This window comes from Hesperophylax consimilis, chromosome 17 (genome assembly GCF_061612785.1).
Source record: "Hesperophylax consimilis isolate HC1 chromosome 17, BYU_Hcon_1.0, whole genome shotgun sequence".
NCBI lineage: Eukaryota > Metazoa > Arthropoda > Insecta > Trichoptera > Limnephilidae > Hesperophylax > Hesperophylax consimilis.
Genome location: NC_142852.1, coordinates 23,906,577 through 23,978,665, shown reverse-complemented (window position 1 = coordinate 23,978,665; position 72,089 = coordinate 23,906,577). Strand labels below are relative to the sequence as shown.

The 72,089-nt window shown below is 34.6% G+C and overlaps 1 protein-coding gene across 1 annotated transcript; it reads left to right on the top strand.

Annotated features, from left to right (window-relative positions):
• Positions 1 to 14,269: 14,269 nt before the first annotated feature.
• LOC149416300 (uncharacterized) lies at positions 14,270 to 37,498 on the top strand. The gene is made up of 5 exons (XM_089641943.1): positions 14,270 to 14,621; positions 16,903 to 16,988; positions 20,133 to 20,361; positions 21,516 to 21,674; positions 36,423 to 37,498. The coding sequence occupies exons 1-5, from the start codon at positions 14,468 to 14,470 to the stop codon at positions 36,983 to 36,985; spliced, it is 1,191 nt and encodes a 396-aa protein (XP_089498069.1). The 5' UTR covers positions 14,270 to 14,467; the 3' UTR covers positions 36,986 to 37,498.
• Positions 37,499 to 72,089: the final 34,591 nt, after the last annotated feature.

Genomic DNA, 72,089 nt, shown 5'->3' with positions numbered 1-72,089 from the left:
TAGAACGGTAGATAATGCCTCGGTGTTGGTTTGCGAGGTATTTGTAAAGAAATCAAGTATAATAGTTCAGGGCTGTCAATTATTGAATTAATGATTTTATATAAAGATTTTAGGTCATTAACTATTCTACGTTCAGATAATTTTAATAAATTGAGTTGACATAGTAGATAATCATAGTTGACGCATTTCCTTGTAATACCCATTCTGTATTTTTTTAAAATTCTTTATTATATACATACCTATACAAAATATTATGCCAATATTTAAAAGGATAAAGATGAAAGTATATGTTGGAAATCCTCAGATGGCAGAAATAATTTAACATTTTTTTAAATCTACACAAGGAATGTGATTTGGATGGCTATTAAATAAAAGTGGAGCCTGGTACAAATAATGTCTTTGCCCAAATGAGGATTTAGGATGAATTGCCATAAAGTTCAGACCAGAGCCGATTTTCGTAGTACGAATTTGCTGCGTTCTTTTCGCAGAACTAATATTGTTAAAAATCTGCACAGGGTTTGTATGATAAATAATTGTTTTAAATAGGTATGGAAAAATATATTAATACATCAAAAGTAAAAAGGATAACTAAATCACTTACTACTTTAGTATCCCTGTATTCTGCAACAGAGTTCCAGCACATCAAACATTATCAGTTTCTCTTTGATTATAAATAGGTTTAACGAAAGCAGAACAATTATTATAATTCCCATCAGATAGCTCAATGTAATTGCCATCAGATAACAAACAAGTGGCAAACTTTAATATTTTCCTCAAAAAAAAATTAAGTAAAAACTTACATCAACACTTATCTTTTCCATCTCGAGTTCAAAACACAAGAACTCGAACTTTCACAATTTTCTTTAGTGAATAGTGATAATGTTCCATTTTTCAAACAGTTTCCTTCTACTATTATTTATTGCATCTCACTATGCATAAATCATGTTTTTCCTCATAAAAATCAATCTCGACTAAGCGTGTATCGAGGTTAACAATTTACATTTGAGTGAAGAAAACATAGAGTAATCACAAATATAACGTAATACTACATACAAACACAAAATATTTCTAAAAGAAAGAAAAAATATGTACCTAATACATGAGTTACCAGATGGATAATTTGACTGTATATTATTGTAAAAATATTTGAACCATAACTAATCATTAATCATTATTCCCAAAAAGAAACAAAGTAGATAATAAAGACAAATAGGGTGACATTCAGTTTTTAGCAAACGGGACTTATACCTATATACAAAATCTTATTATTTAAGAAAGGGCAAAATGAACATGAAAAAATATTAAGACAATTGTGTATAAAATCTAAAATCTTAACTTACTTTTTAAATTTCATTAAGGAAATTGTAGACTTACTATGATTTAGAAGAATAATAAAAATAAGTGGTATAAATAGTTTCTTTGACCAAATTAAGTTCAATGTAGATGTAGAACCATTGCAAATACTAGATAATTACTATTTTGGCCAAACTCAAAAAATAAAATATTTTTTATGTTAGGTACTTAAAAAGCATAATTTATTTATATTTAGGTTTTATTATGATTATTGTTATATTTGACCTAACCTATAAAAACCTAACCCAACCTAACCTAACCTAACGTATATCCTAACCTAACCTATAATAATCCAACCTAACCTATAATAACCCAACCTAACCTAACCTATATCCTATAATATTAAAAATAATTCGTATAATCCGTGTCCAGCGATTCCGAAAAATTACATTTTTTTCTCATACACAAAATAAATTGCACAATCCAATATAATTTTTCTAACTTTGTAGCAGATGCCAAATAAATTTTTAATTCTATTTGCTGACATCAAATTTACAGCAGTTTGTATATTTTTTTATGAATAGTTTTAGTGCACACCTAACCATAAAAGATCCTACGTTTTTTAAATTTCAGTTTTTAATTTCCCCGTTAAAGACCCCGCTCCGCGGCGAATGGTTTATTTATGATTCCGCGTCTAGATTGCATATTTTCTATGGTTAAGTGTTTAGCGCGTGTGAGTGGTTTATTTATGCAGTTTAGTTTGCCTAGTTTATTGATAGTGTAGGATAAATTATAGGGAGTTTACATCTCCCGAAAATAATGACAACATTACTTTTACCTAAATTGATGTTGGTAAATTTAACTACTTATAATTTAAACCTAAATTCAGACTGGTATCACTGTAAGCCTGCGCGCGATACCTCGCGCGGCAAATAATTTATTCTGTTTCCAGCGGTCTAGCCCGTCGGGTTAGCCCTAATCTCCTCTAGCGTACGCGATCTGTTTTGTTAAAATGAAAACTAAATTATAAATATCCGGATTTTCATTATTACACACCGACAGTAATTACGCAACATTGGATTCTGCGGATTGGAGAACCACAGAATCCTCCAGCCAACAACCCAATTAAATTGGCGATAATCTCAATCCTCCAAAATAGCATCGCGTAAAGTAGTTATAAATAATGATGCCATGAATCTCAAAATAGATGTTTCCACCATCAAGACATGAAGAAGAACCGGTGGAAGTGTTCCGTACTGAGATCTTTGTAGAATACACGGGAGGAATGTTTGACATTATTCACATAAAAGTGGTTCCTTGACAAATTAGAACATCGAAGAAAATTTAATTAGAGAACAAACAAAACTAACCTATAATTTTAGCATATTCTGTTACCAGTCATGGTCGAGCGTGTATGATCCTCGACTACAAATCCTGAGTTGCAGATTTAAATCCCGGCGTACGCAATATTATTTATTTTTAATCACTATTATATTGTGATATTTCACGTGAATTACTATGAAATAATATAAATATTGTGTTTGCGGTACATTCCAGAGAAGTGTAGGTACTGTTATGTTCTCTCAGCATCGCCTTGTTTAAAGATCGCCATTTCCAATTGTGATTTGGCTTTAGCCATGTTACCCGGATCAGTTCCAACTAGCCAGGGACTTTAATTTAATTTTTAATTTATTTTTTATTTTTTTTATTAATTTACGGACAATATGTCCATTAACCATAATATTGACACGTATAAGAAAACATAGATGACAGTGAATGGAGAGTACCTACATGTATGTGGAGGGCAAAGACAATATAAAATAGAAAAAGTACATATAGAAAATAACTACAAGTCAGAGCATCAATAACGATTAAGTTGTGAAAAATTACACATTACGTATCGCTTTTCGAAAGTCATTTAGACTTACACCAAAAAATTCAATGCTCTGACTTGAGTTTACAAGTCTCGACATTCTGGACAAAGAAGAATGGTACCCATAGTTAGTTGAGTGGTGATTGAGGAACACCAATTCATTATTTCGGAGTCTACGTGATGGGATGTTGAATTGAATGAGTTGTAACAGTTCAGGTGAGTCGGTTATACTGTTGATTATTTTAAATATGCAAATTAGATCGGAGTCTTTTCTAGGTTTTTATAAAGAAGATAGGTTTAAAGTTTGTTCAATTTCCTCATATGAGTAATCGCCTCTTTCGAGTCCTAACCTCCAAGCAATTCGCCGCAGGAAGCGATGTTGGACAGATTCGATGTGACTAATATGGACAGCATAGAAAGGAGACCAAATGACACTGGCATATTCAAGGTGAGGGCGAACCAACGAACAAATATAGAGTTTTAAGTGTTCTTATATGTTTAAAGTCTGAGGTAATTCTATGGATGAACCCGAGTGATTTATTTACGATGTTATTTATATGATTTCGAAAAGAGAGTTTGCAATCAAGAGTGACCCCAAGGTCCTTGATGAATGTGACAGTTGATAGACAAGCACCATTTAGTTTATACTCAAACTGAAAAGGTTTATTGACTCTGTAAAAGGACAAAACTTTGCATTTATCAACATTAAGTTCCAAGCAGTTTAGTTTGCACCAATCATTAAATGAATCAATATCAAGTTGAAATAGTAAACAGTCAAGAAAGGATTTAATTATCTTAGGAATCTTACTGTCATCAGCAAAAAGCCAGAAGCGTGTGTGCGAAAAAACTTTAGTTAAGTCGTTAATAAAAAGGTTAAAAAGAAGCGGTGCCAAATGGGCTCCTTGGGGAACACCGGACGTTACATCAATGTTAAACTCAAACAGACAAACCTCACTCCATGAACCCGGGCACTCCTGCAAGTCGCTAAACGTAACCAACCACTTGGGATAACATCTGGCAAAAGTTTTGGTTATCCAATAAATGGTTCACGGGGCGGCGGTAGGTACTCATATTTTCCAAATTGTTTTTCTGGGGCCCGGTTTAAATCATATTCTCTTTTTAGTGATCAATGCTATCACAAGAAACGAGTAGATGTAAACATTTTCCGTACAATCGTAAGTATTACATTTCAAAGTAGATTACAGTGTTTTAACGATATAATAATAATAATAATTAAGTGTTTATTCCGGTATGTGGGGAGGTTAGTGCAGTCCCACACATTCCATATAGAGATACAATAAAATATATAATCAAAAACAAAAAGATAGAACAGAAAAACAAAGAAAAGAAATTCCAATATAACCTACTTAACTTCTATAATCGAGTACGAAATAATCATAATCTGTGAATTGTACACAAAATTAGAGCAAGAAGCAACTACATGAAATGGAGCAAGGATTCGCGTATTGTGTTTATTGGATACACGATAATTAATCATCCTCCAAGTCATTCATGTATACTTACCTCTTTCGTGCGCTAAAATAAAAATTAATCTTGTAATACAATCCTACTGAAGTAATACATCGTTCTAACTTCTAGACCACAGAAAGTACAATGTGGGGAGTCAAGCACCTGAATGTTGAAAAGGTCAGAGGGAACGGAGCAACGACCGTAAGTTTATTTTTTGAAAAAATGGGGGAGAAATGAAACCACGGTATTGATGAGATTTTTGAAAAGATTTTGTATTAAGCATAGTATAAACATCAGAGACAGTTTTTTACATGTAAAAAAATTATATCAATACAGAAAATGTGTAAAACAAAGAATCTCTACTATATTCTTATGCTATTTATTATTTTATATTATTTAGAAATAGTCGATATTCGCGTTTGTTTGTTCGTTTAGCTCTACTAAACTACAGAACGGATTTTGATACGGTTTTCACTATAATTTAGAAAATTTCTTCTGGAAGGTTTATATGTATAATACATGCACATTATACTTATACAAAGTAGAGAAAAGTCTCCGAGCAAAGCCGGGTAACTTTCAGCTAGTATAAAATAAAGTCGCTATCCGCGTCTATCTGTTTGTGCCCTTAGTTCTTCCAAACTACGCAACGGATTTTGACAGGATTTCTTCCAGAAGGTTTATATATATAATGCATGCATATTATATTTATAGAAAGTTGAAAAAAATCGAGTAACGCCGGGTACCTACATCTCACGACACCATCAGTATAACATTACTTAATGAACTAGGCGTTTTTTAAATACAATTTTGAGAATATTTATAATTCCATTCGGAACATGGGAGTGGTTTCTCTCCCGACCGACTTCGTGCATTGTAACCGGTAATTAAGGCTTTTGAGATGTTAAAGCTACATTTATCTCATGGCAATAGTTTCGTTCCAGAGTGCCTAAAAACGTAGGCTTTGTAGATGCATTTATGACAACATTAATAATGCATTCAGAACATTGAAATGGTTTTCCATGGCTAGCAAGAACGTGATTCTTTCAAGATAATTCCATTCTAAACATGGGAATGGTTTCTTCTCAAGGACCTTAAGTAATTTCAACATTACAATGGATTTTTCGATAGTTAAACACTTTATTCCGAACACTGGAATTTTTTTTTGGGTGCCGAGGACGTAATTTTTTGAGATCGTGTGACAAAATCATAAATAGTGACATTCAGGACGTATGAATTTTTTGAGTGAAAAAACTCCCGTTTTCGAGGTTTTAGGTTTGGGAACAATGCTTAATAGTTCCAAAGTTTAAAAATTTTTGATAAATATTTTTTAATACTGATTTCATTTCAACTGTGGTTTAGTACCTAAAACGTTTCTACAAACAAAATATAAACTACAAGAGACGATAAAAATAATGACAAATTCGTAAACTTAAGGATGGCCTGTTTCACAGAATTTGAACAGTCCTTTAAATGTCAGTTAATTTTCAAGTTTTGTTATTACATCATTATTGTCAGTTGTTTCTTAAAAATTAAATAATAACAACTTGAAAATAAACTTTGACGAATTGTTCAAATTCTATATATAAATTTTGATGATCATATCGACTGTAAATCGCTTCAAGCCACATCTTTTGGGAATGTTACTTTTCAGCGGTTTCATATAGTCTTCAAATTAAAACATAGTAGGGTAGTTTTGCCTGTTTAAGGAAATTTTAATGCTAAAAAGTAATTTTCTCAAATAATGAGGGTTTTCTCAAATCGACCTTAAATAAATTTACGCCTAAATTTAGTTATTAGTAATAAAAATGCCTTAATCAGCTAAAATTGCTTTAGCATATTATAAGTTGAAGACTATGTGAAACAATTGAAAAGTAACCTTTCCAAAAATATATGGCTTGAAGAGTTTTACCAAAACAATCCATATTATTTGTGGCTTCACAGATTATGATAATTTATTTTTATATGTCTGAAAAATAAAACTTTGCTGTTTGAACCAATTATTTATTAGTAAGAGAAAACACACTCACAAACTACGCCTTTCCTTATATTTAAGTTCTGGAGTACAGCATTTATGTTATAAACTACGTGTTTTTGCAAATCTATATTGATTTATATTTGTTTTTTATCAGACCATTTATATTCGTAGATGTGATTGTTCACAGTTCTATTGTAGATAGACCATAGAAGTTATGGAGGCCGGGCCGTCCTACACATTCGTTCCTGACTATTTAATTTAGATTTATTTATTTAGTTCCTGAATAAAAGACACAGTGTTTTGTAGTGACGAATGCGTCATCATTTAAAGAATCAATAGACAACAAACTGGCGCAGCCGGTCAGAGTAACCAGAAAGACCTCCATATTTGGGTTCAATAAAATTAACAAAACTGGCGCTAACAGTATCAAATTCAGCGATTTTTATAATAATAATCTTACGAGTACTACATAGTATTAATTCATTTCAGAGGATCGATCCAAGGCATAGATAACTCTTCAGGAAGATAGAGTGATCTATTATTGCATTACATTGGAACATAACGAATTCCATTAAATTGATCGATTATAGTATTTGTACAAGATAATTTAACGTCGAGTCAATACAGTGATTACTTACAAGTCAATTTTACCTATACAAGAAACATAAGTATAAGAAATGATAAAAGCATAATAAGTTGCGTATATTCACGTTTATACCAAAGCGTAAAATGGAAAAAAATAACAAAATTTACTGTTCTCATTTACGACCTAACCTAGTTAATATTATTAACATATAATCATCACCGACAAGAAAATCAACAGAATGTGACCAATTTCAATGAAAACTAATGTCGCCAAAACAGGCAAATAACATAGATTATAAATATGTTCAAGTCTATAAGAAATAATGTTGAAGTTTTAACTTGTTTGATCTGTTACAACAGAAGTAAGAAAAAATTGAGCTTCTCTCGGTATATTTTTTCAGTACTTACATATATATTATAAATATAATACTCCTCATTATAAGAAGTTCTCAGTAAACTTAAAAAAACGAATTGTAACTATTTAATGTCGATTTAATTAGGGGGTGCGGGTGCCATCACCTCTGCTATAGGTCACTCTGAGTACCAAGCTACAGAAGGAGTACCCGGATTCATGGGGTGATGTTTGTTCAGATGCGTCTGCCAACCAACTGCATGGCGAATCGGATCGGGAGAGACTCCCTGCCGGACTCTCTCGACTCAACACTTTGCAGCGCAGCGGAAGGAATGGTTTCAAACATCCGTTACACTGACCCCCAGATTCCTACCCAACACTCATTCCTTCTTCCTTCCCGGAATTTTCTCTCCTTCCTTTCCTTAAAAAGATCCTTCACAGAGAATCGTCAAATATGACACATGCCCTGACGGAAATTATTTATATCAGGGCCTCCTGTGTGCATTTAATGTTAAAAAAATGTGTTGCTTACTATTCTAAATTGAAGATACGGTTCCCAAATAAACTATATACCTTAAAAAGTCATGAAATCTTATTTTACTAAACGGATATATCACACTCCCACAACCGCACTGTCAAAAAGCGTAGCCCCTTGATGTTAGGGATTTATTTGGGACCCAAAACATTGGCATAAGTCATACCCACGAAAGGAGTTGTCGCAAAAAATTACAAGTTACCACGTTTTCGTGTAACAAAGTTCATTGCAATAATAACCTTCAGAAAAGAGACTTCGCCATTCGTACAAAACTCTAATAGTCTAACACTTGAAGATGCAAAACTTGTTAATACAGATGTTGACTTACTAATTGCAGTGTGGTACATTATACATCCTCGTCTTATTAGGAACTACGAATACTACAACCTAATATATTTATCTAAATATTCCAAATGGACGGATTGAGAGCCTTATTGAAAATGCGTCTGGAGAGAAAACGGCGTTTGTTCTATAGGTATTTCAATAACACCAATATGAGTCAACTCATGTCTTTTTAACAATTCATTCTCCGTAGTTGAAAAGCTGCAGCTGCAACACGAAAACGTTTTTTCCTTATCATGCGTTAACATGTGTCTCTTTAATGTGTGTCTTCGCGAACTTGAATAGCGGCAAGACGAACACGAGAAGGTCTTTTTCTTTTTGTGAGTTAACGAGTGTTTTTTTAGTAATGTCTTTTTTGAACTTGAAAAGCTGCAGTTTGAACATGAGTATAACTTTTCCTTGTAATGCGTCCGAATGTGTTTTTTTAATGTTTGCTTTCGTGAACTGACATAGCTGCAGTGGGAACATGCGAATGGTTTTTCTCCCGTATGAATCAGAACGTGTTCTTTCAAAGTTGACTTCAAAACGCATGAATAACTACAGTTGGGACACGCGAAAGGTTTTTCCTTTTTATGAGTCAGCATGTGTTGTTTTAAAGCCCCCTTTCTGGAGCTTGTATATGGACACTCGGAACATAAGAAAGGCCTTTCGCCAGTATGAATTAGTAAGTGTTGCTTTAATCCTGCAAGTTGTGCACCTGAATAACTGCATTCGGGACACGAAAACGGCTTGTCATCAGTCTGATTCAGGAGGTATTTCTTTAGTATTGTAGTTGTTGGCTCCGCAGGGAGATATTGCAGATGAGATTGATGTTCGAAGACTTTTGGTTGCGTGTGGTAGTTCATATGTTCAATCTCTTTGATGGAATTTATATTTTCACGCTTTTCCCCTGAAATCAGAAAAAAAAGTCGGATGTAAAATGTTGCCATAAGGTAGGAAATATAGAAAATGTGCTTAAAAATAATTTTAACAGGTAAAATAATACTTTTAACAATCTGTAGTGGTACGACACTACTCGAGTCAGACGGTATCAGGTACTACTTAGTACACAGTAGTACCTAGGTCGTGGTAGAACCTCCTGGACACTTCGGCCGTTGCCTAGAGGTCAAGCCGGACGGTACCTGAAACTACTGCGCTATTCCTTCAGGCGTTGGGCGACCGTTAGAATCTTTAGCGTTACGGGCGGCAACATATTGTAGCGATAGTAACTAGAATGTTCATAGGTGCAACTTGAATCGCATTGGAATCAATTAGCGAACACCGTAGGTACTGCCCACTACTTACCCGCTGTATGATTCTCGATGCATTCGCACCTTATAAAAGCGAGAGCGGAAAGGTACTCAGGCGGTCTAATATTTACATATCTTTAACGCGCTAATCAAAACAAATTAATCCTTTCGCGCCGCGATTGCGTCTGTTGTGATTAATTATACTCATCGCTGTTTTATCCCGGCAACAGAATCAATCTATTATAAAATATTACATAGTTTAATTTCAACGCCGAGCACATCTTCAACCTTCGCAACAAATCCAACAAAAGAGTATGAGAAGTTGACAGATTAGCAAATGTATATAGTATTAATAACAAATAAATGTTGCTGATTTGAGCGAAACAAAGCGGTGAGCGCAACTATACTATGTCTGCCATATAAAAAAGTAAAATATAAGGTTAATACTACACGAAAGATAAAATAAAGTAAAAGGAGAAAATTAAATAATACGACATAAAACAGTAAAACAAAAACATTTATAAATGTTAATTTAACGCTCGCAAATCGGTGATTTGGGAAAGCTCTCTGTTAACCACCGTGCTTGCTAATAAACTAGGCGACAGCACGTACGTTTCTCGAATTTCCTGATTTAATATATAGTAGTCACATTGATAAGCAAAGGAATAGAGATGGTTCAATGATGAATGTGAATTATTGACATACAATTTGCGAAAATTTAATAACATAGATACACATTAGAACATCAATTTATGAGCATAATTACAAAAAATCGTTTCAACTTTATTACTGTAAGAAACAACTATTTAAGTTGGCGGAAATAATGTATTTGAATTTCAATTTCGTAAAAATTAATATATGTTTGTTCGGGCACCGCAGAGTATTCTTACTTTGATGTACACTTAAATCTCCCACCATAAGAACTTAATAATTAGTATAATTACAATCGTTAAATAAGTTACATACCTTAAGGTTAGGCAATAACAAAACTATTTACTCCAGATATCTTATAGTGTTAGTTATCAAATGTATTATTTCTTATCCAAAAGTATCATTAAATCGCTGACAGCCCTGAATTATTAAAGCCAAATTGCGATACCTGCCCAGCTATTCCAAGTACAATTAATTTTGAAGGTAACAACAAACTCACTACTAATTAGTATATTATAATTTTGCTAGATTATACATGTTATTAAGTCTCTTTTTTATACATATTAATATTCTGTTCAAATAAAATATTCTCTTTAATAATAACATTCTAGGACTTAATGGAATTTATTTTATATTAATTACTATTCATTATCATAAACACCTCATACCTCGATTTATGTCAGGTATTATACAAACCTAGTATTCATTCAACTATTACTACACTAGTAGATATTTCTTTTAATTATGTATTGTTTAACTACACTTCTATTAACAACTCTATCACTAGCAATAATATCTTTGTATACACATTACTTGTTCTGTAATTTATTACTAATATTCTCCTGTGTACCACTGTATGCTTATAATCCGATGTATCACTCTATTGTAAAAGCCATTTTATGGCGTTTAAATAAATAAATAAGTTACAAGTTCAACGCAGCGGTACTATCTTTATGAAGCAATTCTAATACGCTGAACAGGAATAAGAGTTTAGCGAACAAGGGGACATCCGCCATCAAGGTAGGCTATTACAATATTCTGGTGACATCCTCCCAGCTGTACAAATTTCCGTTCCTAATTCCATCATTTTGTTACAAAATCAAAATCAGAACTTCGCGGCTTATAAATGCTAGCTTCGAAAATGTTTTCAAAATCAAATTACGATGAAGACGCCTTCATTATTATTATTACCAACAAAGGCGGAATCTATATAAATAAGATTTTGCTCTATTGAGAGTACTTCACAATAATTTCAACATGATACCATTTGTCTTTCAGACCCAGACACAATACCATCTTCAGAAGATCATAAAATGGGTAGTTACCATATCATCAGAGACTAATTGAAGAAATTACTTATCTATTTTATTTAAACCTACAACAGAAGCAGCACTTTCATTGTACTTGAATCACACTGCAATAGAATAAAAAATTAACAAATATAATACCTGGTAAATTATCTCTTCCCCACTTTGCTCTAAGCTTTTCCAGTTGTTTGTTTTTTAATCTTAAAATAGTACATACTGTAATATGTACGGTGGTTATATGTGTACTCATACAAAAATAACAATATTATATAGCAATGAATAATACCTGCTATATTTACAAACTAAATATAGCAGGTATTAGGAACTATGATGTTTAATATGAATGTTTAATGTTAGATCTTTTGTGCATACTTAGAAAGCAACGTAATTTATCAACTTCCTGAACAAATTCAATGTTTGATCGCAAACTGACAGCTCACCACCAGCACGGCAAGTTCGAAGAGACTGGTTGCGTACCTGTAGAAAACTGGCCTTTGATAAGTTGCGTAGTGTACAAACCACCATTGAAATACACAGGAGAGTGACTTGAGTTGCCAACTGCTTTCTTTGTAGTTTCCCCGTGAGCGGATGGCCTAAATATTATATTGATGGTTGTACATTATTCCAATAAACAAAATAAATGTTTCCTTACCTGAAGTTTGGCTGTTTTCGCTAAACTGTGCCAAACATTCCACCTTTATATCCGGATAGTCTATATCAACCTTTGTGTTAAGTAATTCATCTCCGTCTTCTTCATGTGGCCCTGGTTCTGTCTTGATGGTGGGAACGTCTATGTTGAGATCCATGGCACCGCCGTGAGATTCGGCACACGATCCAAAATCACACTTTAAGACTCAAATTTTGCTGTCTGCAGAAGTGAGAGATGTTTCAATTTGCGTTAAAGACTATCTAATACCAATTTGGAAGAGTTATTCACGAAAAATGCGGACAAATTACAGCGCGCGTGATAAACTAGGTAAACGAAGTTGCAAACGTCATATTGTGGAATAATGGTAGATTTCCATGGAATTATCGTTTAATGACGCTAGTGATGCGCAGTTAAATCCGAAGTGTTCGAAATCAAAACCATATAATATACGAAATCTTTATAATAGGCATACAAAACTACTTTGCAGCTCAAGGATCCATTGGATATGAGATATTAAAAAAGCTATCGTAATTCCCTCAAAATTGAATAACATATTTTCTCGCCTTTGGATATTTACATGCTCCAACAGATGCTATTAAAATATCTGCTACACCTAACACCGGTTACGCTGAGTATGCTTAGCATTACTCATTAAATATAGCGGTACAGATAGCGATACGTTTCGGGATGAAAAAAATATTTATTAAAGATTTTTTTAAATTTTATAAATTAAAAGATTACAATTTTGGTGATTTTCTCAACTATCATACAAGGCTTATATCTGTATTATGGTGTTTGTATATGATTTATTTAAGAGTAAAAAAATATATGTTGTAGAGCAAATAATAAAACATAAGGGAAAAGGAAATTGTAATGATACAACAAAAAAATAAAAATGCGTAGTATAGACACCATATTTTCAAAATTAATATGAATATAAGACTGATTGATAAAAATATTGAAAAAAAATGCAAAATAATACAAAATCATTTTTTTCTTTAAAACAGGTTAATCTTGGTACGTACTTATCTAGAAATGTACCTTTTAACGGTGACATTGTCGCATTTGAATTTAGCGAGATAAAAAGATATCGAAAGTGAAATTAATTTTTCGTAAATCATAAAATAAAATATATTGTGAAGTCATACGCTTTTCGGCCGGCCACAAATATCAAAGTTTATAACATTATCTTCGCCATTTTCCACAAAATCTGAGCAGTCTTTAAGCATACACTAATTATTTATATACATACATTAACTCTTCCAGCGTTTGAGGGTTATATTTGACCGGGCGTCCTTGTTTTATAAAATTATTTTTAACTTTTTTTTCTATCATACGGATAATTTTTTTTTACGTAAGAAAGAAAAATAATAATTTTTTCCAGTATGTCTCAAATATTTATTCTGGAATCCACAACTAAAATCCTAAAAATAGCCAAAATGAATAATTTATATTTCGCGCCGTTATCGTAACAATCAATAAATTTAACTTTGAATATATTAAAAGTGAAGAAACATTTTTTTTACAAATTCCCCAAACAAAACGATTGTGTTTTCGAAATATCGATTTTTTTCAATTTTTCTGTGATTGGAGTAAAAAAATGAGTAAAAATGTGATTTGCGTTTTTGACATCAATATTTTTTGTTTGATATTAAAATTTTAAATTTTGAAATAGTAATGTTAATTTTAAATGCATACACCAGATAAATAATTTAATCTAGTTCCTAAAAAAATATGTTTTTACGGAAATTTAAGAAATGAGGTGTATTTAGCGCATTAATGCACAGAAAACATTGCAAGCTGAACAAATGTGATGAAAATACTGAAGGGTAAATGTTTTAAAATTTTGTAAACAATATGAAAATTCATTGTAGAAAACAACCACATTTCTTATCAGAAAGTACCGATTACGTTTAAGTGACAGCACTATTAATAACCATCACTGGTAGTGTCATGGCGATGCTCTATTCCATAGAAAATTGTCTTTCTCTCACAATAAATATAATATCTGTCACTTCGCAAACCTAGTTCGCGGTTATTTGTCCGCATAATTCGTTAATAACTCCTTTAATTTGGTCTAACAGTGTTTTTGTCACGAAATGAAATACAGCACACTTCTGGAGCCATCATTTGAATCTGTAAATTTTGTCTTTGGTGTCAGATATATTATTGTTTAAAGTAGTTTGCTAAAGTTTAGTACGGTGCCATGGATATCAATACAGATATTCCCACTATCAAGACAGAACCAGTGACATATAAAGAACATGGAAGGGAAGTACTCCACACGGAGGTGGATATAGAATATTCAGATAATACAGATGATTATTTGGCAGATTACTACGAATACAGCCAGCCGACAGGTAGAAAAAGTTATAATTTACAACATTATTTGTTCTTTTACACATCATTTGACGTGTGAGAACGAGTCAGTTTTACGACTCGTTCTCGTGTTTATCAACTCGGCTATGGAATGATTTACCGGAATGTTTTTTCCCTCGATTATATAATTGTCTCCCTAATTTCTTTTTTCGTTTTTGTAAACATACAAAAAAAGGGTCACGTTTTATTTGCTATTTCGTTTAAAAACGGATAATTTGACATGTATTCTAGTTATTACATAATAATATTGAAATAGATTTGAATTTTTTTTTCTTACATAAGAGAAGAAAAAACTATGTTTAGAACTTTGACATCAATAACAATGACCGCCAAGTGAATAATCGATTTGAATTTTAATGAAATAACTGTTTAAATGGAAAATACTAAGCATGTCTCTATTTTCTGAATGTATATTTGCCTTCTTAAATACATATAATAATAATATTTGGATGATTTGTATAGCGCCTTTTTTGTGCAAAATCCTTTTGTTTCTGTGACTGAACGAATGAAAAACTTGGAAAAAGAAATTAGCCCATTTCCAGACATCAGATCGAGCTGAAAATCGGCAGATACACTCGTTGTTGATGACAATGCATTCTTTCAACTTTTGGTGGCAATCACGCAATGGACGTCATATACGCGTTTCTCTTAAATTGGATGACATTACAGCAGTTAATGTACGAAATAAATGTTGGCCCAATCTGAAGTTTAAATCCTTAGTCAACCCAAACAAAAGCATGTTTTTCTTGAAAGAATTGAGTTTGTGTTCAGATCACCAAACTATTTATTTAAACAAATAAATTTTGTATTAATATTTTAACTCGCAAAAATTTGCAGCGGTAGCTACTAGAATAATTCATAGTACATCGAAAGCTTGAGATATTCGAGAGCAGCGTAGTACCTGTCTAGAATTATAACCAGCCTAACTACTTACGGCCTGAAAGGTTCTAGATTTTACCAGGCGCGTGTGACCACTATATAAATATCATATCGCGGTATCTAAGCCGTCAGTCCTGCGCGCGCAGTCAGTCGCTTGCCGAACCACCACTCTAACTACGGAAGGACGAACGCTCCCTGTTCCGCGCTAACTGCACAGGGTCACGGGTACGTTCCGTCGTTGCCCGTGCCATGAGCTGACATTTCCAGCCGACTAGGTCCATCGTACCTTCGACTTTCTCACTTCACACTGAAGTACCTGAACCCATGGTCTTCACCAGTGCTGAGCACTACCCACAAGTCCAGTCTCCACCACTGTTCATCTCCGCTTCATCTGGTGTTGACTATAGGCATGGAGGATTCACCGTTGACTACATCCACCGATTCGGTGTTGGTTTTCAGCTTGGGGAATTCGCAACCGATCAAGTCCACCACTTCACCGTCAAGCATCGGTTCAGTGTCATCGTAACATCAACTTCACTGACTTAATAAACAATGTGATACAGCACCATCTTTCATTCGTCTCAGCTGTGTATTTTACAGAGATGTGCTTTATTTCAAATAAATCCATTTCAAATGGAAATGCAAAATGCGTATTTTCCATTTCGCATTTTAAATGCTTTTCTAAAAACCATTTTGCATTTTAAATGCTTTTCTCAATGCATTTTCCATTTTAAATGCTTTTTTGCAACATTCTTCTTACTATCTCCACTCATCTTTTTTTCATAAGCCCCAAATATCAGTCGGTCCTCAACCTCGCTATGAGAGATAATTTACATTTGTCAAGTTGCTCCCTGGTAGGAGCCCTGGCAATTGAGTGATACCATTACAAAAAATACTGAACATGGGGCCATGACGCTGTAATATTAAATGTTAGATAACAGTTTCTATGTTTTTACGTTGGCAACATTAGTCCCGCGCAATTTTTTTTGTGGTTTCATAATCTGTAGTCGTGGTGTTTTTGGATTTGATTGTTTGTTCTACATTGATGTCCATTATTAAATGACAAAATTGTTTAAAAATTATATAATTATTTTAATTGTTTGACCTGAGAAACCATTTTGCATTTTCAATGCATTTTGAAAATAGGTATTTTGCATTTTGCATTTGAAATGCTTTTCTAAAAACCATTTTGCATTTTCAAATGGAAAAGTTTTGACACATTTCCATTTTGCATTTTAGGTACCCATTTTACACATCTCTGGTATTTTAATAACATAATTAAATTAGCGACATCTATGAAAGAGCAGATTATGAATTCTTTTAAGTGTACGCTTAATGAATTTTGCGCATACTTATGTACGTATGTAAAACTGTATTGTTTAGCAGTTGACGTGATGAGAACTGCTGATCAGCTCTGCAGCCGGGCGGAACCAGTCCATCCAGGAAAGGAAGGGATCTCCAACGCACGAGTAATTATTAAATTTCATTATAGCCCACCTTTTTCTTCTTCACGATATACCTTTATCAAAATCAATCCGTGAAAATTAAGTTTATTACTTTGTTTTGACTTGAGGATTCAACCTTTTTCCCGAGGGATTGCAGTCAACTGCTAATAACTAAATACACCGCTAGTATTATTATTATCTTTAAAAATTCATGAAAATTGTAATTTTTAATGTTTTAACCTTTCCTTATCTGTGGTGTGTATTTGCTACAAATTGCTTCTAATAACTTCAATAACTCTATAAATATAATAAATTCTAGGTTCAGATTTTAGGTATTCCTCCGTTATACATTTATGAACTGAATTAAAAAATAATATATTACATAGTTTTCAAATTCAATTGAGTTTTTTGTTAAAAATCGGGAACAAATACACCAATACAATCAACCGTGTGATACTAATACGCGAAGAGTGTGCGAGGAAATGACACGCTATTGATGTCCCGCTTTAATTCGCTATGCGGGAACATGAGACATCCACACTTCTGCAGTTGTATTTTGATTTAGGCCATCGATACCTACGACAGCACAGCTGTGTTTGTGCTAGCCGCCGGCCGCTAGACAGTTGGCCGCGAACCGTCGTTAGATGTGGACCCCTCGCACGTTTCTTTAGCATCTGCCGATGGTTTTTTCATGTTTTCAGCAATTAAATTACAATTATTATCACTTTTGATATAAAATATAATAAAAATAATCGATTAGCTATGAATATTCATATTTTTCCCATATTAAATCGCTTATTTTGAGATGTGTATTGACTACACAGCACCGGAACGCGTGTATTTTTTTAGCACAGTAGGGGAAAGGTTAAAATAATATGTTTATCCATGCCATTGGTCCCCGGTAGCTTTTTTTTGTTCCCGCCAATCGCAGAGCCAGGATTCAAACTTTTATAGTGTTCGATTGCTTCCTGGTACCCCGATGTGATTGCCGTGAAATGATTTACCTATTGCCCTGTATCGGTAACTATTGATATAGTTGGACGTAACAGCCGTGGACGAACATAATCATCTCAAGTGTCGATCGCCGTGAGATATTAGTGGTTGTAACGTGCCTTTTGATCTCACATCATCAGAGTGTAAACCCCACTTAAATCAACACGTCAAAAGAACCAACGCTGCATTGTGCATACAAATCTGTATGGGGGATCACAGATCATCATTCGGCACAGAAAAAGAACCATTACTTTCCTCTGACCCATGAGTAGATGCAAGGAACTTATTTATTTATTAACGCCGATTATAGCGGCTTTTACAAAAGAATAACAATTGTTTTACATATGAATACAGAATATACATAGATAAAAAAAATATATAAATATAAAATACATAAAAAAGAACAATAGAAATAGTACATAGTATCAAGATAAAAAAAGTACAATGAGTAGGTTATTATAAATACAATACAACATATTATAAATCCCGGATATTATGTAATGAGTGTTAAGAAATTAATACTTTAAAACTGTATTTGATTATAGTCAATCTGAGAAGCGCTGACAAATAGTTTTAATTAAGTAGTGTTTGTATGAGGTTAAACTAGCAATGTATATAGGTTCATCCAAAACATATTTATTTCCAAGTATAAAGGGTGTATCGGCACATACCCGACAAACTTTAACCAGCTATTCCTTAGCACATTTGGAGTAAAAAATCTTATGTGCACTTTGCTGTCCGGTAACGTTTTTTTTTAATAAAAAATTAATTAAACATATTTTCACCACATGTCACCACTGTTTTATCCTTTGTCAAAGTTTGAAAACCCATCTGGCAAATATTGTATTCGAATTCCGTTGAATAATGCACGTGTGTACCTATATTGGCGCACGTTTACAATCACAACGAAATGGCACGGCACCATTCGTCTCATTTTTAACTATTATTATTTAGTGTGTGCGAAAGAGCGAAGACGCTTTTTGACATACTTGCTTATAACAGTTGTTGAACACGAAACGCAATGCCAATGACAGTGATGTAGTGTGGAAATTTAAAATTTTTTTGTTTTTAATTGAAAAAAAAATACTACCGGACAGCAAAGTGCCCATAACATTTTTTACTCCAAATGTGCTAAGGAAAAGCTGGTTAAAGTTTGTCGGGTTAGTGCCGATACACCCTGTATATGCAGGCGATTCATTATGGAATTGAGTTCAGCGTTAGATCCTATATTGTTGCAATGATAGGGTAATTTGAAACAAACTGATCGACTAGGTACATGGAAACATATTAACGAAGAAGGAAGTTCAGGGGAGTTCAACAGGTTGGTAACGATTTTAAATAAATAAAATAATACATATTAACGAAGAAAGAAGTTCAGGGGAGTTCAACAGGTTGGTAACGATTTTAAATAAACGAAATAGGTCTGAACAAATTCTTCTTTATTTTAATGTATCGAGTCCCAATAATTGTAACAGAGAGGGGTAATTAATGTTTTCGATGAATATTCTCAATTTAAAATTAATATAACGTAAAAATTTATGTTGGACTCGCTCAAGGGAATTCTCATGTACACTGTAGTAAGGACTCCAAATGGTGGTGTTAAATTCTAGTTGGCTTCTAACAAGTGAATTGTAAAGTAATTTGACAGTTTTTAAATTTTTTAAATCCTTTGAAATCCTAACATTTGTATTGCTTTACTGGTTATATTATTAACATGTTTAATGCATGTTAATTTAGTGTCAAAGGTTATACCAAGGTCTCTAATTTCATCAACAGATAATAAGGTGTGATTATTGAGAAAGTAGGTGAACAACAATGGGTTTTTATTTTCATTAAGAGTTAATTTGTTTTTAAGACACCAATCGTAAAAGCTATTGATATTAGATTGAAGTGTTAGGCAGTCCTCGATATTGTCAATAATTCTATGTATCTTCATATCATCAGCGAACATTAGAATGAGAACACGGATGAATATGTTAGTTACGTCGTTAATTAATAAATTAAAAAGTAAAAGGCCAAGATGTGAACCCTGTGGTACGCCACTGATAGCTTCGAACATGTAGGATAAGTGATCATTAATACAGACAGTTAACTGACGCCTAAGTAAGTAATCTGATAGGTAAACTGCATCACCTTACATGATTGATTGATAATAAATTTTTATTGTTTTTACAGATTGAAAATGGAAAAACAGACAAACGCGAACGCTCCATCAACTTCACCAGGGAGGAATGTGTAAAACTGGTGAACATAGTAAGCCGTTACAAATATGTGGTGGAGAATAAAAAAAGTGACACAGTGTGGTGGAAGAGAAAAGAAGCGACATGGAAGAAGATCGAAGCAGAATTTAACACGTCCTCCTCGACTTTTAGATCCGGCAAGACCTTGAAAATTAAATATGAAGGTTTGTAACCCATTTATTTTTCATGGGCTCCACAAAATGACTATCCACTCGAGCGATTTTTGGCATATTATGCAAAGTTTGTAAAAACGTTTGCTTGCAATGTGCCTAATTTATAGAACCTAAAAATATGAGATAAGCGATGAAATTTAGGTGGATTCATTGGCTTTAAACCGCAGTAAGCAGTTTCATATGTTTCCATATTAATATTTTTAGGGATTATATTAATTAGATAATATAGGACTACTAACGGGACACTGCCATCTCAGGAGACACATGCAGATATTGGGAGTAGAAAACACCAACAGATTCAGGAAATGTGAAGAGAATGAAGAGACTCCAATTCACCTATGGTGCCAATGTCCTGTCCTGGTGGGAACTAGGCGCAGATACCTGGGAAGACATACAGTAGAACCAGAAGACATAGCCACATACCCAATGACAACCCTGGGGTACTTTATTAAAGGGACTGGGTTGTTGTTAAAGGATTGAGGTAAAATGGGAGATAGCACAATGGGCCTATGGCCTAAGTGCTCACGGAAACTATGTGTAAACCGTCTCCGCTTAAATAAAATTAAAAAATATTTTAAATGTATACGAATTAGAATTGATAAACCAACTAATCAATGAAAGGGGAACCAACTGAGTTGTGAGGATTAATGTCTCCTAAAGATACTGCCCAAATTCACAAACTCATCCACCTGCTTCAAGTATTCCTCATTCACAACTATACATATTGCACACTGTTAAATACAGACTTGGTGGTACTGTGAGGATCTCAATAATTATACGCGTGTGCGGATAGAATGTTTATTAACACTTTAAAACGGATTGTCTACTACTATCTTCTTAGCTGTCGGTTGGGTAAAGAGAGCGAGCAGATGCATCCGTCATCTTTTATACCTCTATCTGCCATCTCGCTCTTACACATTCAAAAAGCAGGCGTACCACCTAAAACCTTTCTTACACACACTATTTCGTACTCTCTCTTTCAAACACCATTACTTTAGACTTACTTACATTCATCATTAACTCATTCTTCATACATACTTCGTTCATCCTACACACGAGATACTGTAGATCTTCCATTCTGTTAGAAATCAAGTATCATCAGCTTACAACAAGCTCATAGCTCATAAATACATATACTTTAACAGGTTTCAAAAGGGCTGTGAGGAAGAAGAGCGCGCTCATCAGGTCTGGCGAAGGGGCCAGCTCCGTAGCTCATCTGGATGCCACGGAAATTATTGTCATGGATATGATCTGCTTAGACGCGCAGAGCGCCACGAACTGCGTGGACGATGATACATCAACAGGTAAGACGAACTGTATTTGTTGCTATGTACAAATTTCTAATTAATGTAATATGATATTGTACTCTCTCAGTACCTGATCCGCCATCCCAAAACCCAGGTGTGATTATAGTACGCACATACAAAATATGAATTATGCTTAAAATTTTTATTTTATTTTTATTGTTGATACATTATTTTATATTAAGGCGAACTGAGTTCTGCATGTTTCTGTAGGCGAATGTGTGGATGCACGGTTAGGTAGAAACTGTGCAGGTGTGTGGGTCGAGCGCGATTCGGTAATCCTCGGCAATGCTCGTGCATTGATGTGAGTCATTCTGAATCGAATCGCGCGCTCGCGAACAGCATTTAATTAAGCTCATGTAAAGACTAAATAAAGTAACACTTTACATTTAAAATAGATATTATTATTCAATTCAATCCATTCTCTTAATCCTGCTCAAACAGGTTATGGGCCCAGTTAACGTATAACTAAAAATTAAGAGAACGCGAGTGAAATTATTCGACAAGTCTCACGTGGTGCGGAACGGAAGTCGGCCATTGTTTTAGTGTCAGAGCTAACTGTTTGAAAACGAGCGTGAAGTGTGAATAAAATTCACGATGTCGGTCGGCATCTCGGTGAAGGGTGTGAAGCCTTTCGATGGAACAAACTTCCAGGGCTGGAAAGCTCAAGTGAGTGCACTATTTGTGATGAACGATGTTCTCGATGTCGTCGATGGCACGAGAGAGAAGCCTGCTGCCGGCGATAGACATGCGGCCGCGCTGAAGAAAAACGTGAAAGATGACGCAACGGCAAAATTCATAATTCTGTCAAATCTTGACGAGGCTCAACAAGTGTGTGTGTTGTCGTGCATCTCTGCGAAAGAGATGTGGGACAAATTGTGTCTCATTCACGAGCAGAAAACCGCGTCAAACAAGCTGGGTCTGCTACAAAGATTTCACGCTTATCGGATGAGCGAAGCAGACACTGCGGTTCAGCATGTGGCCAGGGTGATGAATATGGCGAGTCAACTGAAGGACGTCGGTGAGAATGTATCAGACGCTACGATAATGGCAAAAATACTCGCGAGTCTCACCAAAAAGTTTAGCACGCTGCAGGTGGCGTGGGACAGCGTAGACCCTGCGCGACAAACTCTTGATAATCTCCAGGAACGGCTAATAAGAGAGGACACGAGGCTCAGCGGCGAAGAAGAAGAAGCGTCGGAAGCGCTGGCTGCAATAGCCAAAAATCGTCGTGGGCGAGGAACAAAAAGTGCTGAAAAGGACATGAAGAAAGTGCAGTGTTATAAATGCCAAGGCATGGGACATATTGCGAGTCAGTGTCGGAATAAGCGGAAGCCACGTGACGACGGCGAAACATCAAGTGATTGCGCGTTTGTAGGAGAGACAGGCAGCTCGATCGCGTCGGGCATGAAAAATAGCGCGCTTATACCGTGGACGGAGAGTGGCGTAATGGCGATCGATCAAAGCGAGGTCTGGCTGATCGACAGCGGCGCATCGAAACATCTAACCTACCGACGTGACTGGCTGACTGACTACAAGCCGGATAACACGGGTGCTACAGTATCGCTTGGTGACAATCAGATATGCGACGTCGCTGGTGAAGGCACGGTGCGAATTAAAAAATTGATCGATGGAGTGTGGCAAGATGCGAGAATTGAAAAAGTGCTACACGTTCCGAAATTGAGAAAAAACTTATTCTCCGTCGGAGTATGTACAAAGAAGGGACTCGGAGTGCGTTTCGAAAATAATCGGGTTATTGTGGATCGCGACGGTGAAGTGCTCGGGACGGGAATGAAACAAAACAATGACGTGTATCGCATGTTCTTCAAGGTCACGAAACAAGGAAGCACAGAAGAAGCTAACGTAGCTACGACAAATTTAACTGTGTGGCACGAGCGATTGGGACACGTCGGGAAATGAGCGATTCGTGAATTAGCAGAAAAGGGGCTTGTGAATTAGCAAAAGTGACGTCTTCTGTGAACCGTGCCAATTTGGGAAATCGCACAGGCTGCCCTTCAACAAGAAACTGGAGCGAAATAAGAAAATAAAGCCAGGCGAGAAAATGCATTCAGATGTCTGTGGGCCGATGTCAACGAATTCTGTCGGAGGATCGAGGTATTTTTTGACATTTAAAGATGAAGCTACCGGCTACAGACACGTGTACTTCATGAAAACAAAATCCGAGGTGTACGAAAAATTCAAGATCTTCGAAAAAATGATCGAAAATAAGTTCGGAAGAAAAATGAAAACTCCTCGCTCCGACAATGGCCGAGAATTTTGCAATGACCAGATGGATAAATACCTCGAAGAATGCGGAATAAAGCGAGAGACAACAGCGCCATACAATCCGGAGCAAAATGGCAAAGCTGAACGCGACAATCGGACGATTGTTGAAAGTGCTCGTACAATGATAATCGCGAAGAATCTTCCATTAACCCTTTGGGCGGAAGCAGTGAATTGTGCCGTATACGTTCTCAACCGAACAGTGTGGACAAGTGGTGCAGTAACGCCGTACGAAGCGTGGATTGGAAAAGCTCCGAATCTGAAACATCTTCGAATCTTTGGATCAGACGCGTATGTGCACACTCCCAAACAATTCACACGAATATTCGATGCACGAGCGAGCAAAAAGATATTCGTCGGATATACGGAAGAATCGACGAATTACCGGGTGTATGATCCTGAAAAGAAAAAGGTCAGTGTGGTTCGAAATGTTGTGTTCAACGAAAAAATCGGGGCGCCAGTGGCGAAAGAAAACGAGAAGGAGGAGGAATACGAAACAATTCTTTCACGACCCGAGGAACGAGAGAACGAGGCACGAGAGAACGAGAACGTGAACGACAATGTGATCAACAACGAAGAAAACGACCAAAACGAACAAGAGGACGATCAAGACTGTGAAGATCGAAGAATCCTGCGAGATCGAGCACTGATTAAAACTCCTAGAAGGTATCAACACGAGGAAAACGACCAAAACGAACAAGAGGACGATCAAGACTGTGAAGATCGAAGAATCCTGCGAGATCGAGCACTGATTAAAACTCCTAGAAGGTATCAACACAATGCAAATGTGGCGGAGTACATAGTCCCATTAACGTACGAAAAAGCGACGAATAGCACTGAAGCTGCGCAGTGGGCGGGTGCTATTAAAAACGAATTTAAAGCTCATGAAGAAAATCGTACGTGGGAACTCGTGAAGAAAACGCCGGAGATGAGACTAATTGACTCGAAATGGGTGTTTCGGGTAAAGACGGATGTCGACGGGAAGTCACATCGTTTCAAGGCTCGATTGTGCGCAAGGGGCTTCCTGCAAAGAGAGGGGATTGACTTCAAGGAAACGTTTTCCCCAGTGGTGAGATATGACTCGCTGAGAATTTTGCTGGCAACGATAGCCGCAGAAAATCTTGAAGTAATGCAATTTGACGTTCAAACTGCATTCCTGTATGGCAAACTAGAAGAAACAATTTTCATGAAAGTTCCGGAAGGACTGAAGCTGAAAGAAGACAAAAGGAACGTCGCATGCAAGCTCGAGAGGGCTCTCTACGGGCTCAAACAAGCCCCAAGATGTTGGAATCAACGATTCAACAAGTTTTTGAACGAATTCAACTTTGTAGAATGCGAAGCAGACAAATGTGTATTTACTGGAAGGATTAAAAACAACAAAGTATATCTGGCGCTATTCGTCGATGATGGGCTAGTAGCCTCGAACAATATAGAGACCCTTAAGGAAATTATTCAACGACTAAGCGAAACATTTAAAATAACAGTCGAGGACTCGAATATTTTTGTCGGCTTACAAATAAAAAGGGATAGAGAGAGAGGTAAACTGATGATTCATCAGAGCGCGTACACGCAGAAAATAATTGAAAAATTCGGAATGGCGGATGCGAAAACAGTGTGCGTGCCAGCGGATCCGCACGCAGCACTGATTCCAGTTGTGGAAAACAATAAAACTAAAAATGTACCGTATCGCGAAGCAGTAGGGTCTCTGGTTTTCCTAGCGGCTGTATCGAGGCCAGACATCGCGTTCGCAGTAAATGCAGTAAGCAAGTATTTGAACGAGCACAATTCATCGCATTGGCAAGCAGTAAAGAGAATATTTGCATATCTAAAAGGCACAACTGATTACGGTATTGAATATCAAAGCGGCGGTAGTGAACCAAAATTGATAGGTTTCTCGGATGCTGACTACGCCGGGGATGTAGAAACGCGAAGGTCGACAACAGGATACGTTTTCTGTCTCGCAAACGGGGCCGTAACGTGGTCGTCACAGCGTCAAAGACTGGTGACGCTAAGTACAACGGAAGCCGAGTACGTAGCTGCATCGGCAGCAGCTCGGGAAGTAGTCTGGATCAGAAAGCTGTTATCGGACATCGGATGTCCATGTAATGAAGAAACAACGCTTTACGTTGACAACCAAAGTGCAATTCAATTAGTCAGAAATCCAGTATTTCACAAAAGAACGAAGCATATAGACATACACTTCCATTTTATCCGCGAGAAAGTGAATGATAAAGAAATTGTAGTTAAATATGTTCCATCTGCAAATCAGAGAGCAGATATATTTACGAAGGCGCTGCCGCGAGACCGTTTCCAGGATCTATGCTATAAGCTAAATATGGTAACGAGAAATGAGAAACACTCGAACGGCGGTAGTATTAAGGCGAACTGAGTTCTGCATGTTTCTGTAGGCGAATGTGTGGATGCACGGTTAGGTAGAAACTGTGCAGGTGTGTGGGTCGAGCGCGATTCGGTAATCCTCGGCAATGCTCGTGCATTGATGTGAGTTATTCTGAATCGAATCGCGCGCTCGCGAACAGCATTTAATTAAGCTCATGTAAAGACTAAATAAAGTAACACTTTTCATTTAAAATAGATATTATTATTCAATTCAATCCATTCTCTTAATCCTGCTCAAACATTTTACAATATTTCATATTCTAATTCAGTAATGTTGGCCTCACTGGGTTGTTTACCCGTGCTGAGGCCCCCATTTTATAATATAAGAAATTATACATTTAAAAAAAAAAAGAAAAACAACATTAAAATAAAGATAAATTTAAACTAAAAATAAAGATTAAAAATTAAAATATAATTATCACACTAAAAGAAAAATATCAAAAGAGAATGTAAATCGGCATTTATAATGATTTATGTGTTTGTGCGTGTTGCTTGTTTTATATATTCTTTTGTGTTGCGTGTATATGTTTTATTCTTTTATGTTATAGAATTTTGGTAATATTGTCTTTTTGTTCTTTAATCCATTTTTTTATTTTGTGTTTGAATTTATTTTTATTTTCCTTAATTTTTGTTTCAAGTGGAAGACTGTTGAATGCTTTAATAGCGTGCTATTTATGGTGTCTTTGTCCAAAGGTAGTGTTTACCGTCAGAGTTTTTATGTTTTCTTTGTACTCTTGTCTGACCGGTCTATTAGTAATATTTTGTGTTTGTTGGGGTTTGTTTTTTTGGTCGAAAATGTAGTTTAGTAGTGTTTTAACATATAATTGGCGTATATCAAGTACGTCACAGCTTTTAAATATTTGGTCTGTGTCGGTTAGTTTATGTTTTTTGAGTATTACTTTTAATATCGTTTTCTGTGCGATTTCTATTTGAGTGATAGCTGCGTTTGTTGCTCCTCCCCAAGCAATTATATAAATTAAATTTAAAAATTTAAATTAAATTAAATTTAATTTAACCCTGCTAAACCACCAAACTTAAATTAAAATTAGCGGTGTGGTTTAGCAGTGTTACCCGGGTTCATGAGGGTGAGGTTTGTCTAGGTCTTTGCGGCAGATACGTCTACCCGATTTGCCTACTGCATGGCGGGCCAGATTGGGAGGCACTGGTTGAGGGAGATCCTTTGACCTCTCCAGCTGGGCTCTTATCAACCCATTGCCCTGCGACGCAGTGCGAAAAATGGATTCATGCCTTTGTCACTCATGGACACACAGACCCCCAGATTCCTACCCACTCATTTATTTATTTATTTATACTGGGTTTTTACCATAGACATATGAATATTAGTAGACCTGCCCTAAGTGATTAAAAGCGTATTATTCCCCACTCCCCATACCGGTTCCATTGGAGCCGGCTGTGCTCGCGTATGGCCTCAAGTGAATTTAGAAAACGTGACGTCATCATTCTTGTGCGAACTATGGTCGAGGCATCATCGGTTCATTTTACGAAATAACACGGCAAAATGGTGGCTTGCGCTATGAAAACTTGTAAAAATAGATGTGAAAAAGAGAATAAACCCAATTGTCGTATTACATTCCATATAAAAGCATTATTTTACTTTATTTTAAGCATATTCACATCGTATAATATGGATCAGTTGTAGAAACATATACCTACTATCACATCGAGATACGTCTGGACGCGAAACACAAAGCTGGTTGGTTGCTGGGAAGTAAATTATGAACATTTATAAACGTGTCTTAACTAAATACGTAAACGAAATATTCGACTCTGAAAATAGAAGAAATTTATTTTGCCGAATTTGGACTTTGCAAATTTGTTCATAACGTGGCGAGTAATTTGCGCTCCCATGTAAAAATGTCTATTCATTCAAAAGCAGATTTTACTTTTAAGAACTAAATGGTGATATTATAATGCGAGATGCCTATTTACTGTCAGATTGATTTATTGACGAATCACAGTCAGCCTTACTCCCTTCGTTCTTCAACAGTTGATTTTACCCCTCATCTTTAATTTCTAGTCTATATATTCATATGTCTGTGGTTTTTACAGACGATCTCACTTCACGTGAGAACAATCCAGTTATAAAAACTCAATTAATATTTGTATAAGTACAACAATTACCAAAATCTACTCAGCCATAGGACACATTAATTTTCATATACCTAAATAAAGATTAAAATATAAAACAAATAAAAATTAAAAATATATATGAAACACAAATATTACAGAAAAGTAAGAGATGCAAGTAACACATAATATAATCAGTGCAACATATTTTTTAACAATAGCAGAATTTTTTTTCTGAATCCATATAAATTATCGACAAAAATATCTACTTCAGGACACTCAATCTTATTATACAGTCGACACATTTGGATCAGAGGGCTAAAGTAAGCGATATTATTTTTGAAAATATTCAGGTGAAAAATGCTATGGTGTAATGTAAACAATGGTTTAAGACACCATAGCATTTTTTGTTTACTTCTTCCTTACCTCTTCCTTTAAACCCTCAACACAGCGTCCCCAAAGATGACATAGACCATGAGGGAAATTAATGTATTTCGTAAAAACAAACAAATGCCGCCATCTTTCAAAAAACTTCCATTTTATTGTTCAAAGTTAAGTTGTCATGTTTTGCTTGCAAGAAGACTCCATTTTGTAAACTTATTAACTTTTCCCTTACTGTGCTAAAAAAATACACGCGTTCCGGTGCTGTGTAGTCAATACACATCTCAAAATAAGCCATTTAATATTGGAAAAATATGAATATTCATAGCTAATCGCTTATTTTTATTATATTTTATATCAAAAGTGATAATAATTGTAATTTAATTGCTGAAAACATGAAAAAACCATCGGCAGATGCTAAAGAATCGTGCGAGGGGTCCACTTCTAACGACGGTTCGCGGCCAACTGGCTAGCGGCTGGCGGCTAGCACAAACACAGCTGTGCGGTCGTAGGTATCGATGGTCTAAATCAAAAACTACAACTGCAGAAGTGTGGATGTCTCATGTTCCCGCATAGCGAATTAAAGCGGGACATCAATAGAGTGTCATTTCCTCGCACACTCTTCGCGTATTTAGTATCACACGGTTGATTGTATTGGTGTATTTGTTCCCGATTTTTAACAAAAAACTCTGATTTTTAATTGAATTTGAAAACTATGTAATATATTATTTTTTAATTCAGTGCATAAATGTATAACGGAGGAATACCTAAAACCTGAACCCAGAATTTATTATATTTATAGAGTTATTAAAGTTATTAGAAGCAATGTGTAGTAAATACACACCACAGATGAGGAAAGGTTAAAGAAAGAAACAAAGCAAAAACACATTCAACAGTAGCTAGAATACACAGAGGACATGTCCTAAAACAACAATAATGTACCCTGTTATAAAGCAAACTAGACGCGGAGGTATATTGACTGCGCATGCACGAGTACGAGAACTAGAGCGAGTGTACCTGGCTGCGTCCTCCACTCTAGGAACGCCAAGGACTACTAAATTTGACATACAAATACTGACCTATTATAAAACTTTATTTTGTGCTCTGCAGGGTTCACACCTTGGTCCAATCTTATTTATAAATGATATTACAAAAGTGATATTACTTCAACTGTAGGCAGATTGATGAAACCTAAGCGCGAGCCAAATACTAAGTTTGGTGATCGCGCTTTCGGAGTATCTGGGCCGAAGGCTTAGAATAAACTCCCTCCGGAACTAAGATCCATAACAAGTCCAACAGAATTCAGGTCTAAACTAAAAACCTCATACCCTTAAATTAAATATGTATACCATTCCTGAGATCAAGTCCAATTATATCCAATTATGTCCTAAATCCTGTATCTAAATTTCGCTAATATACAATTAGTTAATGTTAATTAAGTGTTAATCTTAAGTGACCTACCAGGTAAGTATTGTACTGTATATTATCTCCATATATAGTTAGTAATAACATAGATCATTGTAGAAATGTATTATATATTTGTACAGCGCCCTTGAGGTGATTTTGCACAAAAAACGGCAAAATACAAATCATCTAAATATTATTATTTCTTAATCTTTAATTATTTTCATCTTAATTTTTTATTATGACCTCAAAATTTTATGAATTGTTAAATATACAGGGTTTTCTAATAAGAGGTGTTATTTTGATATTCAATCATAAAAGATCAATGGTTTCGTTGCTTGTGTGGCACGTGGCGCCGTCTTGTTGAAAGTAAATGTTGTCCAGATCAATACCATCCAATTAGGGCCATAACAAATCATTAATCATCTCTCGATAGCTCAATCCATTCACCGTAACTGTTGCTCCAGCCTCATTTTCGAAAATGTAAGGTCCAATGACTCCGCCGGACCATTAACCGCACCAAACAACCACACGTTGAGGATAGAGAGGCTTTTCAACAATAACTCTTGGGTTTTCCGAGCCCCAGATGCGACAATTTTGCTTGTTGACGAAGCCACCGAGGTGGAAATGGGCCTCATCACTCAAGATGATTTGCATTTGATTCACTCAAGTGAACTTTAATAATTTCAATGCGTTGTTGAAGCGTGTATCGTTCCATTTTTATTAATGACGTAGTTTCTACTTGTCAAATGTCAAAAAATGACAGCTTTAAAAGTAACATCTACCGAAATAGCGGGCTATTCAAAATAACACCTCTTATTGGAAAACCCTATATTTATCATTGTAATATTCTTCAAGATAAGATTGTTTATTTGGTGCAATGAAAACGGGCTTTACTTAAAAATCTCAAAATTTCAAATAGTCACATTTTCTCAAATAATAAATCCAGTGATCTTTAATTTCAATATCACTTTTAAATCTAATCTTTCTTTTGTTAGTCACATAACGGAAATCGCTACCAAGGGCTAACAAATGGAGAAACAATAGCGCATGTTTGCTTTTATATCAAACAGATAGTGCTGTTTTTCAAAGAGGGCGTGTTTTTATCTGCCATAGGTGATATCTATATAATATAGGTATATTTATTTATTCATTTTCGGGAAATCGAAAGTTTACATTTAATCAGTTTGTACGTAAGTATTATATAGTAAAATAAAACCAATTATGGATTTCCTCCTTGTGACTTTAACTGAGACAGCATAATATGGAATGAGTTATTTAAATAAATTATACAAATCAAAGATTATATTAAACGAAAAATTTACAAAACAATACATTTATAGCCATTTTTTTTTTTTTTTTTATAGTGAATACCTCACAAGAGTCCCAACTGCTCCCGTCTGGAGCCAGTGAGACTATGGCATCCCCAATTGGGGGATGTTGTGAGGCTGAAGGTAAGTGGGGAAGGGAAAGAGGAAGGTGGGGAAGTACCTGGCTATTCAGATCTAGTCACTAAACACGGCTAAAGCCATTTGGAGCAACGTTTCAATTCTGAATGGTGGTCAACTGCTCCCGTCTGGAGCCAGTGAGACTATGGCATCCCCAATTGGGGGATGTTGTGAGGCTGAAGGTAAGTGGGGAAGGGAAAGAGGAAGGTGGGGAAGTACCTGGCTATTCAGATCTAGTCACTAAACACGGCTAAAGCCATTTGGAGCAACGTTTCAATTCTGAATGGTGGTCAACTGCTCCCGTCTGGAGCCAGTGAGACTATGGCATCCCCAATTGGGGGATGTTGTGAGGCTGAAGGTAAGTGGGGAAGGGAAAGAGGAAGGTGGGGAAGTACCTGGCTATTCAGATCTAGTCACTAAACACGGCTAAAGCCATTTGGAGCAACGTTTCAATTCTGAATGGTGGTCAACTGCTCCCGTCTGGAGCCAGTGAGACTATGGCATCCCCAATTGGGGGATGTTGTGAGGCTGAAGGTAAGTGGGGAAGGGAAAGAGGAAGGTGGGGAAGTACCTGGCTATTCAGATCTAGTCACTAAACACGGCTAAAGCCATTTGGAGCAACGTTTCAATTCTGAATGGTGGTCAACTGCTCCCGTCTGGAGCCAGTGAGACTATGGCATCCCCAATTGGGGGATGTTGTGAGGCTGAAGGTAAGTGGGGAAGGGAAAGAGGAAGGTGGGGAAGTACCTGGCTATTCAGATCTAGTCACTAAACACGGCTAAAGCCATTTGGAGCAACGTTTCAATTCTGAATGGTGGTCTTACACCAGGGCGATACTGGTAGTATCTTCCACTCTGGAACGTGCCGCAAATATACTATATATTATTTTAATTAATTAATTGTGAAATAACACAAATTAATCAAATAAAATTTATTTGCGCACGCCGGGTTCGAACCCGCGACCTTTGGAATGGCAGTCCAATGCGTTACCACTAGACTATGCCGGCCATGGAGAGAGGTTGTAGGTATAAATCAAATCGTAATAGAGATATAAACAATAGAGACATAAACATTATTCACAAACCATCAGAGAAATATTCTTTTATTGACTTCTTGTATTTGGTAAGTTGGCAACTGAAAATATCAACCTTGGATAATAAGCTATTGTAATTATTGCATAGTCTGTTTAGGCAAGAATTCTGCTTAGAGTTCGTTTTGCTTTGATCAACCCTGAACAGGACACAAGAGCGAAATATAAAAACCTACTCGTATTTGAATGCAACGTTGTGTCAAAATTATTAACCCTCTAACATTAGTATTTACATATCTCCCTTTCAAACCATCTTTGAACGCTTACAACGGGACCTTAAATGATATGAATTTGCTTAAATTATGGGACAAAAGGATTTTCACGGAAGAATAAAAAATTCTAAACAAAAGCATTTGATTTTCCAAAATTGCTTGCATTAATGAGCTTTCTGATTCCACTACGTAATACTAGAAGTCAGGATTTATTTCATTGCGAAAATTCTGGTACTAACTACCATATGTATTAACTACCTTGAAAGGTGTAATGTTTTTAACCAAATTTATTCATTGTGCGACGTTTTTGCTTCCCTTCACTTAGATAAACATATTTTAATTTTTCAGAAAATGTCAGGTTTTTTTTTTAATTTATTTAAAGAAAGCAAGACAAAAATTTATATTACAGTAAATAATAAAATAAAAATACAGAAAAAAACAGAAAAGTTCCAATAAACTACTTTTCAGTTGTTTGTCGATGGCAACTTTTCACATAAAAATATTAAAAAAAGATAAAACTTATTTTACTTAATGACAACAGTGATAACAATAAAAAAAAATAACAATTTGTTTTAAAAATATAAAAACATATACACAACAGTGATGGTATCTACCTATAGTTTGTATTAGACTCTAATACAAACTATTTCTTTCAGCGAGCCAATTTTTCAACATAATATTTGTTTTTACATTTTTTTTATTTCAGCAGGTAACATATTTAAGCAACTAGGTATCATGCAGTCCAGTGTTCTTTGTCCATATTTGTTTAAATGCTTAGGTACAATTAGTCCTTCATTTAACGTAAAACGAGTATTGTAAGTGTGGTCCAGTCTATTTATGTATATAGGGCTATTCATATGCTGAAATATAATTTTATACCACAGAATTGATCTTACTGAGAAAATTTTAAGATTCTGATAAAGGTATGGAACATTATGCCTTTGTTCATATAAACTTTTATGAGCAGTCACAGAAATATAGCAGTCACAGAAATATAGCAGTCAAAGAAATATGGGAACTTGAATAAGAAAAATATTAACAATTAATTAAAAGAAGCCATTATTAAGATCGATTATTTTTTTTATTTATTGTAAACTAAATTATTATTATTATTATAATTTTTTTTTTTTTGAAAATTCCCCACTTGCTTGCTGAGTATTGTCACTAAAGTGGAGCATGCGAAGGATTATTTGAAATCTATTTCGAGACATGGTATTTGAATATAGAGAATATGAGAGATCTTGGACGAAAAACTAAGTTTCACCAATCATATCCATCAAATTGTGAACAAAGGTATGAAAACACTAGGCTTCGTATTAAGAATAACTAAAAACTTTAATTCTTTACAAGCCATTAAACTATTATACGTATCTCTAGTAAGAAGTTTAATTGAATATAAGTAGTTTGGTCTCCATCTTACAAAATTCACATTAACAACATTGAGCGAATACATTTCTACGTTTTATAAATTTTAAATTAAATATCCCTGTCGAAGACTTAAAATACAATTTCTTATTAAATACTCTAAAAATACATACATTAGAAGATAGACGTAAAATAAACGATTTAACGTTCTTATTCAAAATACTTAATTCGACTGTTGTGAACTCCTGCAACTTATAAACATACATACACCCACAGTAACAACACGACAAAATACAATATTCTACAGCAGCACACATAAGCGTAACTACATTGCCCACTCTCCGATACAACGACTTCACACCATGGGAAATCATTACTTGGGTGATGTTGACATATTCAATACCAACTCTATAACAAAATCCTGAAGGAAATTGCTGTGATAGAAAATATTAATAAGTTCAAAAATGAATTAAGAAAATATGTCTATCTCAATTATTAATGTTTCTTTTTTTGTGACTTTATTTGAAATATTTAAAGAAAGATTATGTTTGCCAAACAATGTACATGTTTATATGTTTATAAAACTATTAGCACACACGAAGATGTGAGCTAACTTAAGATTAATAATTAAATAAATAAATAAACTTGGCAAGTTTTGTGGATCATTTAAAACATTTATTTCAACAATACTCCTAAACACATCATGTAAACCTACAAATAGCTGTAATTTTCTGTTTTTGTTTCTTGTGTTTGTATGACTTGTTGCGTAGCTTTTATCAAATGTAATTTTATTCTTATTTTTTATGTTTCAAAGTATCTGTCAAATTAAAATTATACTACCAACCATGTAAAAGCCCTCTGGGCGTTAAATAAATAAATAAATATCGGGGAGTAAAGTAGAATGTCAGTTGACCAGTGGTCTTGAATTTTATTTCTTGAATTGCAGGCCATCAAGTGACACAAAGCCAAAAAATGTATAGTTCATCAATTGTTGTGTCAGTCCATTGTTTTAGCCTAAAAGACAACTCATTGCAGTTGCTCTTGACATATTGGTACTGCTTATTTGTCTCATCACAGATGTAACTCATTAGGGTACTAGATATTGTTTGTATTTGTTTACATTGTTCTGACAAAAGTTTGAAGAAGTCTACATCCCTGGTTCCAACATTTTCAATATTGGAACCTAAACTTGCACAATCGAAAGTATTAATTTTGGGAATAAAATCATCGGTTTTCCAATCGAAAACTGGCATGGATTCGTCGATTAGAGAAATATCAGGAAAATCTTGTTCGTCATCACTAATCTCAAAATCGACATCACTGTCATCGGAATCCACAGTACGGCCGGCATCTTCCATAAAATCTTCATCCAGTTGTTCATGTCCAGATGTATTTGGTTCACCCTCCATTGTCGGCTAAATAAATGTCACAATAATTTACGTAAATCAACACAGAAAACACACAGTTGAAACACAAAAAACAAAGTAAAGAAATGTACAAACAACACAGAAAACACACAAACAAGTTAAAAAATTGATAATTGTTCCGCACAAGTATCAAAAACTAACAAGATCAATAGATCATAATAAAATTATTAACGCGTGACAGATATCGGCGATAGAAGCGCGAAAATTGACAACCCTATTTTAGTGACTCTGTTGTCTGTCAAACGAAGCTTGTGGGTAGATCTCTGTAAAATCGATAATATCAGAAAACTGTAATTTCGTCTGTTTAGTGAAGTACTACAAAATCATCCCAATAGATGTCTCTGTATTTTCCATATTTTAAATTAATAAAAAAACGGGACATATGTATGATACAGAGGGTCAAAGAAGAGCGAGAAAACTCGCTATTTTTCTATGGCTGGCCTGCTGGGCACGGCCAAGAATACGAGAAATCTCGCTCTTGGCACAGAAGCTGTTAATTTATAACTTAACAAACACAAAAAATTGTTACTGAGGCAATTTAGTTATGTATAATTTTTACTAGTTATATGTATATTAAAGCCCCTAAAAATGACGTTGATAAATAAATAAATCATATGTCCATTTCATTTCTTATCACTGTATTTGTCTTCCAGATAATTCAACTACTAACTGTCTTCTACTGGCCATGGAAGAGGAAGTGTTGCCGACTCCGTGCAGATCTGCCGCAGAAGATATTCCGAGGTTTCCGTCCACCTCGACGATTTCCGCAAGCTCCGTGCAACACCATAGTCACAACACAGCTGTGATAGAAGAGGCTCTGGACAAACCAGCCCCTTCCAAATCCGCAGCGGGCAGTTCCGAGACAGGTGGGATGGGACCTCATCAGCAAAATCGTCGTAAAATCTCAAAAGTCACGCCTGTACATCATACGGCATCGAGTCGGAGCGGCAACCTTTTAGATGAGCGCCGAAGTTTGATCAGACTTCAGAGAAAATTACTGCTCGAAGAGCGAGCCGAGAAAATTAAGGACTTCAGAGAAAAAGAAATGGAGCGGAAGGAAAGGGCGTTGGAGAGGAGGGATAACGAAATGCGGCGGAGGGAAAATCGAAAAGAGCGGGCATTCAAAGAACAAGAGAGAGAGAAGTTAAACAGAATACTGGCTTTAAAAGAAGAGTACTTATTAAAAAAAATTAAAATAATGCATTCAGATAACTAGTATGCTTACCGCTGTCGAAAATGAATGTTATATATCCGAATGTGGATAGTGCTGCCACCTGGCAAGCGGGTACTGTTCAGAGTAGTAGACTTAATACTGTCAGTATCGCCCTGGTTGCTTGAAATGGCTTAAGCCACCGACCAGATCTGAAAACCCAGTTACTTTTCCCCATCTTCTTCCATTCCCCGCTTTTTTGTTTTGATACACCTCACAAGAGTACCACATGGTTGGGCAGGGTTGTGAGGCGGGTTAGATGGGGGCTATAGGAAGGGATTTATTAATGCAGATCTTAACCCATACCATAAGCTGCGGGTCGCATGATTTATCGTTTTTCACTTTTACTCACTAATTCGAACATCTCTGGATAAATTTTAAAACTATTTTTTGGTTTGAGGCGTGGTAAATTTAGTTCTCTGCATTTCCGAGTGATAATCATTTGAATTAGTTAGAATTAGCGGAATGTTCCGGTTTGAATTTTTTGCATGCGTCTTCAATATGGTATAGTCTGTTTCATCGATTTTTGCGAGCCAACATATTTAATACGTGATTGTCAGGGTGTGTATTTATATTTAGCCCGCAGTGCATATAATTGCACCCACATGGAATACGGGTAATTTCATCCCGAAGAAACACGAACATAATGCATCAGGTTCTGGTATGCCAGCGTTTCCTGCAAATGTTTCTGAAGCAGAAGTTTCGAACATTTTTTGTCAAGAGATTTGCTTGATAAAATTGTTCTGGAAACAAATCGGTACTACATTGATCGCGCTTTCGGAGTATCTATGTATAATAAACTCCCTCCGGAACTAAGATCCATAACAAGTCCAACAGAATTCAGGTCTAAACTAAAAACTTACCTTTTTAAGCTGTCATACCCTTAAATTAAATATACCGTTCCTGAGAAAAAGTCCAGTTATGTCCAATTATGTCCTAAATCTGTATCTAATTTTCGCTAATAAACAATTTGTTACCCTTAATTAAGTGTTAATCTCAAGTGACCTATCAGGTAAGTATTGTACTGTATAATATTATCTCTATAAATAGTTAGTAATAACATAGATCACTGTATAAATGCATTATAAATTTGTACAGCGCCCTTGAGGTGATTTTGCACAAAAACGGCGCTATACAAGTCATCCAAATGTCAAGATGTCACAATATCAACCACATTGGAACCAAATTCCCGCCTTCACAAATGGAAAAATGTTACTGTTGAAAAACTTTACATATTTTTTGCTAATACCATGTTGATGGCGCTAAACGTCAAATGTAATATTCATGAATACTCGTCAAAAAATCCTATACACAACCTTCCGATTTTCAAAAGTCTCATGTCAAGAGATACGTATCTACTAATTTTGAGTATGCTGCACTTCTGCAATAATGCAGAGGCTGACAAAATCTACAAGGTTAGAAAGTTTATTCAACATATAAACTACAATTTGATTTAGACGCAATATCTTCATGGGCAGATGAGAATAAACTTTCCTTTAATGTAAAAAAATATGTCACTATGACGAATACGGGTTCCGAAAACCCGATCAAATTTGAATATAAACTAAATCAGGGCTTCCCTAACTGTGAGTCGCGACGCCCCGGGGCGCCGCGGGATCATCCCAGGGGCGTCGTAAGGCAATCTTTATAGCGTCTTCCACACACATTTTGAAAAATATTTTCCCAAAAATCTGGAGCAATATGACTGGGTTAGAAACCCTTTCCAGTCGAACTCACCATTAACACTTTCGACAGCAGAAGAAGAACAGTTAATAGAATTGTCCTGTGACTCCAGCCTTAAGCTGCAATATAATAAGGATAAGCTACTTGAATTTTGGAGCTCAGTTTATCAAGAATATCGTTCCATCAGCACTGCAGCGTTAAGGGTTTTATTACCGTTTGCGACATCATACTTGTGTGAGACAGGTTTCTCTGCAGTTGCAGTCATTAACAATAAGTACAGATCAAAAATAAATTTAGAGGCAGAGACGAGAGCGGCGATTTCGAAACTTCAACCTCGTTTTGAGAAACTATGCTCAGAAAAGCAAGCACATCCTTCTCATTAATACCAAAGAAAAAAATTGCTTTTTTATCTTTTTTGTTTGCTTCCATTTTTGTTTTTATGTTGTGTTCTTTATTTTCTAATAAAAAAATTAGATACTATTTGGAGTTTTTCTGACAAATTGTTTTAGGTAACTTACCCATACTACGTGACCCGTTCAGGGAGGGGGGCTTCAAAATACTACGCTTGGTACAAATGAGCGGCGGGGGGCTTATTTTAGAGCGGGGGGGGGGTCATAAAAATATGGCAACTTCCCATGGGCGTCACAGTTGAAAAAAGTTTGGGAAGCCCTGAACTAAATGATGAAATATGTCATCAGTAAAATCCATAAGGGACCTCAGGGTTACATTTGATCCCAAACTTACTTTTCAGATCATACAGTGGGATTGGTATCATCTTGTTATAAACTTCTTGGATTTGTGGTAAGAATAAGCAAACAATTTTCCAAGCCCGAAGCAATGATATCGATATTCAACTGACTTAACTAAATTTGAATACGCTTCTGATGTCTGGGCTCCATACCAGAAAAATTACATAGAATTATTAGAACAAATTCAAAAAAACATTCTAAGATATCTTTATATGAAGATGAATACCCACGATTTATGCATCACATAGATTTGCTCTCCAAAACGCACTACGAAAGTCTCCAATCTATGAGAAATGGGACCCTTCAAGTAACAGCTTTTAAAATCATGAACTATTACATTGACAGCCCATACCGCTTGGAATGCTATAACAGGGTCTATCAGGGTCGACGCCACGACCTGCTCTGTATTCCACACGGAAGAACGGACGTTATGGCCCAGCATAGGATGACAAGAGGTATGGTGCTGCTAAATACTGTTCTGTAAATTAATCCAGCACGGCAAAAAAGTGTGGCAGCGCTATTTGAGCAGCTTATAGGTTAAAGAGACCCTGATTATATGAAGGAGGAAAACACATACCGGTAGCCATTTCCACATGCAAACTGACATAACACAAAAACGAGTTGAAGAAACTCAAATCAACTGTTAACTGGTGTTCCACTTGTATCTTTCGAGTTTCGCATACGTGCACTGGCGAGCAATGCTGCTAGCTCCTTCGAGTAGGCTCCATTGAAATACCAGTAGAACAGCTTGCCTATGTTGCGTCTGTGCATTAGAGATGATCAGTCAGTCTCTTAACAGCGTCAATCACACGGACTGCCCTCCTTTGCGCAGAATAAAGTAGGTTTAACAAGGTATTTTTGGGCTCCAGCTCAGAGATGGCTCAAGAATTCAATTGTTTGATGTAGATACTTGAGATTTTTACAGGTTTAGCAAACTGGTCACTATTGAAGAATCTGCTGGCTCCACAGACATAAGAATATATAGACTAGAAATTAAAGGTGAGGGGTAAAATCAACTGTTGAAGAACGAAGGGGGTAAAGCTGACTGTGATTCGTCAATAAATCAATCTGACAGTATATAGGCATCTCGCATTATAATATCACCATTTAGTTCTTGAAAGTAAAATCTGCTTTTGAATGAATAGACATTTTTACATGGAAGCGCAAATTACTCGCCACGTTATGAACTAATTTGCGAAGTCCAAATTCGGCAAAGTAAATTTCTTCTATTTTCAGAGTCGTAGTTAGTTTCAGAGTATTTAGTTAAGACACTTTTACAAATGTTTCATAATTTACTTACCCCAGTAAACAACGATGAGCACACTTGAGAATCGCTACATTGTGATGTGATAGTATATGTTTCTAAAACTGATCCATATAATACGGTGTGAATAAGATTAAAATAATGCTTACTTATGGAATGTAATACAACAATTGGGTTTATTCTCTTTTTCACAACTATTTTTACAAGTTTTCATATCACAAGCAACCATTTTGCCGTGTTATTTCGTAAAATGCCTCGACCATAGCTCGACGCTAGTTCGAACAAAAATGATGACGTCACATTCTCAAGATTCACGGGAAGCCATACGCGAGCCCAGCCGGCTCCAATGGAACCGGTATGGGGAGTGGGGAATAATACGCTTTTAATCACTTAGGGCAGGTCTACTAATATTCATATGTATATGGCTGGCTCCATACACGACATCCAGTTACTTGGAATCTAGATTTACTCGGTCTTCTCTTGAGCCCACGATACTTGAGCTGGTTTAATATACTTGCAAGCATTTATATCATTATCACCAATCTTTTAATATATTTAATATCAATAACAGTTTTTTTTTAATAATAGTGTCCTCTGCGTGCAAAGACGTGTCTTCTGCAAGCTTAATTGAAAATTATTTGTTTACGGCAGAAGAAGGGGTGAGAACAATTTACTTAGCTATAATTATGCGACTGTCATTCGTCAAAGTGACAGATCCCATACAAAGAAATAATATTCGGCGGCAGTTCCCCATTTGATCTAACCACCTCTCCTGTGGAAGATTATAGCGTAGTGTGTCACCACAACATGCAATACGTATATGCCACGCACAAATTATGCGCTCATAATATTGCGTAATGTGTCTAAAACAAAAAGTATTTTTATCTGAAGTGACCGTCCTTTGTAAGCATATTTTTCTGTTTCTGTTTGTAAATAATTAAACTAAATAGAACTCATAATAAATTGTACAGTGCCCTGAGATGAGTTTTTACGTAAACATTTATATTTGATACTAATATTTTTTTGTATTATTACATGCAAGCATGTTTTATAAATGTCCTGTTTGTATCTCAAATAACAAACAGGACATTTGAGACACAAACAGGACATTTGAGACACAAACAGGACATTTACGTAATATTCTAATTACATTATTCCAACTAGGAAATGTCCAGTTTGTGTCTCAAATAAATAAATAACTCCATAATTTCGGACTTTATGTCCGGGTTAAATCTTCCCCGTAGGAAAAACTAAACCCTTCCACACACTTTTCAAAATCAAAAGCAAAATAAATACAAAACAATACAAGAACAACACGTCAACTCACCAGAGATCAAATGGGAAAATAATTCACCGACTCCAGATATTTTCATATCAGAGGGTTCGGCTCGGTAGAACTTCTAACAGGGCCTATAAATCCTACTGATCCCTCAACATAAATATTTGAAAAATCTTTCTTTATCCTACATGTATTTAAAATGACTGATTTTTGAATTTTTATATATAAATTTTTTGATAGATCTAATATGCCTAAATTTTTAATGAGAGATCTAGGTATAATAAGATAAATCCAATTTATTATTATTATTATTTTATACTAGCTGTACCCCACCATGCTTGGCTGTAGCTCAGACTGTCTGTACAGAAAGAGAAATAATAGCGCATGCTGTCTTACATCCAACAGATGGCGCTGTTTTTTTAAAAAAAACATGTTTTTACCTGTCACAGGTGACATCTATATAATGTAGATATATAAAAACACAAGCGTATTCGAATGAAACGTTGTGTCGAACTTTCATAATAATTATTAAATGTTATTTATATAATATTTTATTACCTTTCTAAACCCTCAAAGACAGGGTTTAATACCCACTTAAATTTTTTTACATACAAGCAAAAACAGCAGAAGGTCGTTTGTAGGTTACCTATTTTTTTTTATTTATATAATTTATTAAGGTGAAATAAAGAATTTGCTTCATATAAAATTCATTATAATGAATGAAAGAAAACCAAGGCGCACAACTCATGTTGCCATCAGAATGTTTAAAAAAAAATCATGTTAATCCGTACAAGAGTCTCGACTGCTCCCAACCATCTGGAGCCAGTGAGACTGGCATCGTCATATGTCTGTGAAGGGGAAGGAGATGGGGAGGAAGTTGGGGAAGTATCTGGCTATTCAGACCTGGTCACTAAACACAACTAAAGCCATTTAAAGCAACGTTTCAATTCTGAATGGTGGTCTTACACCAGAGAATGTGCCGCAAATATACTAGATATACATTATTTTAGATGAGTAAATCATGAAACGATAGAAATTAATCAAATAAAATTTACTTGCGCACGCTGGGGTTTGAACCCGCGATCTACAGCTGGATACTCGAGAGCAACCGAGGCCGTCAAAATTTGTGGGAAATGTCAGAAATTTGAGGTACCTATTATTGATATCATAGGGTATTTGGTTATGGTGTATCTTTCTTCAGTCAGAAAATGATTTTATTTATAAAGCTTTCCAATTGGGAAATGTTGGCAATGTCAACAGTCAGAATAATTGAAGAGTATGTATGAGACGATGCATGAATGTGAATGAAGTAAGAAGAGTGTGTGTCAAGACCGAGTTGTTTGGGCGGTCTCACGTCCTCTCTGCCTACCCCTGTGGGAAACTGCGTGATGGTTAGTAGTAGTAGCTCTCCGATTCCGTTCTGCCACTTTCCATCAGCCATTCTGAATTTAGTTTTAGAGGGTTTATTTTATGCTATTATTTCGTCAAGGTCCGTGGGTTAAATCTGAAAGTTTAGAAGTCAATTTTTCTTACGAAATTGAGTAAATAATGCCAATTTCATAATATATGCACACAATAATAACGCTGAAAACACTGCAGTCACATGTTCGTAATGCACTTACAGGTGTCAGGATAAAAGTAGTATGGTTTTTCATACTAGAACACACAGGGGAGAAAACCATTTTTATGCTCGGAATGCTCTTACATTTGCATTCGGAAATATAATTAAATTTGGTTAACCACCCTAGAACACACAGGGGAGAAAACCATTTTTATGCTCGGAATGCTCTTACATTTGCATTCGGAAATATAATTAAATTTGGTTAACCACCCTAGAACACACACTGGAGAGAAACCATTATCATGCTCGGAATGCACTTGCGGGTGCAATCAAAAGAGCAATTTATTTATTCATATGAAAATACACACTGGAGAGAAACCATTATCATGCTCGGAATGTGCTTATAGGTGCATTCAAAAGAACATCTTGGTTACTTATATTCGAATTCACACTGGAGAGAAACCGTTCTTATGCTCGGAATGCACGTTTAGGTTCTGTCAAAAAGAAAATTGGTTTTTCATAGTATATCCTACACTGGAAAGTAACCATTATCATGTCTAGAATGCATTATAAAGTACAAATTACAAAATCATCTGGTTGTCGATTCAGAAATCTCCAAAACTTGGTTTTACATATCACAAGATATATCGTTGTGACAAAAATCTATTACCAAAACCAGAAGAGATGGAGTTTTGATATCAAATTTAACTAAGGAAAATTAATCATTAAAAAAGTAATCCACTCAAATGCAGTCACGACTATGACATCGGTTGACTTCCGTGTCTTGCCTCAGAAGCAGGCTACTTGGTGGAGAAGGCGTGGAATGAGTGCACTTTCCCTTCAGTGAACATCGTAGAGTCACTGCATAACCTCGGTAGTTGCCTGTGTGCATTAGCATACCCTTGGCTTGTCACATTGCGCAACTGGGTATACAGGTCAGTGTAGTATGTCTTAAAAAGCAATTTTGTCGCTACAGTGGTAGAACCGCCTTGAGAGCACCCCGGCCCATTTCATTTCATATATTCAGAGCGCTTCTCCGCCATCACATGGGAAGCTTAAAGCGCAGACTACGCCAATCAAGTAACAAAATCATCACTGCCATGGTTGCCTGGATGAAGTCCTCTCTGATGGCCCTCTGGAGACGGGAGATGTGCAAATATCCTCCAGAAATGGCTACTCACACTCATTTTTGTTTTTTTTTCACTTAAATTCCGCTTTTTTGTGCCTATCGGAATCACCTATATATTATTATTACTGTTCTAACTCTAATTACGTATATCATTTCAAATATGGAATGTATTGCATTGCACTACCCGTGCATACATTCTGAAATAAATTGTTAATATCATATTGATAAATCTTCTTTGCCGTTCAACATCGTCTACATCTCTGGTGTATTATCTTCACTACATTAATTTATCTTGCTAGGCAACAAGCAGTTCATTATTGCCTTCTAGATAGATTGGTGGAATATTTAGTGGCTCCTTGTTGTGTTTAAATACGAAGATAACTGACTTTTCAGAATTGTTCAAGTTTTGTGAGTTTGCGCACTATTTGCATATTCGCGTAAGTCGTCTCTTGATGCCGTATTTTTGAGACAGTCTATTTGTTGTTTCATAAAAAACTAGTTGGCTAAATTAAGATTTTAATATAAATTTTTTCCGTGCAGTAAATTTACTATTCTTTTTTTGACATCAAAAGTAATTGACAGTGGGCGACTTTAGTCTATTTTCTTAATTGTTTTTTATCTATGGAAATTTCAATATTTGACGTTTCCGCTGTGTCTTGTTTCGTGATTTGTTTATTTATGCTTGCTTATCGCATAATACCATTCCTGCTACACTTTTTTAAGAAATCTTGTATAAACTGAACACTGTTTGTGTTACATTATCGTAGTTTAGGGTCATATTATTGACGATCACGTTTCTATCCCGAAGATATTGAAATTCTTGCATTTCTACTTTTCTAGTGACATTTCTTGGGACACCAGGTTCGTGTTATTCATATTGACTTAATAATACCGAAGCCTGCTGCTCATTTATTATTAAAATTAAAATATATCGCATGACACTTTTAAACAAATCATGTTAATTTAATTTTATTAACAACATGGTAATTTTTTATTAAACTACCGTATTTTCCTTCAATTCGAAATTATTGTTATTATTTAATAATTCGGTATCACTGGACACTCTTTATACGATTTTTTTAACCTTAAATACTTTTCTGCTTTTGTATATTGGGTTTTTTGGAAGTGATTAGAAAATATGAGGTTTTATTAGAATGGCTGAAAAGTCAATACGTAATCTAATTAAAATACCTGTACTTGTATCTCCTTCTAGAGATTGTATTAATTTTATACTTTCTGTCATAATTTTATTTATTTATTTACGCCCTTTTTCGGGGCTTTTACATGAGAATATTAAGAAATATACATTATTTATTGTACATAACTGAATTGCTTCATTAACAACATTTTATATTTGTTTAAACATAAATTGAAGATGTCCACTAACTTGGTATAATTGTTTCCCTCCATTAGTATTCTGGACAAAGAGAAATGTATATGGTAGTTAGTCCCAGAATTTCTGCACTGAAATAAAACCTGACTTCTAGTATTACGTTGTGGAATCCAAAATATCAATTCTAGCAATACCGGACCATCAACTAAATCATTTAGAATTTTATATAGAAATACCAAGTCAGTGAAAATTCTTCTGTCTGAAAATTTGAGCATATTCATATAATTTAACAGAGTGTTGTAGTTCAACATAATTGCAGGAATATCTCAAGCTTGTACATGTATATGTATGTGGGTTTCAGACAGGAGAATTGTACTCAAGTTGACTTCTTACATCGGCAAAATATGACAATTTAATACACTTTATATTGTTAAAATTTCTGATTTATGATCAAATGCCACAGTTATTTTCGTTTAAATTATTACTAGTATTTGATTATTACATGTAATTATTGTGTATGCTATATATGTACCGTGGATATAAAATAAATAAAAATCCAACATGATACCAGTCCAACTCTCAAGTAATTCTGATTAAAGATTTCTTTACACTATATTATTTCAAATTGTTTCGGTTCAATTATGTTCTTTATACTGGTTCATAGAGTAAGAAAATCTTTGTTTCATGTTGCTAATATTGTAAACAAAATTACGCCCCATTGTTTTTCTTATCTGTATGAAGTCGACTATGATATAGCCACTTATGTAGAATCAGTAATATCAATTGTCAGAAATTATTTGAAATGGCTGTCATCCCATACAAACTAAAATGCTTCCTTTTATATTAATTAAGGTGAATTAAAAGGTTTTATTTAAAAATATTATTTTACAGCTTTAGTATAGCGGCCAACTGTCATGGTGATGATCCTTTTTTTAGGCCTTAGGCAAATATTCGGGATCGCTGGCCACGCTTAATACGATTTTATTTTAAAATAGAACCTTTTGATTGACCTTAATTACTTTAAAAGAAAATCTGGTCAGGTCGAGTCTTGATATAAACAGATATCTACTTCAACCATATTCAAAAAATTCCCAGTGTTGAAGATTCAAAAATTATATTCAAAACAAATACTAACTTTCCTTTACAAGAACCTAAACACATTTAAAACTTCACAAATTTCTTGCACACCAACTACTAATACCAAAAACCAACACATCCTTTGGACAAAAGCACTACAGATTCCAGGCTATAAAACTATACACTTCACTTCCAACACAATATAAAACATCTAATCTTACAGAATACAAAAAACTCACATGGAATTGGCTACAATCATTTTAAATATTTAATTTCGTTATATTTCGCATTTGTTTTTGTTAAAACTATGTAAAAATCTATATTATATTTTAATTTTTATTGTTTCTCTGTGTAACTAACTCCACTGTATTGTTTACAAATATATAACTTGAAATATATAACTACAATTGAAAAAGTCCTCCACAACACAGGTGAACTCCTAGCGTAGAGGACAATATACTATACCTATATAATACTAATTTATTTAAGAATAAATAAAAATATAAAATACAAAATATTACCATTCGTTATTTCGGCTACTGGCATTATACCTAGCTCTCTCATTCAAAATTTAGGCGTATTAGATCTATCGAAAAATTTATATATAAAGATGCAAAAGTCGGTCATTTTGAATACATGTAGGATAACGAAAGATTTTTTAAATATTTATGTTGAGGGATCAGTAGGATTTATAGGCCCTGTTAGAAGTTCTACCGAGCCGAACCCTCTGATATGAAAATATCTGGAGTCGGTGAATTATTTTCCCATTTGATCTCTGGTGAGTTGACGTGTTGTTCTTGTATTGTTTTGTATTTATTTTGCTTTTGATTTTGAAAAGTGTGTGGAAGGGTTTAGTTTTTCCTATGGGGAAGATTTAACCCGGACATAAAGTCGGAAAAATAATCTATAAAAATAAAATTGAAAATTTGTCTGTACACTGCACAGGCAGGGACGCTCTTGTGAGGTGTAACATAATAAAAAATAAAAAAAAATTTACAACTGTCTCTTTCCTAAATAAACTCAAATAAAAAAATTTAAATTCTTACGAAAATTTGTTTGCGAAATATAAATGAGAACAACGTTTATTTATTACTAAGTTATTTATTGATACCGTTTCAGTCAACAGTTTTATTGCTTCGTTCCTTTTCCATAATTCGCAGCTCGTCTTACGGAAATTTTGTCATGTTTATATGTAGCATACTGTAAAATTTACGATTTGATTTTCAGATTATCTTGCTTACATCTGAATCAGAAATCAGATTATCTGAAATGGATCTTACAAACTCGTATGTCGGCATCATAAAGTCTGAACCGGAGACAATGTCTGAAGAAGAGAGTCCAACATCTCCTTGTGATGCAATATTGCAGTACGGGATTGTTAAACAGGAGACGGAAGACGCTTCTGCGATCAAGTGTGAACCTGGGACTCTAGCAGCAGAGGAACATGCGCAAGAATGTGGCGCATACTCTGAAATAGATATTGACCTTCCTGATATTAAAAAGGAATGTTTTGTTCACCTGGAAAGGATAGAACAATGTCTTGGTAAGCTATTAACTTACTATTTAGTTGCCCTGTTCTATCGGAGGTTGGTTTAGTCCAAAGTGGTCTATATGGACCACCAGGGGTCCATATCGGCATGCTGGGGGTCTATGTCAGCGAGAAAAAAATTTGGGGGTCCACGAGATTCAAATGGGGGTACATACAAGCGGACCCCCATTTACCTCAAGTCAACATTTAGGAGTTCCGTAAATGACACAATAGACCTAACACAAATATAATAGACTGAGAAATTACTTATTTGATATCTGTATTTTTATATTTCGTAAAGTTTTTAATTGAGGTATATAAATAGAGTCTACGTTCCTTTTCTCGTCAGAATTAATATATTCAAGCAAAACATTGCACATTGGAAACCGAGAATTATCCTAGTTCCACAACTTGTTTTTGAAAAACTTTCAGGCTAATAATGATGTTCAACATTTAAATGCACTTCACACAGACTTCAAAACTAAGTTTGAGGACATTTTGAATATGGAAATGCAACGTTGAAGAATCGGATATCATGTGACAAGAAGAACTGACCGGAATAAGCACTGATAAAGAACTTAAGGGGCAGTTCTGTAGGGCCAGCTACATAAAGAAATCCCCGTTGCTTATCCTGCTTCATTTTCATTTGGTGTAATACCTAACAAGGGCGCCCCTGTCTGCACAATGTAAAGAAGAGGAACTATATCGCCACCCGGTTGTTGGGCAGGCAAGGGAAGGGAATATTTTTACTAAAATAATAAATGATTATCACATGGGACGTTAATAGTTTTAGGAAAATTCAATATTAGGCATACATAGTGGTCTACGTGGAAAAAAGTTTGGGAACCTCTGGTTTACTCTGTCTAATCTGTCCAGGGTATTTGAAGTCCATGTGTGTGGAGTCACATTCCTAAAGCCTTACTTTCATATATTTCCACGTAGAATCTATTGCATGCATCCTTATCTGTATTTTCAAAAGGTTTTCAGTGTTTTTTTTTCTTTTAAATCAATAATTGAACAACCACCACAATTTACCACGGTTTAATAAAGCCTTCAGAAGGCGAAACCTTATTCAAGCTTAAGGATAATTTATTTATTTATTTTTATTTAAGTACATAAAACAGGCATGGTGCCCAAAAATTTACATACATGGATGTTTAAATACATAATAATAACAAAATGAATAAGCTAAATAAGCAGAAGTAAATAACAAATAAGAAAGGGTAAAAGGTAAATACAAATATGTTAATAAACGATTTGTTATTCTCACACCTGTACTGGTGAGACACTGATTAGGTAGGTACAATGTTGCTTCTCTTTAAATAAAGGACTTCATCACAATATCAGCTTAATATGATTAAAGGTAATACTTTTTTTTGAAGTGTTTAAATTGGTCATTAAAAATGTCTATTTCATTATTAGAGCCATGTATAATGTTATAATTTCTTAATGTTCGCGGTACAGGGGAAAAATATCCTGTATTTGTGTGGTAGGCTTTAATATAAAAAATGTCTTTCATCCTCCTTGTTGATTTTCTTGATGGTATATTGATGTTAATTTGGGATAAAATGTTTGGTGTGTCAACTGATGCATGTATAATTTTGTGTAGGAGCAGTACGTCAGAAAGTTTACGTCTGACCATTAGTGAGTGTAGTTTATAGTGCAAAATTCGGTCATTATATGTTCCAAATTGACCAGATAAACCTTCACGATAAGCAATTACACGGGTTAGTTTCCTTTGTATGGATTCAATCCTATAATTATGAATCTCATAATTGGGAGACCTAATTGTTGATGCGTTTTCGAGAATACTTCGCACAATTGATTTATATAATGTTAATTTTGTACTTTTAAAATAATTTGTGATTCTTAGCGTCAATCTTAATACTTGTGATGCACTTTTTGAAATTGTATCTACATGTTTATTGAAGCTAAGTAAGTGATAATGTTATATCTCTGCATTTACTTGCAGATTTAGTGTGTTGGGAACTCTTGATAAAGTAAAAGGTTCTTTAAAATAATTGCGTTTATTTACGTACAATAAAGAAGTCTGGATTTAGCTACACTATTCATTACCCGAGGGTTGGTAATTCTCTGTTTCTAGAAGCTTGAAGTCTGACAAGGATACCCCACAGGCAATTGTTACACTCTAGCGACATCTGTCGGACTCTGGAGTAAGCTTTCTGACTAGTGCCATCTATCGCTTGAATACCCAACTTATTACCATACATCACAGATAATAAGGAATCGAGTGAAAAATATTTTTTTTTTAATAACTTAATGAGTAAAACCTCAATTTGTAATATTTAATCATTGAAGATAAAATTAGCGACTCTCAAACGAAAATTTGAAAAAGAAAAATCAGAAAAAGGTTTGGTTGTATCTAGAAATTGAACCCAGGATCTTAACCTTGCCGGGGCTTTACTCTACCACTGAGCTAATCTGACCCTATCTCCGTCTGTCATATAACTGTATCATACTTCGACTACGAACTACCAACAGCATATTTTTATTGCCTGCAATCTTTATGTATAAATTGCAATCCTACAAATTCCCCTAATAAATTGATTGAAGTTTGCGATAATTTCGTTTCAGACCAAATATGCCAAATGGTTATTAAAAATGGTGATTATTAAAGTTTACCTTTCTTCTGACAATCTCTGGTAGTCTTCAATAGTCACTTTGCAGCTTTATCGAGAGTGGTTCGGTAATATGAGGACCAGAAGATGTCCTATACTCAATTGACATAGAAAAGACATTTCGTTTGGGTACTACCGTGTGACTTTCTCGATGAAATTATAGGACTAGATCAAGGGTGGCCAACCCGCGGCTTGTTTTCTCTTTCTAACACCATTTAGATCATATTTCTCACCATGACAGTAAGAGAGACACAACAATTTCTCTGAGACCATATGAGCTGGTTCTAAAAGCGAACCAATTAGCTTGAGAGGTTAATGTTTAAATTGCTTGCATGTATGTAATTGATCGTCTCACTGTTTTTCACAATAAAAAATACATAAATAATCTTTTTTTAGGTGACGATGATGGTGAAAAGTTACAATTTTTGTACGAGGATAATGTTCTTGCAACCTTAAAAAGAAGTCAAATAAAATTTCCTGTAATTGGCGTACGCACACAAGCTTTACGAAAAGATGGCCAATGGTATTGGGGAAAAATTGTATCCCCAAATGATGCAGATGACTTTAATCAAAATGGAGATATTACCATTTCAATACCTCATGATTTTGGGATTGGGACAGTTGACACAGCATCGCACCAGGCATCAATCCACCGAACAGACAGAACACGAAAAGTGAACGAGAATTCATCTCTACTCAAAAAATCTGCTTTAGATTTAAAAGTTGAAATTGATATTAGCAAACTTAAAGTAAATGTATCTGGAAAAAAGAAATATTTTTGTTGTTACTGCAAAAAATTACAATCCAAGTTTGCTCGCCATTTAGAATTAAAACATAAAACTGAAATAGACGTACAGAAATTCATAAATCTTCCGAAAGGTAATCGTGAAAGACTTATCATCATTGATTCGCTCAGAAAAGGTGGAAACTTTATTCATAATACTAATTCAGATTTTAACACTGGTGTTTTGATAACATGTAGGCAACGCCAGCAAGATACTGCAAAGAACGCCCAAGATTATATCTGTTGTGTTAGTTGCAAAGGTTTCTTTTCTAAACGTACTCTACGCCTTCATTACAAGAATTGCAACAAATCACATGAGAAAGGATCACGTCTATTAAATGTAATGGGGAGACGTTTAACCGGTTTCATGCACAACAGAGCTAATGACATTCTTAGACATACAGTTTTCCCCGTATTGACAGATGATAACATTACAAAATGCATTCAGTACGATGAACTTATCATTTTGTTTGGAAATGAACTTTGTGAAAAGTACAAATCTCACCAACACAATACGATAAGATCCCATCTGAGATTACTAGGAAGATTTAAAATGGCAATAAAAAAAATAAACAAAGAAATAAGTGACATTGCATCCATATTTCAACCTCAATACTTTGATTCCGCAATCGTCGCTCTTCGAGAATGTGCTAATTGGGACAGTTCAATTACGTGGTACAAAACTCCAGCCGTTGCTAAAAATCTTATCACACTCTTGAAAAGACTGGCACGTTGTTTAAGTGCAGAATGCATCAGAACACAAGATGGTGATAAAAAAAAAATGGCAGAAGACTTCCTTGTCCTTCTCGAAAAAGTACGCATCAGCAAGCCTGCAAAAGAAACACAAATGAAGCAAAAAAGATTGAAACAAGTTTGCCTACCCTCAAAGGAAAGCTCGCCGAAGGATGAAGATACTTCAATGAATACACCAGGATCGTTCAATGAATCCGGTGAAAAATGGCGCAGCGGTAAGTCATTTTGGACCCTAGCGATAATTTATTAAAGATGTGAATTATTATTGTTCTATTCTTGTTGGCGTCATTTATTTTTACTCGGGAGGTAGTTACAATTTGTATTGATATTTCAGGCGACTAATTATTGCTTATAATTATTTGTTATCCTTTGTGCTATGCATAAAACTTTGACTTGTAAACATTAGTTTATCATTAAAAAAAAAAAAAAAATTTTACAAGTCAAAATATGTAGATATAATATGTCTCGATGCCATCTAGTGAGAAATTTAGCACTAACAAAGCCTTTCCTATAAGCCTTTCTCTTAAAATTATTAATATTATTATGATGTAATGAGCAGGCAGCATTCTGTTGATGTGCTCATATCTGATTTCACAACAAGTTTGCCAGAAATTGAGTTGTTTTAAGTTTGAACTAAGTCCTTTCTTCTCTCCAATGTGAATCCAATAGAGCTTTGAATTGATTTATATTTGTTGCATCGATGACATGTTGTGGGAGTTTGTTCCAAGCATCCACTACTCTATTTGCAAGGAAGTGTTTTCTAGGATTAGATGCAAAAGGCGTTTTGGTAATAGTGTCCACGGAGATTTATATTTTTATTAGTAGTGAAGATTTGTTGGATGCTAGGGCAACTGTAATGTCCAGATGAAAGTCTCAATTAAGTCACCCCTTTCTCTTCTTTCTTGTAAGGTTGGTAATCTTAATTCCTTGAGTCTATCTTCGTATCGTAGATCTTTCAGAGCTCTTGGTATTTTAGTGAAACGTTGGTGGAAAAGTTGAAAAGTTGATTGTTTACAGGTGAAAAAATATAGTAAGCAGTAATTGTTGATTGAGATACCATATTGAATTATTTGGCGGGTTTGAAATAAGCCGACATAGCTCAGTGGTTCAGAGCAACTCACCGGACATCAGAAGGTACGGGTTCAATTCCCGTTGGCGGCATTTATTTTTACTCGGGAGATATTTTCAATTTGTACTGATATTTCAGGTGACTAATTATTGCTTATAATTTTAACCTTTTAACCGCGTTAATTTGCTCCGTTTTATCTATACCCGTACGCGGTACATATTTTCAAATACCTATGCACGCAATTAAATGTCAAATTAAAGCATTCTGGCATGATTTATTGGACTATATAGACAGAACAGATTATTCTCCACAATATGAAAACAAATCCTCGTGTGTCAACACTCTTAGATGTTTATAAAAACAAAAACATAAAATTTCATACAAAGACGTACCGTATCTTTTGAATGTGGTCCCGCCATTCACTCGGCGTGTGTGTACTTAGGTGATAGACACAAGTGGGACACCATGAGCACTTATCTTTTTTTGTTATGAAAACTTTTCCTTAAACTGAAAACTTAAATTTTATGTCACATAATATATTAACAAAATTGGACTAACGCCATCCGTTGACAAAATTGTAAACTATAGCACTCGAAGGCGCAAAGAGGCTCACTTGATTATCGATGTTTTTTTAATGAAATACAATTTTATTTTCGAGAAATTCTTGTAGATGTCAGCATCGTGATAGTTCTACAAATGTTCAAGCGAGCGGGAAATAAATTTATGTCGAAAGACCGCTGGAATATCGGCATTCAAAGTTTCCGTATCAACTGTTGATACAGCCGCGTATGAGTATGGACTTTTTGCCGTAACAACAGTTAATACGGCCGCGTGCAAAGAGTTAATGGTACAGTAACAAATTTCTATGACAAACTCACTGAGGGAACTGGTAGGACTACTAACGGGACACTGCCATCTCAGGAGACACATGCAGATATTGGGAGTGGAAAACACCAATAAGAAGAGACTCCAATTCACGTTTGGTGCCAATGTCCTGCCCTGCTGGGAACTAGGCGCAGATACCTGGGGAGACATACAGTAGAACCAGAAGACATAGCCACATACCCAATGACAACCCTGGGGAACTTTATTAAAGGGACTGGGTTGTTGTTAAAGGATTGAGGTAAAATGGGAGAAAGCACAATGGGACTATGGCCTAAGTGCTCACGGGAACTACATGTAAACTGTCTCCGCTTTATAAATAAATAAAAATAATAAAAAGACAGGTACAAATAGATAAAAAAAAATATCTTCTCTGAATAGTATAAAATAAAGTCGCTGAGTTCTTCTAAACTACGTAACGGATTTTGATACGGTTTTCACTATCATTTAGAGAATTTCTTCCGGAAGGTTTATACACGGTGTCCGGAAACTCGTAGTACAAGCGGGAAACTGGAGAATCTACACCACATGGGGAACCCAAATAAACATAAAGATTTTGATTTGAGCATTTTCACAAAAAAAAAAAAAAAACAAAAAAAAATATTTTTCTGCTATTTTAGGGTTAAAGTTTTTTCTGGTGTTTAGGGTTGAACAACAGATGTTTTAACCATGCAGAGCAGAAATATTTTATGATTACATCGGATTAAATGAAGGGTGATTTCAAAATAATGCTTCAAATCCGAGTTTCTTCATTTGTTTTACTTTCAAATAGTTTTAATTAGTTGGGTACTTTGATCTTCAGTAATAATTTATAAGAATTTGATTAAAAAAAAAAAAAAAAAATAAAAAAAAAATCAACTTCAAACTCGATTTACTCGATAACGAAAGCTCAAATAAAAAAAAAATATACTACAAAATCGACTCCAAATGTGATGTAGATTCACCAGTTTCCCGCTTGTACTACGAGTTTCCGGACACCCTGTATACTAAAAATAATTTGTGAACCTCAATTTTATGTTTCAGCCATCCCCTATGGAAAGAAGAAACGAGTGAAATGGAGCAAAGAAGAAATAAAAGCAGCTTCTGAATATTTCGGTGACTTTAAAGCTCTAAAGAAGTTGCCCTCACTAGATGAATGTCGTAATGCAATAATGAAAAATACGGCGCTACGAAAAAGGCGGCCACATCAGTTTAAATCATGGATTGATAACCAAAGAAGAGCCGAAGCTCGTCGTCAATCGTATGCACTTAAAAAAGGATATTCATTGGTTCCTAGTCCTGCCTAGCCGGCACCTAGTCCTTATTTTGTCAAATCCACTGATCGATGATTTCTGTAAGAGTATTTTTTAATTTTATATATATATAAATTACAAAAAATACAAAACAAAATGAACCTTTGTCTGTCCAACTGGGAAGGATTCCCGTTTCAGGACAGCCAAATTGTGCATTTAGTACATAATATTCTTACAATAGAATGGCGATGCTGTCAAAACAAATTTTGAGAAAATTGTTGATTGCATTCAAAGTGACAGGATGGTTTCATTATCCTTGAAAGAATCGCAAAGATGTAATTTATTACCAGAGTCAATTTGGATAACATTAGTAATTGCATTCAGAACAGATGAATGGTTTCTTTCGTGACATCACAAGTCTGAGATTCTTTCCAGGGCATTTTGGAGAACATTTACAATTGTATAGTTAGCATTTCCACATTTATAAATTTGTATAAGACATATGAATCCTATAGTACTATTTATTTTATTAATTTACTTGGGAAGCGGGTTTGGGTATTGCAGCCATTATTTATTGGATAACCAACACCTCTGCCGTAGGTCACCCAAAGTGGTTCGTTATGTTTGGTGATTTAGCAGGGGTGCCCGGGTTTATCGGGTGAGGTGTTTTCAGGATGCACCACCTGCGTGGCCTGCTTGGGGTAAGATGCTGGTTTGGGGTGACTCTTTGACCTCTCCAACTCGCCTCTCGATCTATCGCCTAGAGCCGCAGAGGGAGGGGTATATTTATACGTCACTCCTGGAGACACTGATCCCTAAATTCCTACCCTCACCTCATACCTTTTTCCTTCCCGGAACTCTCTCTCCTTGAAAGGCCCTCCCCACAGCATCCCCAAAGATGATATGGACCTGAGGAAAAAGGTGAATTCAATTCAATTTGTTTATTCATTTCAAAAAAATTACAAAATTGTTAATTTCAATGCGTTTTTAAAATATTTTTATAATAAGAATTCATAGATTAATATTAACAGTGTGTATATCAACTATACCAGTGATAATAGAGCTTGCCTTTTAAAGGAAGCTTCATTGATGCAAAACATGTCGATATCCGAATTGATTCTGTTCAACAGCAAGATTGCTCTCCCAACAGGCATGACCATTGGCAAGTTAGTTCTGCAGGCCGGGAGATAAAATAGTCTATGTTGTCGGTGACGTAGATAACCATCGGGAACATAGAAATGAATGCTCTCCATGATGACCGAGTTTTTAAGCCATCCACGAATCAGTCTAAAGAAATGTGTAGCAATGTGCACATCTCTCCTGACCCGTAGATAGTTCATTCCGAGCATACCCAGAGCCACGGGTAGTAGCCATACTCCCTCATGTAGAGAAATCTCAAGAATTTCTTCTGAACTCTCTCCAACATGAGAGAATACTTTACCTGGTGTGGACTCCAAATCACCGACCCACTTTCAAGTCTACTCCTTATTAAGGAATTAAATAGAACTATAAGCACCCGGTTATCTCTAAAATTCCTTGAAGTGCGTAGAACAAAGCCCAGTATTCTAAGTGAAGTGCTACATGTCGCCTCAATATGAACTATCAATAATGCTGGGATTAGTTGTAGGTACAACGTTTAAACATTTCTTGCATTTAATTTGTACACGCTTCTCCTTGCTAAGGCGTCGGTAAGCGCTGGCCAGGGACGATGGCCGGGGCTAGGGCGCTGTGTTGATTATCCCGATGGAGTCCATAATTGATAAGCCGGGTGTTAACGCCCCGCGCGCAGCGGGGGGGCGCCCAAAGTGTTGCTAATTGTTGAACGGCTGATGGCTGACTGACTGTCGAGTTCCTTCACGCTGTCGCTTTTGTAAGGTGAAGAAACTTCTCGAACATTTTGGTTGCTATGTAGATATTGCCAAACAAAGATTAAAAAATAAAAGAGCATCTAAGAAGCTTGTTTGGAAAAGCCGAAACTTCTAGAATGCCGTTCGAATCAAGTAGTGGCGTACCACTATATATATATAATTATTTTTATTCTTATGATATTTTGAAAATAAATTGTTTTAGCACTTGTATTTAACTAAAGATATGTTGTAAACAAGTCGCTTGTGACGTATAGCGAAATAATTATAATATTAATTAATTAACCACCATTATGAACTACAGGAACAAATAGTTGGATTAACTTGACGATTTCAATCAAGAAAGAAACTGTTATTTAATGTGTTAATTTTTGTGCATAAAGTCATGAACAACCAAATGCCAAAATATTTTAAGGATGAAATTGTTTTTAATAGTGATGTTCATAATTACGATACCAGAATTGTATTTAAAAATTTTATTGTAAAAATATTTAAAGTTGAAAAAATGAAATATTATCTTGTTTATATTCAAATGTTGTACAAACTTACTCAATAAATAATAAAAAAAATACAATCTTTTCCAAAAGTTTAGGTAGTGTTGACATAATACATATGGGTATATAATATTTCATTTAACATTTATCACCTTTTTAGATTGCATCTGAGACATAATACATATGGGTACCTATATAATATTTCATTTAACATTTATCACCTTTTTAGATTGCATCTGTAAGTGTGTAGTTATGTTCGGTATTATTTTTAATAATAAATAACTACAAAATTTGGCTGAAGCGGCTTTTAATAGTACATCCGAAAACAATAAATAAACGTAGAAAATACAACAAAATGATTTACGAAAGGAAGGTTCGAGAATGTTCCGAAGCGCGTCACGTAGGCAAAATAATTCGATCTCGATGTCGCGGTTGCTGGTACTGTATTGACCATTTCGTTCACGTTGTCGCTAATCTAGGTGGAAAATAAAACATTCTCGAACATTCCAGTTGCTACAGAAACAAATATATAAAATCCAAGAAGCTATATATACAATGATAATACTTGCTCAGATCGCCGGTGCTGAGGATTTCTTAAACGTTTTATAAAAAAAATAATAGCATGGATAATATTAAATTATTGAAAATATTATATTAGTATGAGAAAGGATACTGTTTTTTTGGCTGCACCTGTATGTGCATTCCGAACATGAGAACGGTTTCTCTAGAGTGTGAATTGTATTTTAACAAGCTGCGTACTAGCGAAAAATATACGATTTTAATAACTTCAAATGAATAGAAATCTTCAATAGTTCTGATAATAAATCCCAATATTTTCATGCCTTTATCAGTTATTTGTTGTATGTGATTTACAAAACTTAATTCACCCGAAAGTTTGTGGGTTTTCATATGAATAACCAAATTAATATATATATATATATATATATAAGTATTTGGTGCATCAGAATGGTTCCTTTCCAGTGCGGATTTTAGTATGAGAAAATATCCTGCTTTTTTGCTTGCACCTGTACGTGCATTTTGAGCATGAAAATGTTTTCTCTCCAGAGTGGATTCTTAGCATGTTTAACCAAACAATCTTTCCGGGTATAAGTACATACATTCCAAGCATTTATTTATTTATTCATTTAGATTTACACACAGTGCAATATGATACAAGAAATAATTAAAATATTTTTAGTGATTATAGATTATTGTACCTTATCAGGTCGAAATTATTGGTTCCTAACTAGGCAAATTGCCCGTTCCAAGGAACCAAAAATATTTGAAAGTAAGTGTGTGATTTGTCTATGTCTATAATATTTCTCATTAATGTTTTAATTTGTGATGTTTAATCGTTACAATCTTATGATAGAGTCGAACTTGAGCTGTTGTGTATGTTTCAAATGTGTATGAGCAATAAGGGATAATGGATGGAGGGATTTTCATATGTATACCAGCTTGGGTAATGGATCAACATATCCGGGGTGGATCAACAAATGCAAACGGATCAACATATGCGTACCGTCGCGCGAGATCAACAAAGTACGTGAGGGGATAAACATATATGTATATATATATATATATATATATATTTATATCAGACAACACTTATTGGCTCATCTTCGAGTAAGCCACCTTTCTTGATCATCCTTTCACATGTGATATATAACGCTGTAAATTACGTGGCAACATATTTTTTTGTTTAATAAATTTAAAATGTTGTCTGCTATTATATACAAAGCTATTTTATGCATATGCTCACAAAATTTTCATCGAGTTCGTTAATAGGGCAGAATCGTGATTTCATGAAAATCGGCTATCGAAAACGGCTAAATTATACCTTTGATATGTCATTCTCCGACTTGATAATTTTTGTTACCAAATAATGGACTATTATTTTTTTTGCAATTGATTTTGGCATTACACTATAATAAATAATATCTTGATACACCATACAACACACATTTATAACTTCGACCTATGATTATCGCGTTAATAATGATTTCAAACCATATTTTTAATTTAAAATACGTATATAAAATTAAATAAATACTTCATTTTACACCAAATTTGAACAAATAACACGTCTATCATCATTCCAGGCGAGAATCTCCTGGCTGTCAGAAGTGAAGGTTACGGCTCCGTGTTTTAGAGCCCATATCTTCCAAAAATGCCGTCAAAGTGTTTTGTTAATGGATCTAAAAGTAGGATACCAACTCATTTAAAGCACTGCAATAATTTAAGGAAACTACGAAAACAGTAAGTACGTCAATTTTTCAACCGTCATATTTTTTTGAAACACGCGTAAAGGATAGCGTTTGCAGTGCGTATTGAAGCCCTTCCGTTAGTACGAACGTCATGTTATTAAGTCAGTCGTCGCCATCTATTTGATAGTGTGAGTGACTATTCTCTCGTGTTTGAATGAACATTTTTCATAACTTGTTTGGGCCGTATGTACCTACGCAGTGTTTGGTACCTCTTACGTATATTCTTCAGAGCATTTATCATGTACTCTCTGATGTCATTTCACTATCGTATGCCACAACTATATGTTATTCTTATTATTTATGTTTTTTACTGTGACATTCTTTATGGTGTATTTATACCGTGAATATTAAATAAATAAAACAAAAAATTACCGTCTTATTAGATTATTATGCAACGAATCATCGTTTGTTTGGTAAAGTCGGCTGTTTTAACCATACACTCGCAATTTATAGTCATTTATTTATGTTTATCTTTAAAATTTCAAATTAAGTCAATAAAGTTTAATGGTGTTTGAGAAACACACAAAAAAAACTTTTTAAGGAAATGAATAATAATATAAACGTATAAACACGTAACCATTCAAACGTTGCCAAATCAAACATATTCTATGTATGTGTTGTGATGTAAAGTTACATTTTTTTTTTCTCTTTGTAGATCAATACATGATTTATCCATGACACCCGGAAAAAATACTCCAAACAAGGTATGTTACAAGTAATGAATGAATTTGAGCGCGTTGGAGTCACGGGGGGGACTATTTCGTCTTAATTTATTATTGTTGTTTGTTTTCGTTTTTATTTAGGAAAAAATACAGCAAGAACACCAACACATGATAGAACCAAATGAACCTACCGTAAATATTGCACACAAAGGATCAAACTTGGAAGATTTAGAGCACGAGGATATTCTTATTGGTTCATCAGCCACTGCTGTGAAAAAGGTACTTATATACTATATACACTTCAAATATCTCGCATTTACTATTTACATGCACCTGTGTTAGCCCTCATATATTGTCGAAATGCGAGAATTTTTACAACCTTTTGTTTTTTATGACGCGTGTTCCCAACATCGTGATAATAGGTTTGTGAGTATTTCTCAAAATAAATGTACGTAACGAAAATGTAGTTACGAAATAGTGTTACGAAATAGTCATAAGACGTAACTAAATAGTAAACATAAGGCTTGTTTACACAATGGCAAATTTTATTTTACTTTTTTTATTATTTATTCAATTTAATTAGTTGTCGTCTTTTTTAAATGTAAGTAATTATCCTTTACTTTTTTTTATTTATTGTACATACTACAAACATACATAAACTCACGACCCAAATATTTGTATTTTGTTATACCAAAGGGGTTTAAAAAAAAACAAGGGAGTATAAATAAATGTTTTTTAATCAAATTATCAGCTCCCAAATTGAAGTACCTAACACAATATTCAACAAATCTTAAGAAATTAAAGAACAGGCACTGTTTAAACTATTAAAAAATTAATAACATACAATTATTTAGTTTGAATCACTATCCATTAGCGTTTTATAAATTTCTTCCTCATCTTTATAATAATTGAAATCTTTCCGAGACACATTTGGTCAGTTTTTCAGTCTTTGGTTTATCACTCCGCTTTGGCGCATGAATATAGTCATTTAGTGATAGAGATTTAGAGATAAGGCCCTTACAAACCACTTTCTTTTTTGTATGAATATTTTCCAGTTTTTCGTTTTTAAGATAGTCACTCCACATGGTTTATCTTTGATTTTGTTAGAATCTTCATTTTCACTATATTTTCACATATTTTCAGTATCAGTGTTATTTTCTATGGCATTATTATTTCCTATTATAACATCTCCGATTTATTATATAATCCAGTTTCGATGGGAATAGCATCATTATTAGTCTTAGTTTGTTTATGCAATAATATTTTCAGAATATTCACTTGCCTTTTCATCCGATTACAGCACTGTCTTAAATTCTTATTTCGACTTTTTAATCGAGTATTTTCTTCAGTCAGCTTTTGTAGTCTTTCCTTTAGGATTTTTTTATTATTTTTTCTACGTTCAAATGTATTATTGTCTTGTGTCGTAGGATTAGCCTTTTTCTTTCTTTCAGCTCTTTTATCATTGGCTTGTCTCCACTTTGCCCGTAGCTCTTCTTTTTCTTCTTCTGTAAGAATTTATTTTTTTATTTTTGATATTTTCTATAACTTTTGTTAAATGCTTAATTCGGATTTCCTCATATTTATTTGTATTTTCCTTTTTCAGTCTTTCTCTGTAAGCGTTTTGCTTTTTGGCATTGGTTTTTGGGGGCATTCCTTAAAAAAAATTATGCTGTAGTTATGGTTTTATCAGAGTAAATAAAAATAAATTTATATTTAAATAAGCTTTTATAAAAAACTTAAGGCACTTATAAATATTGTATAGAGCGCCTGTAGAACGGATAGTGTGTATGAGTGCCTCACGCTTATTTAAAATAAAACCAGTATTGGACGGCTCAGCTTGATCTTCAAGTACTTGTCATTATGTATAATGCCATATAATCGCGATGATAAAACATACAAGTCCGACGACACCTGCTCTGCCATTGACCATCAGGAATTTCCAGCGCATCCTATGTATTACAACCTACCTACTTTCCAGCGCCATCAACAGATCTGCTCTATGGTATAATAATATTTATTTTTTTCCTATTATATCTAAATACATATGTATATTTGTGCATTGTGCATAATATATTACATTATTACTAAACTTACATAAGACTTTCATAAAAATGCTAGACACACTTACAATATACTTACTTTTCTTAATCACGTTGTAACTGTGTACACTCAGCTTTACATTGAACTTTTTCGTTACGTTACGAAATTCATAACAAACGTTACGAAATTGTAATAAGAATTTATGTTATAAAAAGTCAATGGTTTGATAAAATTTAAAAGTGTTAATATGTAAGCTTAGCAATGTTCGTACCGCACATGTTACAAAAAGATGAGTAGAAAAAGACTTACCGTTTTGTGAAAAAAGGCTAAAATATTTTCTGTTACGAAATAGTGGTCCCACTAAAGAAATACGTTATTACTGATTTTAACAATTAATGTTATGGCGGAGAAGTCAGACCAACAATTAATCAGAAAGAGGCTAGTGTTGCCCATGTTAAATTTTACAAATGGGTTAAAAAATTACGGTGGAAGTACTAATAAAACGTAACTAAAGAGTAGTTACTAAAAAGTAAATGGTGATGTCTCATTTTGTTTTTTGTGCATAAATTATTAATTTATTATGAAACCCCATAGAAAATTACCTTTTTACAGAAACTACATTTAATTAAGACCCTAAAACTTACAAAAAATCACATATTATAACGTTATTATCGCATTTTATGAAGTATAAACAAATGAAGTGGGTAGGGTGGCAATTTTATTTTGTATGGAAGGTAAAAATCGATATTTAAAAAAAAATTAAAATGTTTGCGAATTGATACGATTGTAATGTTTATTTTTCGATATTTTAAAGCCTAATATTTATTCTACAAAATGGTGCATATTTTTTTTGTATGATTAATTAAAAACATGTGAAATTTTTGAACTGTTTGTAGGCACACTTTATTTTTCCAAAATGTACACTTTTTTTGAGAAATACTCTTGTATTTTAATTAAATTAAAGTTTATTATTCAATTTTAATCTCAAAATCAGATTGAATAGCATGGTAATCAGTTTTTATTTCTAAATTGTTCAGGACCAAAAAGACAGCAATTTTTTGGGGAAATTACCTGTGACCAATGACCAAGGATGGAGCTGTGAAGAATCAGAGCAAGAGCTTGTTATTGAAAAGGCGATAGAAGAAAGCGATGATATTTGCATAGAAGGGCGGAGAGTAGTACAATTTGATTATTTTTTTAAACAACTCCAATGTATTAGTCAACATGATTCCCTTTTTAACTGCAATTTAAAGCATTTACGATTTACATCAGAAAATGGAAATTGTTTGAACTTTACTTTTAATTTAAAATGTGTATTATGTGGTAAACATATTAAACTTAAAACGTCCGAAAGCATACAAGAAGGCATTGGCATCAACGAATCTTTTGTGTCGGGAATAATGAGCATAGGATCGGGAATTCTATATAGATTATAATCTAACAAAAAGAGAAAATTGTCAGTTAGGTAATTTTGCGGTGGAAGCAACGATATGCAAAACGTCATACCAAACTGACATTATCAGAGTTTAACAAAATATATAATAGCGAAATCAAGAGAAATAATACATGCTTAAAAAATAATCAAGTCTTGATTTTTACATAATTTCAGTTTAAAATAATATGGAAAACGTCATACCAAACTGACATTATCAGAGTTTAACAGAATATATAATAGCGAAATCAAGAGAAATAATACATGCTTAAAAAATAATCAAGTCTTGATTTTTACATAATTTCAGTTTAAAATAATATGGAAAACGTCATACCAAACTGACATTATCAGAGTTTAACAGAATATATAATAGCGAAAACAAGAGAAATAATACATGCTTAAAAAATAATCAAGTCTTGATTTTTACATAATTTCAGTTTAAAATAATATGGAAAACGTCATACCAAACTGACATTATCAGAGTTTAACAGAATATATAATAGCGAAATCAAGAGAAATAATACATGCTTAAAAAATAATCAAGTCTTGATTTTTACATAATTTCAGTTTAAAATAATATGGAAAACGTCATACCAAACTGACATTATCAGAGTTTAACAGAATATATAATAGCGAAATCAAGAGAAATAATACATGCTTAAAAAATAATCAAGTCTTGATTTTTACATAATTTCAGTTTAAAATAATATGGAAAACGTCATACCAAACTGACATTATCAGAGTTTAACAAAATATATAATATCAAAATCAAGAGAAATAATACATGCTTAAAAAATAATCAAGTCTTGATTTTTACATAATTTCAGTTTAAAATAATATGGAAAACGTCATACCAAACTGACATTATCAGAGTTTAACAGAATATATAATAGCGAAAACAAGAGAAATAATACATGCTTAAAAAATAATCAAGTCTTGATTTTTACATAATTTCAGTTTAAAATAATATGGAAAACGTCATACCAAACTGACATTATCAGAGTTTAACAGAATATATAATAGCGAAATCAAGAGAAATAATACATGCTTAAAAAATAATCAAGTCTTGATTTTTACATAATTTCAGTTTAAAATAATATGGAAAACGTCATACCAAACTGACATTATCAGAGTTTAACAGAATATGTAATAGCGAAATCAAGAGAAATAATACATGCTTAAAAAATAATCAAGTCTTGATTTTTACATAATTTCAGTTTAAAATAATATGGAAAACGTCATACCAAACTGACATTATCAGAGTTTAACAGAATATATAATAGCGAAATCAAGAGAAATAATACATGCTTAAAAAATAATCAAGTCTTGATTTTTACATAATTTCAGTTTAAAATAATATGGAAAACGTTATACCAAACTGACATTATCAGAGTTTAACAAAATATATAATATCAAAATCAAGAGAAATAAATCATACTTAAAAACAACTTCATCAAAATCATACTTTCAACTAATTAATCATTTAAAATAATATGCATACCAAATCTTTATCAGACTGAAAAAAAAAACTCATAGATACAACAAGTAACGAGTCAATAGTTACTTTAATTGGCACCAACTGAATCTCATGACGTTACGTTTCATGAGATTGGCTCATAACGTAGGTTACTGGAGTCGTTGGAGCATTCGTTAAGCATCTTGCAAATAGAAATCTCTTTTTCTCTGCAGTTCTTTAGGTAAGGGCAATTTCTTCACACGATGATTATTTATAAATGTATTTATCTGTTTCCACGATCGTGTTGATAAGATTCCCATTTCTCTTTTAATTTCATTAATTTTTCCAGCGCCTGGATCTCTTCCTTCGACAAAGTAATTTTCAAAGTGTTTATAAAGCGCATCTTTTTCTTTCTCATCCCATCTCCTTCTAATTATTTTACCCTTTCTTTTTGCAAGTGAATGAGTCGGTAATGTATTACTTTCAGCCTCCCCTAAACAATTATCCGATGTATCCATATTAGAATTCATATTCTCTTTTACTGTTTCTTCAGTCAACAAAATTGGTTCAGTAGGTAGATGGTCAGAATTGTCTATTTCGTTTTGACAAGTAATGTTTGTTTTATCAGATTTTCTTAAGGAACCTATTTTTCCTTCAGCGAATTGTAGTAAATTCAAGCCAACTTTACCTTTCTCGAGGGCCAGTTGGGGTATCATATAATTGCCTTTATTTGTACCTGGTGTGTGCTCTAAGAAATGGGACAATGTATTCAAGTAGAAATCTCTTTTTCTCTGCAGTTCTTTAGGTAAGGGCAATTTCTTCACACGATGATTATTTATAAATGTATTTATCTGTTTCCACGATCGTGTTGATAAGATTCCCCTTTCTCTTTTAATTTCATTAATTTTTCCAGCGCCTGGATCTCTTCCTTCGACAAAGTAATTTTCAAAGTGTTTATAAAGCGCATCTTTTTCTTTCTCATCCCATCTCCTTCTAATTATGTTACCCTTTCTTTTTGCAAGTGAATGAGTCGGTAATGTATTACTTCCAGCCTCCTCTAAACAATTATCCGATGTATCCATATTAGAATTCACATTCTCTTTTGCTGTTTCTTCAGTCATCAAATTTGGTTCAGTAGGTAGAGGGTCAGAATTGTCCATTTTGTTTTGACAAGTAATGTTTGTTTCATCAGATTTTCTTAAGGAACCTATTTTTCCTTCAGCTAATTGTAGCAAATTCAAGCCAACTTTACCTTTCTCGAGGGCCAGTTGGGGTATCATATAATTGCCCTTATTTGTACCTGATGTATGCCCTAAAAAATGGGACAATGCATTCACATATGCATTATTTTTTCCAGCTACTTGGCTCATGGTTGCAACATGGTGTCGTAGCCCAGTTGAAGTCATATGATCCGGATTTATGAGGGAAAACTTACTTCTTAGGTCTCTTAGAATTTGCGTACCACAGAAATAAGGTTCACCTGCTGCTTTTGGAAATAAATATTTGTTTTCATTTGAAATTCCAACTAAATTTCGGTATGCAAATAGAGTGTCTATATTTTTTTTCATTTGATCTCGAAGAAGAATTGGAACTGTTTTTCCTCTTTTTCCTGGAATATGGAAGCAGTATAAAGCATTTATAGCATTTTGTTCGTCAGAACTCATGATTTCCATAATTTCTTTAGGAATATCTTGTTTTACATGTTGGCCGGATATATAATTTTCAAAAGGTGCTCTTGCTACCTCGCCAGTTCCTCTCCTATTAAATATTATAATATGAGCAATTGTTATTTTACAAAGTTCCTCATAGACCGCATAAGATTTTTCCTTTTCAAATCGTTGTGCTATATTCAGTTCTAGTTTCATAACTTCGTCGCACATTTTTTTAATATCGATAGTTGATGGCATAACATGAGATTTCAACATTTTTCGTTTTTTTCTTGTTTTTTCAGCATTGGTAGATATTTCGAACTTCCAAGCATGATTTAAGACCGTTTTAAAATCAGACAATTTATTTTTTATAATTTCTTTCGATGAAGTGGTTAGCGTAGAATTCTGTATTGTTCGACGAATCAAGATATCAACACAATCTTTTATAGCCGTACAAAGTCGTTGAGGCATGCTAGTAATTTTTATAGAACCTGTAATTTCGTCGTAACCACTATTTATTCGTACGGCTTTAATAAAAACATTAAAATGCACAGGGTCAAACGCTAAATCAAAGGTTGAAATTGAAGGTTTCTGTTCTTTAATAACTATATACAGCTTGGCTAAATCCCTCATCTTCGATGTTATATAAGTCTTCAAATGGGGTTCCTTATGATTACTTAATAATAAAGACCCATATGAACATATTAATGGGTCAGACATTGCTATTTTTGCAATGTTATCATTGTTAAATACAGGAAATATTTTAGTTCTCAAAGATTCTGAAATTTCAGAATTGTCTGGGCATAATAGTATAGAAGATGATTTTAGTACTCTAACACGTTTATGTGGATTTTTCTCAGGTAACGTACTTTTTGTACATTTTTTTAAATGTCTGTAAAGTAAGGTTCGTTTAAATGTGCCACAGCACTCAATGCAAACTGCGTAATCTGTAGCATCCACAGTCTTCCTTGGACGGCGATACGGTATCAATATTCCATCTGGTTTACTAATAACGTTCTGATTATGAAGATAATTACCTCTGTTTCTAATTTTCTTTGAAATCAATTCTCGCTTTCTTTTTCTTTCTCGCAGATCAGGATCTAAAATTTTATTGTATTCAATAACTTCTGCCTCTAAGGGATGTTGGGTGCTAATATGACGTATGAAGTTGGTTATCAGTTTAGTACAATATGGACATGAGTTTTTACGGTCATGCACTCGCGCACCTTTAATAGTAGAAATAGTGTTTTGAGTTGTAGTTGATGACCCTTGGATTGCCTCTTGCTTCTCTAAATGATGTTGCTCATCATCGGTGTTGGAAATATCTAAAAAGTAACGATACATTAATTAGCTTTTTTTAAACTTAATTAGTAAAACTCAAACTATAATATTTAATTAAATGAAGACAATATTAGCATCACTCAATCTAAAATCTGAAACAGAAAAAGATACGGTCACATCTGGGACTCGAACCTAGGACCTTCAAATTATATGTTACGTATTGATTATTTCCGGGATGGTCCGATGCTCTGTAGGGAACCCGCTTGCACAGCGCGGGTGTAAACTGAGCACCCTAAAGTTTAAGTTTAGACTTACGGAATTCAATACTTCGTTTATGTGAAAGCACTATGAAACAATACATGATTATTTCAAGAGTATTAAATGTGTTTTCTGGAGATACCTGATTCTGTCGAAGAAGTAACGTTGTTGGGTTTGTATAGTGGATCATCATCGTCTTCTAACATTTCTTCTGTTTTGGTATCTAAAATAAAGCATAATTGTACCTATATTTATCTAATAATAATATCTCAATGTAGTAAGTCAAGTGCACAAATGTAAAACCTAACCTAATATAATTTATTTTTATTTATTTATTTATTGGACAATTTGTATAGCGCCGCTTTTGTGAGATAAAACAACAGACTAATTATGCATTTTCAACTTAAAACTGGAATATTAATTAGCAGCATTACTGATATTACCTATAACAATTTACAACGAATCCCAAATTCGCAGCAGAAATGTTGTAGAGCGGTGTTTTGGGGTTTTGAAAAGTAGGTTCCCTGTACTGCGGAGGAAAATAACACTGTCTATGGAACGCACCACAGCTATTATAGTGGCATGTGCTGTGTTGCACAATGTGGCAGTGAGAATGAACGATGAGCCCTTTCAGTTAGATAGAGAACAAGAATTTGACATGATAGAGGAACAAATAATTCAACCTGATGATGCAGTCAATAATCCAAGGAGACATCTCATCTTGGATTGTTTTACTCCCATGTTAAATAATCATGTTCCTCTGAATAATTAAAAGGGTGTCGATTGCCACTATAATAGTAGTGGTGCGTTCCATAGACAGATAGATTTTCCTCCGCAGTACAGGGAACATACTTTACATTTCTGCTGCGGGATTCGTTGTAAAGGTTTACTGCTGGGATGTGTTTGTTTGTGCCTCTGCGTTGAGAGAACAAATCTAGGAAATTATAAGCTTAATATTCCAATGTTAACTACAGAAGAAAATAAAAATACAGGTGTTTTCTAAAATTTTTATTGCAAATGAAAAAAACATTAATTTATAAAAATATATATTATTGTTCAGTCCTTATTTTATTTTCTACCTTATAAATATATTGTATTGTAATATTATCCTAAAACATATTAAATAATTAATACACAACAACATAATTTGTTATTATTATAATTGTTTGTAAAACATTATCCGTTATCAGTCTATGCTCTAAATTTAAGATTAATAAATTCACAATGAATAATATTTTTTGTTTAATGTCCTTATTTCAAGTTATTTAAAATTTTATTTGGTTATCTAGTTTGAACACAGGGAAATGGTTGCATTCATACAATAATCCACCCCAAAGAGGGAATTCCTGAGTCTCCAGAGGATGTGGTTGTTACTTGATTTTGAGCAAAAGCAAAAGCTGAACAACGTCTATTTGAATCCTATAATTTCTATACCCGCTATATCCGATTTTTTGACAAAATGATCTGAGTATGACATCTTGTTCACATTTTTGCGAGCAACAAGAGGAGCCTAAAATTGAGTTTCAAAACCCTCCTTATCATGACCAAAAACCATGTTAAAACTGCGAGTGAGAAACCAAATCCGCTATATCATACAGAAAGTCACTATCAAAACCCGCTATATCGGATTCAACGAATCACAAGCAGTTATTTTGCCAAAATACAATATGGCCGCCGCTCTGACGCCACGCTCGTGTGTCAAAATGATCTACGCGTGAGTTTCTAAACCCGCCATGTCGCCTCAGTTGACTTTCAAAATCACGAAGTGAGTATCAAAATCCGCTTTATCCATTTTATTTATCGAAATTACTTAATTATTGCCAGACATATATAGAAAAATAAATGCTTTTCGAAATTTTATTACTCCAATTCATTATATAAAAAATTTTAATGCATTTACTTATGTACGCTAGAGATGTGACAGTTTTTTGCGGTTTTCTCCAAATCAATGAAAGTTGATATAGCGGGTATAGAAATTACACGACTCATTTTACCCTTGCAATGTTTTAATTTTTAATTTTAAATGTTCTTTTTGAAGCTCGATCCGCTCTTGCTCCTGCCTGATCCGCTCTTGCTCCAGCTTGATCCGCTCTTGCTCCTGCCTGATCCGCTCTTGCTCCAGCTTGATCCGCTCTTGCTCCAGCTTGATCCGCTCTTGCTCCAGCTTGATCCGCTCTTGCTCCTGCCTGATCCGCTCTTGCTCCAGCTTGATCCGCTCTTGCTCCTGCCTGATCCGCTCTTGCTCCAGCTTGATCCGCTCTTGCTCCTGCCTGATCCGCTCTTGCTCCAGCTTGATCCGCTCTTGCTCCTGCCTGATCCGCTCTTGCTCCAGCTTGATCCGCTCTTGCTCCTGCCTGATCCGCTCTTGCTCCAGCTTGATCCGCTCTTGCTCCAGCTTGATCAGCTCTTGCTCCTGCCTGATCCGCTCTTGCTCCAGCTTGATCCGCTCTTGCTCCTGCCTGATCCGCTCTTGCTCCAGCTTGATCCGCTCTTGCTCCAGCTTGATCCGCTCTTGCTCCAGCTTGATCCGCTCTTGCTCCAGCTTGATCCGCTCTTGCTCCAGCTTGATCCGCTCTTGCTCCAGCTTGATCCGCTCTTGCTCCAGCTTGATCCGCTCTTGCTCCAGCTTGATCCGCTCTTGCTCCTGCCTGATCAGCTCTTGCTCCTGCCTGATCCGCTCTTGCTCCAGCTTGATCCGCTCTTGCTCCAGCTTGATCCGCTCTTGCTCCAGCTTGATCCGCTCT

Bases quoted from the DNA above. Each gene is read 5' to 3' on its own strand.
- LOC149416300 (XM_089641943.1), top strand. From the start codon at position 14,468: ATGGATATCAATACAGATATTCCCACTATCAAGACAGAACCAGTGACA. The intron at 16,989-20,132 runs GTAATTATTAAA...TTGTTTTTACAG, and splicing joins AAGGGATCTCCAACGCACGA to ATTGAAAATGGAAAAACAGA. The intron at 21,675-36,422 runs GTAAGACGAACT...TTTGTCTTCCAG, and splicing joins GGACGATGATACATCAACAG to ATAATTCAACTACTAACTGT.